We start from the raw sequence: 70132 nt of genomic DNA, 5'->3' as shown, positions 1-70132 counted from the left end.
CTTGACAGCCCTAGTAAAAATGTTTAAATGTAAAAAAAGATTTTTAAAATAAATTTAAAAGTTTTTTCTTTACCCGTTAAGCACTTAAGACTATAAAATAAAGTGATGTTTTGTACTTGATTCTCTAGTTTCCTAATTCTTAATAGACAAAAAAAAGTGTGTATGCAAAATTTGAAATTCTTCTAAGTAGTTTAACATTTTAAATGCTCATCATTGCTGACAGGTCCATGACCACATTAACATCCTTGCTGTAGGGAAAAAGCAAGTAGCTATCAACACCACCCTCCAGTATATTGAACTTCTGCAAGTCAAGAAAACTGAAAAACGTTGGCTAAGGTATTCTCTTTCATCAGGGTTTGCTATTTGAAGTCAATGAGACTTGTGCTCTGAAGTCACTTAGGTAACTTGGGCGGGGGGAAACTTTTGTGCCTAAATATGGGTTTAGTAGCCTAACTTCAGATGGCTATTTTTGAAGATGCAGGCCTGTGTACAGAAAAAAGTTCACAATAGCTTTGATAATGTATTGGAAGTTAATCAAGATTGGATGCCTTTATGGAAGACATGCTTTAGTCAAACATAAGTTATTGAGCTCAATACAGGGATAACAGGACAAAAGTTAAGGGCTTCTGACATACAGGTGGTCAGACTAGTTTAGATTCTAGTGGTCCGTTCTGGCCTTAAACTCTGTGAATCTATGAACTTTAACTGCCATGGTAGTCTTAATTATGGCAGACTATTCATGTAAGTAAAATAACCTGCTTATGTGTTTTCATAATTATGGCCTTAAGTGTCAATATTTTGTTTTGCCTTGCAGCAATTTTTTAAAATTCTATTGACTCCCTACCAATACTGCCAATTAAAAAACAAACCCACAACATTTATTATTTGCTTTATTATAAATTTTCGTCTCAACTTGCCATATTACAAATGTTTCTATTAGTGTTACAAAGAATCAGTTAAATTAAATCACTTCTTAAAAATCAATGATTGAAATCACTCCAGACTGGGCTGGGGAGGCTTGGCAGAATTCAATTTTTATGTTTTTTTACATTTTGACTATCAATTTTTATTTTTTTTAAGATTTTTATTTTTAAAGTTTCTTAGTTGCCCAAAATTATGGAATTTAAGCATTTTTTCATTTTTTATTTGAATTTTCATAGTTGTGGGAAATTAAGGGTGTATAGCACACAATAAGTTAATGACACTAGATGTTGAGATTCCAAACAGTAAAGCTTCATTTATTTGTAACAAGCCTAATTCAAGAGTAGAAATCAAAGAGTTTTGCCTTAAAAGTCTTCAGATCCCACAGCTAGGAGGCTTGAGCTTAAAAAGAAAATTGTGGTCCTTTTGTTACAGGTACTGGAATGCCTAATTATTTTGTCAGAGCCAGCAGAGGAGTCCCTGGCCATCCCACTGCTGAACAGCTCTGGCTCAGGAGCAGCAAATGATGCCCCATACTCCCAGCTGGTGAATGAGTCAGCAAGGTTGCAGGCCCAAGAATACTGAATCTGTGGGGGTATAAAATGCAGAGGATTTTGCAATCCTGGCATGTTGGAGCAGAGACCATCACAATCCTGGCTGGGAAGGAGAATGAGTCCCCAGCTGGGGTGAGGCTTCCCTGCTGCTGAACAACTCCAGCCTGGGGGAGGCAGTTTGCCATGCTCCTGGCCTTTGCATGAGTGCATAAGTGGGGCTAAGGATACACAGCTGTGGGCTCAGAATACTGGATCCCTGTGGGCACTAGGGACATGAGAGCTAATGCATGCCAATTACAATCTATGGATATTTTTTTAAGTGATTTGTATCTCAGGTGAAATTGATGTTTACTGACAATTTAAATCAAATCCTTCCAAGCCTAGTGATGACTTCTTCCCATTGACAGCTCAGACCATCTCCACTGGGAAGGAAGTAACTGGATTTTTTTTCCCACCATGCTTGTGACTGGTGAGGCTTTTGTACAAAGGGTTCCATAATAGGGACAGAAGGTTCTGAATTATTAGATAGGGGTAGGGTGTGTAATGAGGAGCAAGGGCCTGTTCAGACAGGGACATATGAGGCTAACTGCCAGTGTGGAAGGACCTCAGGTGCTTAGGTCACTTAAGCCTAACATTAACAGAAGGGGAAGAGAAATGGAAGGAGGGATCTGGGGACCCACCTCCCTTTGAGCCAGTACCATAATCCCAGCATGTGGAAGGGAAAGAATCAGATAGAGTTAGTTATCTACTGTGGTGTGGAACCAGTTCAGGAGCCCTCTGAAGAAGTGCCCTTGCCTGTGGGGTGGGGAAGCTCTTGGTAATATAGCTTTAAACCTGTGTAGGATAGTGTTTGGCTCTTCTAGCTGGGATGTGGTTCATTAGGAAAGGGTGCTAGCAGAGGCAAATACAGGGTCCAGAGAAGTGAAGCTGGAAAGTGGGTTAGCCCCAGCTGTTCCTATCACTGGTGAAATCCTGAGCACTACTGCTGCTGTGCTTCCCTGAACCCAGTGGGAAGTGGTCAGGTGCAGTCACAGAGAAGTGGCCAAAGGCCAATGGAGTAGCTGCTGCTACAGCAAAATTTACAACCATGGCAAGTGGAGGCTGGGTGCTGCAGACAGGAAGGAAGAGTCTGAGAGGGCTTAAAGGAGAGAATTGTTACAGTCATAGATCATTAGGGTTGGAAGGGACCTCAAGAGATCATCTAAGTCCAACCTCCTGCTCAAAGCAGGACCAATCTCCAAATGGCCCACCTCAAGGATTGAGCTCACAACCCCAGGTTTAGCAGGCCAATGCTCAAACCACTGAGCTATCCCTCTCCCCTGAGGTAGGGCAGAAAGAAGAGAATACATCACTGCAGAGCCTATGAGCAGTATGATGGATATAGAGCTAGACAAGCTCTGAAGGGGCAGTGGGTGAGTGCTCTACAACTCTGCAAGAAGCTGCCTCTAGAATGTAATGTGAGCATGGCTACCTGGTGGTTCCTGAATACTATCAATATTTACTACTGCCAATCATTATAAGAGACAGACAGATCTAAGACTCCCAAATGGATTACTCCATGTAGGTTGGTGCTTAGAATGAAATGTGCTCAATGCTTTATAAATACCTTACTTTGACCCTGATATCTGAAAATATATTTAAGTATTGAATAACTATGCAAATCTCAGATGGTGGATTACATAGGCGATGCATGGGGGGGGCATGCAAGGTCAAGTGCCCCTCAGATTTCTGCTCAGCCTCCCAAGGAGGAGAAAGAGAGGGGCTTTCTCCTGCTGTGCCTGCCCCCTGGCACATTCAGTCCCTGGCTCTGGCCACCAGGCCCAGGCTGGGATGGAGTCGCTTCTCACGCCAGCTGAAAGTGGCTGCTCCAAGTTACTGCCTCTGTGCAATGCGACAGCTGCCTTCAATAACCCCACTGGGCAGGCAGTGGTGGCCTGCCCCCTCTGCTTCCTGCCTGGACTCGATTGCCAGGGACAGGGGCCGAGCAAGCTGGAATCTCCACTCTCCCAGGCACATTTCCGGCTCGCTTGGCCTCTGCCCCCAGCAGCCCAGTCCGGGCAGGCTGCTGCCACCTCCCTAGCCAGGCTCTCTTTCAGGCAGCTGCTGCACTGCACAGAGGCAGCGCCATGGGGCAGCCACCCTCAGCCGGTGTGAATAGTGGTTCCATCCCACTCCCCGCTCGGGCTCGGCTGCCAAAAAGAGCAGCCAAACATGCCAGAGGGAGGTGCAGTGGGAGAAACACAGAGCCCCTTCCCCTCCCCCCTGCAGGTAACTGGTGGAACAGGAGAGCACAGAGGGCTCCAGACTGGGCATAGGGCAGGAGGTTGCTGGGGAAGGTACCAAGAGCAGGTTTCTTGGGCTCTGCTCGGCCACAGCTATGGGCGTTGCGAATGCCGACACCTCCCCTGTTGAGGTATCTGTGAGCTCCGGGGAGAAACTGGTGCTGTGAGTCTCCCTGAGCTCGGGCTGGCACCAGCCCTGGAGACAGTGGGATTTGCTGCCCTGTTCCAGGGAGGAGGGGCTGGAAGTTCCTCCTAGAAACAACGTGGAGTGGTCTCATCTCCACCCCACCCCTCAGTTACATTGTGCGCCCAAGTGTCAGGAGGCATGAGTTGTCTATGGCAAATTATTTATTGTTTGCTTTGAGTTCTTTATTTTCTTGGGATCAGTCACTGAAATCACATTGCTGTTTCTGATCCCTGATTCCATGTCTGAAACAGGTAAATAGCAAATGATTAACAAATAACATTTTTGAACAAATAATCTTGTAAGACTGATGACTTTCAGGACTTGTCAATATTTTTAGAAGTAGAGCAACCATTTGAATACTGCTTAACAAATAAGATGACTCTACAAGTAGCAGTGACATGAACTTGTCATTCTTATGTGGAGTTTATTGTATTATTCAGCCACCTCCAGTAATACATAACCTGTACTCTTAATCTGCCTGTTAATTTGATAAGTGTAGCAGGCATACTTTACATTGTGGGAGACTCATGTTTATAATCTCAATTATTTCTGCAGCAAATGTGCTTGGTTTCTACCTAAAACTGCCAGTTATACAAACTCAACATCAAGTTGTTCCTTTCCTCCCACACATCATCTTGCCTGCTCTTCAGCAGAATGATGCTACAAGGAGAACTTCTGCCACCTAGTCCCCTGCCCAGGATCCTGATACTGGTTGTTCTCCTACTGTTCCAAATTCCATGCAGGAAGGTACTTCAGCTGGCCGGACCAGCCTCTCCTCAGAAATCACCCAACAGACCTCAACACCTGCCCAGCTGAACCTCTCAATACTACTCTTCCAGATCAAGGAGAACCATCTAGCAACATGGCTGATATGACTGAAGCCCATTCAATGGAGGGAGAAGAAAGGGAGAATGATTGCATCTACCTCAAGTATCGCCTCCCTATGGTATCTCTGCCCTACCTGCTATCCGGTCCAAGGATTCCAAAACCTTGACAGTCTCAGGGCCGCCCCTGACTGGGGCAAAGCAATTTCAGGGGCCCCTTCTATAAAAAAATTGCAATACTATACGATACTATATTCTTGTGGGGGCCCCTACAGGGCCCGGGGCAAATTGCCCCACTTGCTCCCCCCGCCCCCCACGGGACGCCCTGGGAAAAATAAACCTTCCGCATCTCAGCACAACCCAGTTTTGAGAAAACATCTTTACAAGGTATCACTGGTTCTCAGCATCAGCTAGTGCTAAAAGGCACTAAAGCTCATTAAAAGGGTTGGATAAAAATTATCCATCAAAACTTGTTTTTTGGATCGAAAACTAGGGGTTTTTAAAAAGCAGAAAAAAATCACATCTGCTTTCCTTCAAAATTTGTTGTGTTTTTTTTAATTGAAAAGCTGAAATTAGTCTCCCAAAACCTGGATATGATTTGGTGTTTCAGAAGTGTGTGACCAAATAGTTGCTGCTTGCTGTGTTTGATTGCTTAAAGAAACAATAAAAAAAATTCTGCTTAAAAAAAATCCAAAACTTTTGAACCTCAGCTTGTGACCAAATGCCTGAGCCCATCCAGTCTGAGATTTTTCCAGGTTTCTGATACTTTGCTGGCTTCCTTGTCTAGTATCTGTCTTATGTTCATTTATCTTAGAACATAAGAACAGCCATACTGGGTCAAACCAAAGATCCATCCAGCCCAGTATCCTGTCTACCAACAATGGCCAATGCCAAGTGCCCCAGAGGGTGTGAACATAACAGGTAATGATCAAGTGATCTCTCTCCTGCCATCCATCTCCACCCTCTGACAAACAGGACACCATTCCTTACCCATCCTGGCTAATAGTCTTTAATGGACTTAACCTCCATGCATTTATCTGTTTCCTAGAGACTGGCTCCATGGGGTCCTTCACAAACTAGAGACGGTTACTGTAAGTTTGTCTTTAGTATAGCTTATGTACATACTCCACGAACTGAGCATTTGAGCTGGTCCAGAATCTGAGATGAGCCTATGTTGTGAAAACTGAAATGTTCAAAATAGCACATGCACATGAATGGACACAGTGTGCTAAATTAAATTAACCCAGAGGTTCTCAAACTGGGGGTCAGGACCCCTCGGGGGTCACAAGGTTATTACTGGGGGTTATGAGCTGTCAGCCTCCACCTCAAACCCTGCTTTGCCTCCAGCATTTATAATAGTGTTAAATATATAAAAAAGTGTTTTCAATTTATAAGGGGCGGGGGTTGCACTCAGAGGTTTGCTATGTGAAAGGGGTCACCAGTACAAAAGTTTGAGAATCACTGAATTAACCCCTCTGAAGCCTCAGGGAATGCGGGGGGGGGGTCTCCCTTGGTAGGGCTGGGAAGGGGGTAGGTGGTGTAGGATTTTGCTCTTCTCATGTGATCCCTCCCCCATTGGTTAATTTTACATGTAGCTACCCTCCCCTGACATGAATCTCTCTATGGCACTGAAATTAAATATAGACTATAATTTGGCATTTGAGAAGTGAAAGGGATGGTAGCCCTAATGGAAAAGCTAACAGCTTGGCTCTTCTGCAAGCCTCAAACTGCTGAATGAGCTTTAGGGTAGGGTAGGCTGTGCCTCCCAAACAGCCTGGCCCTGCGCCCTATCCAACCCCCACCCACTTCCTGCCCCCCGACTGCCCTACCCCCCTCAGAATCCCCATCCTGCTCCTTGTCCCCTCACTGTCCCCCAGAGACCCCTCCCAACCACCACCCCGGGACCCCACCCCTGCTTCCTGTCCCCTGACTGCCCTGATCCCTATCCACCCCCTGCTGAGTCTTGACAGACCCCCAGAATGCCCACAATCCAACGCCCCCAATCCCTGTCCCCTGACCATCCCCCTCAACCTCTGCCCCCTGACTGTCCCCAGGACTCCCTGCCCCATACCCACGGCTCCCCCCTCACCCAGAGCCTCAGCGTGCCACATCCAGGACTGTCCCTGAACAGCGGTGCAGCATGACTCTGGCGGGGCCTGAGCTCCTCCCCGCTCAGAGCCGTGTGGTAAGGGGGCGGGGCTGCGAGCTCCAGCAGGGCCTGACTCCCTCCGCTCAGCATGGAGCTCGCAGCCCTGCTCCCTTATCAAGCTAAGCGAGGAAGAGCTCAGGAGCCCCGCTGGAGCCACGCTGCAGTTCAGGGATGCTCCTGGATGCACTGAGGCTCTGGGAGAGGGGCGGAGGCGGGGTCGGGCCGGAGAGGGAGCCTCAGCCATTCTCGTGGGGGCCCCGCGGGGCCTGGGGCAAATTGACCCACTTGTCCCCACCCCAGGCGGCCCTGGACAGTCTTAGCAGACACCTGTAGAGAATCTATAGCAAGAGGATTGCCTCTGCAACCTGCCTTTTGAGACACAGAAGAAATGTAAGTCATATCAAGTCATCTGCAAAGGACATCTCACACCAAAAGAGGCCAACTCTAACAGACTATGTTGTCCCCACTGCATCTCTGCTTCAAATGCAGAAATGCTGCGTGCTCTATCTCCAACTTCCAACTATCTTAATACTCTGGTACTGCATACCAGCCAACTCCCCCAGTGCCACAATACAAAAAGGTGGTCCAACAATTTACTGATGGAAGGACTACCCAGGTCCCTGGGACCACCGAATGCTACCATTGAAGGAAGAAGTGCTGCCTCGCCAATAGGAAGATTGGCACCTTCTCCCAATTTACACAAGGTAACTCCATCTGCAGACATCATAGTGGATCCTAACAGAATGTCCAGCACAACACCATCATCAGAAGGGTCAATGCCCCCCGTAGGTAACTTCATGGGATCCTGTCATAGGAAGGGCTAGCACTACCTCACAGGTTCCCCAGCGAGACCCAACCAGTGGAGGAGCTGTTTCCACTGCTAGGATCACACAACAGGACCTCATCCCTAGACAGACCCGTACGGCCTCCAAGACCGCTCAACGAGATTTTGCCCCTAGAAGGTCTCTTGCTACATCAAAGACAGACAGAATAGAACTCATCCACAAAAAGACCAGCGTCATACCAGAAACTCCCACGCAAGACTGCATCCTTAAAAGGACCAGTACCAGTGCTTCCAAGACTGTTCTTTCTAAAAGGACCCATGATAGCCTAAAGTCTGTAAGGGAACAAAAGAGGCTACAGTCTAATTCCACAGCAATTTTACAGCCTGAAACTGCAGAGATTGAGCAACCAGAGGAGCAGCAGATTACAGTGAGGCCCACCACACCATAGCAAGATGCTTGGGTGGAGGAGTTAGCAAGGACAGCCTCCTTCGATGACTTTGATCTCCTTGTAAACAGATTCATTAATGACCTTTCTGCAGAAATTTTATCTGGGAAGAAGAGAAATCAGGAGAACACATGGACTGCTCAGGGAACTCCTGCATCAAGCCATAACAACATCATCAGGGAAGTCAGGAGAAGGAACATCAGTCATTACTACTATCCAGCAGCAGTTTCCAGGATCCAGAAACTCTACTGGTCAAAGTGCCCTAAGGCTATGAGCGAGATCCTCAATTGGCCCTCATCTTATTGTGAAATCCCATCCAACAGACTATTCTTCTACTTCAAGGGTGTGTTTGACCGCATAGCCCAGAATAATGCGTGGTGTCCAGAGAGCCTTCATCCTCTGCCCCGGGTTAACTATGCAAGGGGCCTGGAAGAAGACTTTACATCACAGAAAATAATGGGCAGACTTACAAAGACAAAAAACACAATCCCAGGAAAAGATGGCATTCACTATAACTTTCGGAAAAATATGAGATCTTGGTTATCTGGTATTAACTGCCATTTTCAACAAATGCAAATAATTATGCCATATTCCCAGTTCCTGGAAGAGTTCTGTGATGGTGCTCATCCACAAGAAAGGCAAGCGAGATGACCCCAGCAACTGAAGACCCATCTCTCTGTGTTCCACCATGTACAAACTCTATGCCAGCTGCGTCATGGCTAGGATTACAGACTGGTCGGTGAATAGAGGAGCCATCAGCGCCATCTGGAAGGGCTTCATGTCATGTGAAGGCTGTTATGAACACAACTTTGTCCTTCAAACTGCCATCCAGATGGCCAGGAGGGTATGGAGGCAAATGTGCCATAGCACGGTTCCACCTTGCTAATGCTTTTGGATCCATGCCCAACCAGCATATTCTTGACATGCTCAGAGAATATGGGATGCCTGAAAACTTTCTCCAGTTGGTCTGGGAACTTTATGAAGGCTACATCATCATCATCCACTCCATGGAAGGAGGGAGGCCTGAAATTCTAATCCATAGTGGCATGAAGCAAGGCTGCCCCCTAAGCCCCATCATTTCAACCTAGCCATCGAGTCATTAATTTGAGCAATCTCCAACGGTCTAGGCGATTTCGACCTGTATGACAACAGGTTGAATATCCTGGCCAATGCAGATGATCTGGTCCTGATTGCAGACAATCCCAAGAGTCTCCAACAAATGCTCAGTATCACAAGCCAGACTGCCAAGAAGTGTGCATCCCTCCATACTGATGTCAGTAGAAGGGACTCGGTCCAGGAGATGCCATTTCAGATCCAGAGTGAAATCATGGCCTTTGTTGAGGATGGGCAAGAATATCAACACCTCGGCAGGCCCATACGCTTCCATGTCCAGCAGACACCTGAGGATGCCATTGAGGAGATCCTATAGGATGTGGCCAAGATCGATTCCTCCCTATTGGCACCATGGCAGAAGATAAATGCCTTGAACACCTTCCTGATCCCACATATTTCATTTGTCCTGAGGGGATCTGCCATGGTGAAGGTACCATTTAACAAGGCAGACAACACCATAAGGCAGTTAGTGAAGAAGTGGATGTTTCATGGACTCCAGTGGTGCAATGGATTAGTGCCCAGTACTTACAGAGCAGTGCTGAGTGGAATGATGCTGAGGTCATGAGTTCAGACTTCACCTGGTATTTCAGGGGGAGGGATAGCTCAGTGGTTTGAGCATTAGTCTGCTAAACCTGGGGTTGTGAGCTCAATCCTTGAGGGAGCCAGTTAGGGAACTGGGGTAAAAAATCTGTCTGGCAATTGGTACTGTTTTGACCAGGGGGATGGACTAGATGATCTCCTGAGGTCCCTTCCAACCCTGATATTCTATGATTCCCCAGAGGTCCAGCAATGAACTAGTGTACATCTTGCGTAGGCAGGGTGACACCAATGCCCTCCAAATGGGTGATCCATGCGATGTTACAGTGATCACTCAATTATTCTGCCTTCTGATGTGCCCAGATGCCATGGTGAGGAACATCATGTCATCAGGAAGTGAATTGCCAGGACCCCCTCCATCCAAGATGTCACCTACCTGAGTGGCTCCCTGGAAAGTGAATTTGGAAGAGATGGGAGAAACTTTTCTTCACTCTGCACTCGCAATGCTACACGACAACTGGAGCAGCATATTGGCTGCCACTGGACATGTCACAAGCCATGTGAGGAATGTCAGGAGCTGGGAGTACTAGTGCCACAGGTCAAGAATACAGAATACATAATCATCATTCCAAGAGCTAGAACCATACTGGAGAGGACCTTGAAGGATGCCATCTGCTGGTAGTATGTGGAAAACCTGAGATAGAAGCCAGACCAGGGCAAGGCCTTCGAGGTGACCTGCAAGTGGGATGCCAGCAGCCACTTCCTCCCCTGGGGAAGTTTCACCCGATTTGCCAACTGGAGGTTCAGCCACAGGGCCAAGCTCAACCACGTCCAGCTGAAGGGAGCCATCCGCCACAGGAATCACTACAAGTGATGCAGAAAGTGTGACTATGCCAATGAGATGCTACCCCACATCTTTTGTAGCTGCGAGCCCCATTTCAAAGCCTGGCAGCTGCACCACAATGCCATCCAAGATCATCTAGTCAGAGCCATCTTGCCACCCAAGGGGAAGGTTGCCATGAACTCTGCCATCCCTAGGATGGACAGCCAACTGCGACAAGACTTGGTCATCACCGAGGAACAGAAGAAGATCATCATGGTGGACATCACAGTCCCCTTCGAGAACAGGGCCCTGGCCTTCCGTGACACCTGAGCTCAAAAGGTGCAGAAATACACTCCTCTGTCTGTCATGGGACCCCAGTGATGAGTGTTGTGGGAATGTGGAATCAGTCATCGCTATACTTGGTTGATGCGGCAACTCATGGTATCAGACACCATCAGGTGGTTGAGGAACATCTATTTAGAACACATCAGTGGACATTGGCAATACCAGGAGAGATAAGCTGGAGTGCCATTGAGAAGTGAAGTCAGGAAAATAACTGAAATATTTCTCTGATGGATTGTATTTACTGAGAGACAACTTGTCCTAAATTCTCAATTACCGAGGGACGATCTACTCTTATTACTATATTTGCTTTCCACAAGCTACTTGTAGTAAAACCTTTTATGAGTGATATACACAAATAGCTGGATGCTAATATCTAAACTGTATCATTAAATTTATTAACCTTCTTCTGGGATATAAACCAAACTTCATACTTTTGGACAATTTAAGCATTTCGAATGCGGGGGAATGAAAAGTTGTTTTTCATAGTGTATGAGTAACCTGTCCTAATTGAGGAGGTCACCCACCCTCATCTGAACTGCACTCATATCCCAGTAAAGAGAGAGAGAGAGAGAGAGGGTGAGGGTGGTGACAGGTGGTTTTGCTTAGCGCTGGGGACTCTGCCTAAGAATCATAGGCATCATTTAACATACACCTCTCCCCTTTTTAAAAGATAGAGCTGATTAGGCTCCATAGAGTGTCTTTTCTTTGTAAGTGACCACTAGAGCTGAAATCACTGATAATCAGATCTAAGTGCTTAGACCTGCTGCGGGACAGTGTTTCTGTGGAAGGGATTGCCAGCCTGCACTAGCAGTGAGGTTCCCCCACTGAGAGCTGTAATCACTCGGAGCTGGGTGGAGCCTCAAGAAAGCAACTCACATAAGTCAGTGGCAGTTGGTAGCACGATCAGCGCTGGAGTGCTGAACTGAACAGTCACATGATGAAAAACAGTGGCCAGAGCGAGCACCTGAAGGAACAAGCAAGATGTCCTCTCTGACCCGCACCCCCACTCCCATGCCTCAAGCTGGGAGGTGAACACACAAAAACACCTCTGAACTCTGTGTGTCCACTGACCAAGGACAACTATAAGTGACGTGTGATAGAGGGAGAAGGGAGGGGCATGTTGAAGGAACATTTGTTTGTTGGACTATGTTTTAGTGACTTTGCTCCAGAATGCTAGATTTGTGACTGGGAAACATTTATAAATATACATTTCCTAATAGGCCAAGATTTTAAAACTGCATTATTTGCCAAGATGGTTATCTCACATCTTCGCTATTTTGAGAGGTCATTATCTTGGGGAGTTTCTGTACTAAACATTGTTATTATTATAATTAATTTTTACATAAGAACCACCATACTGAATCAGACCAGTGGTCCATCTAGTCCAGTATCCTGTCTTTCAGCCAATGCCAGGTACTTCAAAGGGAATGAATAGAACAGGCAATCATTGAGTGATCCATCCTTATCATCCACTCCCAGCTTCTGGTGAACAGAGGCTAGGGACACTCAGAGCATGGAATTGCATCCCTGTCCATCCTGGCTAATATTCATCGGTGGATCTATCCTCCATGAACTTATCTAGTTCTTCTCCGAGTGCTTGCTCACATCCATTCCATGTTAGCTGTATGTGCTCGCCACATGTACCATTGCCGGAAGTTTTCCCCTCAGTGGTATCTGTAGGGGACCAGCTCTGGTATCTTCTGGACTGGTGCATGTATCAGGGCCATCCAGGTTTTCTGCCACCCCAAGTGGCGCAAAAAAAAAAACCGCAGCAGTGGGATTGCGCCGCTCCACTCTTCAGCGGCAATTCGGCGGCTGGTCCTTCATTCTGAGAGGGAGTGAGGGACCCACCGCCGAATTCCCACTGAAGACCCGGACCTGCCACCCCAATAGCAGCCAGAGGGCCGTCCCTTGGTGTTGGCCGCCCCAAGCACCTGCTTCTTTAGCTGATGGCTGGAGCTGGAGCTGGCCCTGGCCTGTATGCGCTGGTATAAGGGGCACCACCACCCCCTTGCCCCCCAGTTCCTTCTTACCACCAGTGACAGTGCTGGAACATCTCTTGCCTTGCAAGTGTTCTCTACCTAGTGGTTTTTTCTCTTGTCCATTGTTTAAAGAGTTCTTAGATAAATTTTGTTTCTTGATAGTTATCTTAACAGTGTTGTAGATAAATTAGATAGTCCCCCAAGGGACTTATCCTAGGGACAGGGCATGCCCCAGTCCCTGGCCTTCAAGCCTTGTGATCACTGCAAAAAACCTGTGCCAGTCAGCAACCCATACCATAGCTGATTGAAGTGCTTGAGGAAAACCCAGGTCAGCAACAAGTATCGCATCTGCTAAAGCTTCAAGCCAAAAATTAAAAAAGAGCAGGACATAAAACTAAGAGCATTCCTTATGAAGTCAGCCCTTGCACTGGCCTCTGAGCTGGCCCAATTGGACTCTGGGCCGAGCACCTCGGCATCGGTGCAAAGTGCCCGCCTAGCACCGATCCCTGGTGCCTGCTAAGAAGCAGAGGAAGCACACTGTGAGTTACAGGGAAGGGGAAACCCGGAGAAGAGCATAAGCCCACATATGGCAGCATATCTTCCCTGGAGCTCAGCCAGGTACCTACATCACCGGCTAGGCAATCGAGCCCGCCTAGGTGCCCACCGGCCACTTCGAGTAGTGGCAGAGGTCCACAGCACCTGGAGGTTCCATCCATGCCAGAGGCCTTCCATGCTGCTAAAGACATTGTCTTTGCTGGTGCCGCCAACACCCCATCAAGACATTGTCATCTCAAGGGGAAAGCCAACACTGGGGCCCATGCAATGTTCCCCATCTGTGCGACATTGCTCCCCAGCATTGTGGCAGTCAGCGCTGAGTCAGTGGTCTGAGATCTTGGTGTCCATCACCAGCCTACCAGCATCAATCCGTTGAGCTCCGTCGCCAGTCTCCAAACCCCAGCACCTCCTTCTCAGTGGCCAGTGGTATGGCAGTCACAGAAGGGAGATGGACACAGCAATGGCACCACCCTGGTCCCCAGGGGAGGGTCTTTTCTCCTCAGGCTCAGAGGCTGAGAAGATTGTGGGACCCTTGAGCCAGACATACCCAGCCAGACCTGGGGGATTTCCACTGGGGCTAGCAGCCGGTACATGGCCTCAAGGACAATGGGCCACCCTGTGGCATTTTTGTAACCTGTGGGGTTTTCCCCAAACCTCGGAAACCCAGATGCAATGGTCAGTGTCGGAAGTGTCAGAGAGGCAGTCGGCAACAGTTCCTCCCCCCTCCCCTTCCTTCCCCCGGACTCAGAGGAAGGGTCTGAGCAAAGTGCTCAGGAGCATGCTTTGGCCAAGGCCACTCCTGCGAGGGAGGCAGAATCGGTCCCTCCCTCTCCCCTCACCTCCTCATCTTCCTTACCCGACGAGGCGGTGGCGGGACCATCCCAGACAGTGCCTCAAGACAATTTCAAAGTGGACCGGGAGCTGTTAAAGCAGGTGGCAGCAAACCTTGGGTTGGAAGCAGAGGAGCTGGCAGAACGCTCTGACACCCTGTTCAACATCTTGAGCATAGTAGCCCCAGCTAGGGTCTCACTGCCGGTCCATAAAGGGGTGGTGAAGCTAGTCAAAACCCTATGGCAGACCCTGTCCTCTCTCCCAACCATCTCCAAACGAGAGGAGAGGAAATATTACATCCCTGCTAAGGACCTAACTCTCTAGTGGATCACGGCTGCCAACAGAGACAGGCAGAGACAAGATACAGGGAGGGATTGCTCAGTGGTTTGAGCATTGGCCTGCTAAACTCAGGCTTGTTAGTTCAATCCTTGAGGGGGCCATTTAGGGATCTGGGGCAAAAATTTGGGGATTGGGCCTGCTTTGAGCAGGAGGTTGGACTAGATGACCTGAGGTTCCTTCCACTCCTGATATTCTATGGTTCTATGAACCAAACCCAACTCCCAAGAACAAAGATGGAAAGAGGCTAGACTTATTTGGCAGAAAAGTTAGTTCATCTGCCAGCCTCCAATTCTGTGTGGCCAACCATCAGGCCTTACTTGGAAGGTAAGACTTCAATGTTTGGCAGTCTGTGGCCAAGTTCGCAGACTTGCTGCTAGAGGATTCCAAGCAGGAGTTTCTGGCTATTTTGGAGGAAGGGAGAAATGTAGCAAGAGCTTCCCTCCAAGCAGCTTCTGATGCAGCAGACTCAGTGGCCAGGTCCATCACTACAGCCATGTCAATGAGATGAGCATCATGGCTGCTATCTTTGGGGCTGTCAACAGATGCCCAGCAGTCAGTCCAGGACCTCCCTTTTGATGGCTTAGCCCTGTTTGCAGAGCAGACAGATTCATGGTTACATGGGCTTAAGGACTTTAAAGGTACTTTACATTCCCTGGCTCCTGCTAGAAAGAGGTTTAAGCCACAGCAGCCTCAACCTCCCACACGCCAGTGATCAGCTTTTCCACATCCAGGAGGTGCTGAGAGGGTGAGGAGGAGCAAGGGTCAGAATGGGTAGAGTAGGGGTGGGGCCTGAGGCAGAGCCAGGGGTTGAGCAATCCCCAACACATTAGAAAGTCAGCACCGCTGTCCCAATCAACTAAGCCCCCTTCAGAGTGGAGGGACAAAGTGGCAGGCACAAAGCAGAGAAGTTCCTCCTTGGCCAACATCCCTGTGGAATTTGTGTGTGATACATGAAGGTGGTGGGGAGTAGCTCCCTTTGATAGAGACCCAACCAGCCAGATAGCTGTAAAATCCCTCTTGGTCTGTTCCCTACTTGCCTTACCTGTAAAGGGTTAACAAGCCCATGGGTAAAAAAAAAAAGGAGTGGGCACCTGGCCAAACGAGCCAGTGGAAAGGAAGAAGTTTTTGAAATTTGGAAATAAACTTTCTCTTTGGCTGTTGCTCTCTGGCCTGAACAGACAAGGCAGCAGAAATGCTGTGTAAAGTTTGAACCAGAGATGAAACCATCAGATCATATCTAGAACTACTTTTAACAACCCAAAGGTGTAAGTAAATCAGAATGTTTATCTACGCACCATCAGCTTCATTTCTGTTTATTTTTTAAGGCTTGTGGATCTCCTCTGTGCTAACCCCAGATGCTTTTGTTTGTAACATTTAAGCTGAACTCCCAAGAAAGATTTTGGGTGCTTAATTTTTGTAATAGTTTCTTTTAAGATCTAGCAAAAAGCCTAAATTCCAGATATATTTTTTCCTTTTTTGTTTTTAATAAAATTTACCTTTTTTAAGAACAGGATTGGATTCTTGGTGTCCAAAGAGGTTTGTGTATGTTGTTTGATTAGCTGATAGAAAACAAAGGAGATAAGCTGTGGCTTTCTCAGCTTTTCCCTGGAAGGGGAGTGGAAGAGTTTGAGGGTACCCCACAGGGAGGAATTCCCAAGTGCTCCTTCCTGGTTTCAAGGGGTTTTTTTTTTGCATTTGGGTGGTGGCAGCATTTACCAAGCCAAGATCAGAAAAAAGCTGTAACCTTGGGAGTGTAATACAAGCCTGGACTGGCAAGTATTAATTTTTAAAATCCTTGCGGGCCACCACTTTCTGCACTCAGGGTGACAGAGTGAGGATTCAGCCTTGACAGTGTGTGTACATCTACATGTGGCTAGACTCATTGATAAGGAATAATCATTTTGCTAAGGTTAGCCAAAACTTTTAAGGTCTGATCCCTTGTGGATCCACTGGATGGATCAGGGCCTAATCTAAACTGATGACTGATATTAACTGTCTATGCGCAATTTATGGAAATACATACAGCTAAAGCCATCAAGTACAACTTTTTGGTGGGAAGATAAAACATTTTAAAACAAAAATTATTAAAACAAACATCTAATTGTAAGAATCACTTGAGTTTGAACTTGCTTTCAAGAAAACTATATTTTGCTGGTGAGAAACAGCATGCTATGTGTTATCCCAAAAGGTATACATTTCATAACTCAATATTAGCATCTTTATAATTCCAAATGAAATGGCAGTAGGAAAATTGTTACAGTAAATAGTGGTACAGATATTATTGGGATTTATAAGATAAATAAATCTGGACAAATCCTGTTTTGACTTCAGTACATGCCAGGAATCCATACATCTTAAAATTTGTAAAGATGATTTACAAAGGAAAAATTATTGTTTTGCACTTCTTTTTGTTTCTATGTGAAAGAAAGCCTAAAAGTTTTTATTTACTTTCAATTTTTGTCAGCAAAATTATATATATACACACACACAATTTTTCCTAAAAGACTAAAAGGACAACTGGAGAGCTCTTAAGTTTATAACCTATTCCAAGGGTTGTAGTGGATTCTTCATCTCTGGATATTTTAAAATTAAGGTTTACAGAATTTTGCAAGAGCATCTATAAATGCCATAGCAGTGTTCAGTGACACATGGGATGATCATAAGAAACACTTGGGAGTTGTGCCGAGAAGACTCAAAGAGGCTGGTCCAACCATAAAAGCCTCTAAGTGCAAAACTGGAGCAAAGTCCCTTGTTTAGGACACTGGATTGGAGGGGGGTAGATATGCCCTGATCTTAAAGTAGAAGCCATTGTAAATTGGCCGGTACCCCAAACCAAAAACAGGTCCAATCTTTCATAGGCCTGGTAAACTATTACAGAAAGGTTTGTGAGTGGATTCAGCAACACTATCCCAATCACAGTTTTATGGAAAAAGAACCATCCCAATAGGGTCACTTGGTCAAAAGCATGCCAGAAAGGTTTTGATTAGATAAAGAATTTCTTGCTGGAAGCCTTCTAGCTAGCTCTGATTTTGACAAAACATTTGAACATTGGTTTAGGTGCTGTGTTAATGAAAAGGAAGAGACGGTAACAAAAAGCACCCAATTGCCTTCCTAAGCAAAAAGCAGTCACCTGGTGAACAAAATTACTTTGTCATAGAAAAGGAATGCTATGCTATGGTGTTGGCAGTTAAGCAGCTAACGCCCTACCTCTTTAATAGGAAGTTTAGGGTTTTAACATATCATTCACCCTTAATATGATTAAACAGAACTAAAGGCTCAAATTCCAAACTTCTATGCAGGAGCCTGATCCTGCAAGAGTTTGACATGGAAATTGTGCACATGAAGGGAAAAGAATATGGTAGTGGATGCCCTGTCCAGGAAAAAAGGCCCCAGAACACTGCCTACACACCAGCCATTGGCTGACATTTCTGTAGTTCCATAAGCGGGTGCAGGTATGACATCCTGTACCCAATGCGACACCCAGTACTCCATATTCACCACTTTTGTATGGTTACGATATGTTCTGTACAAAGAATGCCTTCTGAGGTACCATTGGAAAATGTAATCTGCTGTACATGATGGTCCTGGAAAATGGGTGTAACACTGTGTAAAGCTGTAAGATTTTACTATATGCTTGTTATTGAAATACTCTAATTCTAGGGAATGTCCACAGACTAGTTCCTCAGCTGAACTGCTGAAGCAACCATTCACCAGAGACTACAAAGAAAACAATTTACATGTCATCTTTGAGGCAGCTCAAACTTCACATACACAGAATCTCACATAAACTGGGGACTGTTTTGTCTACACCCCAGTGGGGGGTATACCTCAAACAGAGGAGGATATAAAAATAAGAGACAGTGACCTCCTCATCACCTCTCCTCCCACATCTCTATTCACAGCAACAAGATCACTTGAAAGACAATAGGAGCATCATTGAACTGAGGGGAATTTGACCTGGGTGGGGGGGGGGGGCACACTGAGATTGCAGTTTGCCCTGATTAGAGCAAAGGATGAGGCAGTTAATCCTCAAAGCTGGTGGTTATTCCTCTACTTAGGTCCACCAAGCTAGCCACAAAACAGCTTCTACAATACCTTACTGGTTTACACAGAAGCCAAAACACAGTTTCTTAAAGCAACTCTGCCTTGTGCTCCCACCCAGACAGCCAAGTCAAATATTACGAGTACTGTAAATCTTCATCATATAAGAAAGTTCTACCAGTCCCAAAGGATTGGACACATTACCTCCCAGGTTGATGAATATTTCAGATCTTCCCAAATACACGATTACAGCCAATTCTTATTAACTAAACTAAACTAAACTTTATTTAAAAAGAAAAGAGAGTATTGGTTAAAACAGGGGTAGGCAACCTATGGCATCTGTGCCAAAGGTGGCACGTGAACTGATTTTCAGTGGCACTCACACTGCCCAGGTCCTGACCACCGGTCCAGAGGGCTCTGCATTTTAATTTAATTTTATATGAAGCTTCTTAAACATTTAAAAAAACTTACTTACGTTGCATACAAGAATAGTTTAGTTATATATTATAGACTTAGAGAAAGACACCTTCTAAAAGTGTTAAAATGTATTACCGGCACACAAAACCTTAAATTGGAGTGAATAAATGAAGACTCGGCACACCACTTCTGAAAGGTTGCCGACTTCTGGGTTAAAAGATTATATGTACAGACATGAGTACAGTTTTGAGGTCAGTTTCATAGTAGAGATGGTGAGCTTTAGTATTGGAAAAAGTTCATAAAATGGGCACGTTGCTGGCTGTAGTAGAAAAAGAGAGCTCGAGCCATGCAGTTTCCCAGCCTGGCTCCAAGTCCTGCCTGTGCACTCAGTCTCTGGGACTGTGAGCCAAGCTCTTCCCCACAAACTGTCCCAGCCCTGCTGTTTCTCTTTTCATGAGAGGCCTGAAACAAAGCCGTGCCGCCCAACGAAAGATGAGTGTGGTGTCTCGGCCAGCCAATGGGAGTCAGAAGTTGCCGACCTCTTCCAGGTTGGGAGGAGAAGGGAAGGGACTGGGAATAAAAACTGCAGGGCAAAGAGACCAGTAAGTCTTAGGGTGTTCTGAACCTGTGTCCCCAGCTCCTAGACCCCCTCCCCACCAAATCCCAGGGGACCCATCCCTGTGCCCCTATCTTCAAGCCCCTTCCTTGTACCCCTAGCCCCAAGGCAGCTTCCAGGGGACCCCTCCTTTTGCCTCCAGCTCCAAGCCCCCCAGCTTCCAGGGGACCTCTCCCTGTGCCCCCAACTCCAGGGGGACCCTTCCCTGTCTCACCTTGCTACCAGCCAGGGCGGGCTTTAGGCCGATTTGCCCGGTTCCCCCGAATAGGGGCTCTGGCCGGCTGTCTCCCGGAAGCGAAGTTCTGCGTCTCCCAGAAGCAGCAGCTGTTGCTGCTAGGCAACAAGAGACGCTGGCCGGCAGAGGGCTGAGGCAGACGGGGCTGTTGCAAGGGAGGAGAGGGGACACGTGCTTGCAGCCTTCCTCCCGTCCCCTCCCCTCCCCTCCCCTCCCCCCAGCAGTCACCTGGAGCCTGGAGGAGACGCCGAGGGAGCTTCTGGTCCGGTGGGAGACACAGGAATCTCTGCAGTGGACCTCACTCACCTGAACAGCTGCTGGGGCTTCCAACTGTGAGTGTTTGACCCTGTCATTCCCCCTAGGTTTGTAATATTGGGTTGGTGTTGTGGTTTTCGTGGTGTTGCTGTTTGAGGGTGAGTTTGTGCCTGCCTGTGTCTGTTTCAGAACTCAAGTTGGGATTATGTAATGTAATCCAGGAAAAAAGCCCCCAGTCGGTACTTAGTGCTGTGAGCTCCAGGTGAGAGAGAGAGGGAGGTTTGGAGGAGGAAATCAAATACAGCAAGAGAGGAGAATGTGAAAGGTCTGCTACATGGCACGGCAGGCTGAGACTTTTATCTCCCCCCCATCTCCCTGCAGAAGGGGAAACTGAGGCACAGCATGATCTGATTCCTTCTCCAAATTATTTTGCAAAGGAAGGGGACTGGGGCTCCTATCCAAACCAGTTCCCTTCCCATCAACTCTGTTTTCCCTGCTGCAAGACCGCTGTAGGGGCTGAATATTTCCATTAAACTATGGCTCCTCCATTTGCCCTGCAAGTATAAAATAGACCGGGGGGGGCGAATAGCCCCCCCAAAGCTGTGTGGATATTAAGGTTTTTTGGGTGGGGGCATGATAATATTCTAGATCAGTCGAATGCCCAGCTCAGCTTTCTAGCCATCCAGCAGCTCTAGGGCAGGGAAGGAAGGTGCTCTTGGTGCATTGTGGTCACAAAATGGGTGAATTTAGCAGGGGGTTGAGGGGTCTGCTTGAAATCCCACCCGATGCAGCCACACAGAATCACTGGCAGCACTGGGAGAGGCCAGGAGTGAAAGCAGGTGGCCTGGGGGTGGGGGGGGGACATTGCCCTCAGTCCTGGGCTCTGGGATGGACTAGGCTGGGTGGTGGGTTCAGTCTAGTCTTCCAGCCTGTTGCTCTCACTGGAGTTTGTGGTTTTCATCTGGCTCCACCAAAAAGATCAAACAAGCCCAGTAGAAAAGGGGAGTGAGAGAGGCGGGAAGGAGTTTGTAAGGGGTTTAAGTGACCCATCAGCAAAAGAGTAAAACCAGAGTTTGACTGGGTTTCCCCCCAGCCACCACTCCTGCAAAAACACTGGGGAAGGGGCAGCTCCATCCCCCACTGAGGCTATGGTGAGGGGCATCAGGGGAGGAAGGAAGCCACATGGCAGTCCCTTCCCCCCAGCACCTCCCTCCAGCCTCCAAACTCTTTCCCAAAGCCTGCACTCACCCCTTCACACTCCCTCCCAGAGCCTGCACCCCTCCACCCTTCCTGCACCCCACCCCGTGCCCCAGCCCGGAGCCTGAACCCAGCACCCAAATTCCATCCCACTCAGCCCTGGGCAAAGCTCCTTGGTCTGGCTCCCAGCCCCTCTCCAAGGGTTGCAGCTGTCTGGAGGTGCCTGCCTTCCACACCTTCCTCATTCATTCAATAGGGCAATTGATTACAAAGTGGAGGAAAGATCTTATTCTACTTCTAGCAAAAGGACATTTTTCTTTTACCTGATATACTACCTTAGGGGCCCGCTATAACATATTACCAAGGTTCAATACAAAGTCATGTAAAAGTTATACAAAAATGCATAATGCAGAGATTTATCTACAACTGCATTGACTGCTGTGTGCAGTAATATAGTGACCCCTGGGTCTCTGAATGAGGCTATATACTCGGGGGAGGGGGGAGTGGTGCAGCAGCGAGTCGGGGGCAAGCGGGTGGGCAAACGGCAGGTGGGCAAAGAGGCAAGCAGTGAGCCAGCAGGGGTTCTAGGGGCAGGCATGGAGGTTTCTGGCAGGGGAGGGAGAAAGTGAAAGGAGGCGAGTGGTGGGTTGGGGACTGACTAGGAGGAACGCAGCAAGTCAGCGGGGGACTAGGGGGTGAAGAGGAGTGTAATGGTGTGGCCGAGCAGGGAGGGGGTAGGTCCTATTTTACTGCTGTGATCTGGTCACCCTATGTGTGCCAGGTTTCAGAGTAGCAGCCGTGTTAGTCTGTATCTGCAAAAAGAACAGGAGTAATTGTGGCACCTTAGAGACTAACAAATTTATTTCAACATACACTTTCAAGGGCTACAGCCCATTTCTTCGGACGAATAGAATGGAATACTTCTTTTTGCCTCTGTGTGCCGTTTCTCTCCCCCCCCCTCCCCCAACCTTCCTCTTTGGCCCACAGCTGTTTCGACAGGGTGGCGCTGAGAAAGGAGGGTTTGTTTCTGTGAGGCGGGCAGTGCTGGGGGGAAAGAGGGGGCATAAAATAAACATTATTGAAGAAAATCAGTTGTACAACTATCGAAACATAAATTATTTTCCTAATATGAAAGTGGAAATCTATAATTAATATTCTTTTAGAATGTGGTGACTTCTATCAATATGGGCAAGAAATCAAGAGATATTGGTAGAAAGTACCCAAGTGGGAGTAAGAAAAGAGCCATATACAATATGATGTAATGTATGTAATATATAATTTTGTTATTATGTATACAGTCATGGAAAGTAAATAATACATGGAAGAAATGAAAGATGTTGTGTTGTTTTTTTTAGTCATCCCTGCCGGGGCCCCATTGAAACTGTTCGAATTGGGCCCCACACTTGCTAAAGCTGGCCCTGCTACCAGCCCCTCTCTTTGCTCCCACGGACCCCTCCCTGTGCCCACAGCAGGCCAGCCACTGCTCCATAAAAAAATAACCATCTCTAAGAAACAACTCAAAGAAAAATTCTACAATCTCACCCCCCACAAACCCACCCTGGGGACCTTCTACATGCTTGCAAAGAAACACAAACAAGGGAACCCAGGAAGACCCATTATATCTGGCCACAGCACTCTTCCTGAAGGAATAGCGGGACTCATGAAGCCATTCTCAGACCACTCACCACACAAAGGACTCCAGGACACAACCAACTTCCACCAGAAACTCCAAAACATTAACCACCCTCAGAATACCATCCTTGCTCCTATGGGTGTCACCATCCCTCACAATGGGAGCATTGCTGCCTACCTCAAATATTTCCCATATAATGGACAACCCTCAGGTATCCACCTGTGATGGTTTGTGCCCCTGTATTCACACCTTTCACATGATTGTAATAATCCTTATAATATCTGGTTTCACTTCTGGCACCAATTATTCTACTTCCTCCTTTTTGTTATCTGGGTCCTTGGAGATGTCTTAGTTGTTTCTGCTTGGCTTTGCCTGTGTTCCTCACCCGATTAGGTACAGTCATCCTACTGCTAGTATTGCCAACCTGACTGTTGGTGGCATTGACACTATCTTTCCTCTTGCTGTCCATTCTCCTACCCTATGTTGCTCTTTTCTCCATTGCAGTATCCTCTCTTACTTGATTTTCCTCCCATTCAACGATAGAATTGGATGTGGAGCTTATATGAGCATCTCTCAACTGTCTCCCCAGAGTTCCTAGATTAAAGTTCTTTTAATCAGTTGTACCAGTCTCCATCACAGAAGCCTATTTCCCTTCCTACTCAGGTCGAGTCTGTCCCATGAGAACAGTCCTCTGCCCATGAATGCCTTCCAGTGGTTGAAAGTCCCAAAGCCCTCCTTATAACACCACTGCCTGAGCCATCCATTGATCTTCATAATCTTGTTTTGCCTTTGCTTTCCTCCTCTAGGGACAGGTAGAATCCCACTGAAGATCACCTGAGCCACCATTTCTTTAAATATCTTCCCCATCTTGCATACACATGACAGTGAGACTATAGTTGTATCTTTTGTTCCCAAGTGAGGGGCAATCAGTGGATTCTTTCCAGCCCCCATTTGGATCCTTTTCAGCCTCAGGTCCACATCCCATATCTTAGCTCCAAGCAGACAGCACACCCTTCTTTTCTCAGGATCAGTTCTGTTGACAGGCCTGTCTATTATTCTTAATCGGGAGATATAAATCACATAGATCCACCTCTTCCTGGTGATGGGATGATTCTCCAGCCTTCCCCCTCCTGTTCTTTCAGACTGCAAGTCCTCTTGTCTTTTGTTCTCACTTGCAATCTTCTGAGTCATCCTCTATTCTCTAGGGGCCATGGGCAGCAGGTGAAACTTCTCTTGTGGGAGGCTAGCTCCCTGTCTCACCTCTTCCACCCCCAGCCCTGCCCTGCCCTGCCCCTACTCCATCCCCACCCCACCCCTGCTCCTCCCCTGGTCCCGCTCAGTCCCACCCACCACCACTCACTGAATTCCTCCTCTCCCCCGCCTTGTGATGCCCTCTCTAACCACCACTCCCTACCTCTCCTCCACACCTTCTTCCCCCTAAACCCCTGCCACTCGCACTCTCCAAATCCCTCCTCTCCTCCTCCCTTGTGAGGCCCCCACTGCTTTCAGGGACATGGTGAGTGGCAGGGACCTCTGGAGATGGGGGGGTGGAATGGAGGAGAGGAGGGAGTCAGCCAGGCAGCTGCAGGCAGGGGAGGGCCTCAGGGAAAGGACAGAGCAGGGAAGGGAAGAGACGAAGAGCAGGTGGGATCACTGTGGCCCAAGCATCTGGCAGTGGGTTGATGGCAGCTGTTATACCCACAGCCTATGCCTAGGGCTCTGAACTTTGGACATCTCCATTGACTCTTCCTCTGTTCTGGAAGGACTAGATGCTCTTCTCTTCTTTCTTGCCCTGCCATCTTTTGTTATTGCCTGCTGTGCCTCTTCTTCGTTGTCCAACTCAGCTAATCTGTTTCTGAGCTCTATTTCTCTTTCATTAGCTGGTATTTTCCTCTGCCTGGTTCTTGTAGTCACATGCTTCCACTGGCCACTTTCCTCACCCAGCAATCTCCCCTCAGATTTCTTCAGTCCAGCTTGCATCTATTAGTCTTGAGTTTTCCCTTCAGCCTCCTCTTGCCTTCCCTCTGTCATCTGCTCTAATTCTCTTTGAAACTCAACTATAGTTTCTACCTGCATCTCCAAACCTCCATCATCCCTGTGAGGTGGCTCCATTTGTATGACATACATTTTTCCGGTATCCACTCCAGGATAACATACATGTCACAGTTTCCACATACAGTCAACTTCATTGTCTCTTCCATTTCTTGGCTCACTACCACTGCTGCTTCTGTAGCTGTCATAGCCTTCCCACCTAAGTTCTTGACAAGGAGAAAAAAAACAGAAAAAAACACGCACATACCAAACAAAAACAGAAAACCACACACTTCCTCCACCAAATGCCCCTTACAAACTGCCACACAAACTCCCCTCTTTCCAGCTGTGTTTGCTAACTTCTCTGCTGCTAGCTGGCTGCTTCACTGCCTTAGATCCCCTACTCAGTGAAGTATTACCCTTAATCAGGGCTCTACACTGCCTTAGATCCCCTACTCAGTGAAGTATTACCCTTAATCAGGGCTCTACTGTATTCAAAGGTTCTGCGTCTCTCACAGCACACTACCCCCTACCAGCCCCTGTAAACTTAATAAAACCCAAACACACAGCTAAGCAAACAAACACACACTGGCAAGAACTCACTCACTGCCCCTATGGAACAGGGAATTGCTCCCTTCCCCAACATATGTCCACTCAAACACCCCTTTTTTCCAGCCTTCTTCAGCTCTTACATAGTGGTGTGGAATATTTTAACAGAGAGCTTTTCTTCTATTTGTCAGATGTTTAAGTAAATGTGAACAAAAAATACAGATGTTTTAAATTGACTGTGATGGCTTAATTCAGACTATCAGATTTCATTTCCATGGTTTCTCTGAAGCCCTAAGCCATATGCCTGCTAGGAAAGATTAGATAGACAAGACCTGAATTTCTAATTTAAAAATAAGTAGAAGTGTCCTATTTGCATGTGTATGGGTGTGCACCCCAGGGCCAGTGCAACTCATTAGGCGACTTAAGCGGTCGCCTAGGATGCTAATATTTGGGAGATGGCATTTCACGTACTTCGGCAGCGACAGTGGCGGCTGGATCTTCGGTCACCCCAGTCATTGGCAGCATTTAGGCAGAGGGAGCTGGGGCAGGTAGGGCTGCCTGCTGCAAGTAGTGGGGGGGGGGGGCACACAGGGGAACCACTCCCCGCCCCAGATCACCTCTACTCCACCTCCTCCCTTGAGCACGCCACCCCGCTCTGCTTCTCTCCCTCCCATGCTTGTGGCGCAGCAAGCCTGGGAGGCAAGAGAAGTGGAGCGGCGACAGCATGCTCGGGGAGGAGGCAGAGCAGAGGTGAGCTGGGGCAGGGAGCTGCCGCATGGCTCCTCGGGCCAGGGGGAGCTGCCATGGGGGGAGAGGCACCACAGGGCGGAGGGGGGGAACTGCTGCGGGGGGGACACCTCAGGGCAGAGAGCTGCCACAGGGCTTGGCGGGAGGGGCACAAGGTGGAAGTTTCGCCTAGGGTACAAAATATCCTTGCACCTGCCCTGGTGCACTCTCACTCACTATGGCAAAGTGAAGTGTCACTGGCTTGGCCCCACCTGCTGGTCATCTTGGGAATTAGCTCTGCAGCCTCAGAGCACCCTCTGCTGGCCAGTGGGTCCCTAAGGTAGGTGAGACATGTCCCTCCCAGACCCTGGTGCCCTTTACCTCAGGGTTCTGCCCCAGCAGTACCCCCCATGCTCTGGGACTCCCCTCCCAGAAGAACCCCCAACCCTCTAAACCCACCTTTCCTCAATGGCTACTGCCAGTCATCATCTAGTCCCCATCTCTCTGGGGCAACCTGCAGTCTGTAAAGGCTACTCATCATTGGCAAGGGAATAGGACCTGCTGCTTTTGCCTACCCCCAGGCTACCCCTCTGTAGGCCCAGTACCTTTTCATAGACCTTCATCAAAGCCTGCAGCCTGGGGGATTAGCGAGCTGGAGCTGGAGCTGCCCTTGCCCAATACTGCTCCACTACAGGTCCCTGATTGAACTGGCCATACCTGTGGTCAGCTACTTACTGCTTTTCCCAGCTGCAGCCCTCTCTAGAACTGCTTTAAACCCCTGTTCTGTGGGAGTGAGGCAGCTGCTGCCCCACTACAGGGGGAGGTCAATCTGCTTGGGCTGCCTTGCTGGCTGGAGCTCTCCTTCTTTGGCTGCTGCTGGCTAGAACCCTCCTTCCTTTCCTGGGCTGCTGCTGCTTCTGCTGGCTGGAGTCTCCCTCCCTGGACTACTGCTGTTGCTGCTGGGGGGGGCTTGCTGGCCTGCTCCCTCCCCCCCACCGCCTCTGGAGACAGAAGCACCAGCCCCACCACCACCTACGGGTCCCTCCTGCCTGGCCGGCTGACTGCTGCTTGCTGCTGCTGCTGCGTCGGAGCTGTTGCCTCTGTCAAGGAGATAGAAGAGGAGGATTCCTGCTGAGGGACATTGTGGAGGGAGTTTGAGTGACTCTTAAAATATCTGCTCCTGGGGTGGTGGTGACTCCTGTCGCTGTTGAGGGGAGCATGAGAGGAAGAGGTGCGGAGCCCTCCCTCTTGCCCATCTGCCTACCACTACTGCTGTCTTCTCCACCACCCTGTGTACCACCTGAACCTGCTCTTCACCCCTCGATGGGCAGGGCTGCCCAGAGGATTCAGTGGGCCTGGGGTAAAGCAATTTCGGGGGCCCGTTCCATAAAAAAAATTGCAATACTATATTCTCGTGGGGGCCCCTGCAGGGCCTAGCAAAATTGCCCCACTTGCTCCCCGACCCGCTCCCCCTCCCCCGCACAGGCGGCCCTGGGAAAAAGAAACCTTCCGCATCTCGGCACAAACCCAGTTTTGAGAAAACTTCTTTACAAGGTATCACTGGTTCTCAGCATTAGCTAGTGCTAAAAGGCACTAAAGCTCATTAAACGGGTTGGACAAAAATTTTCTGTCAAAATTTTTTTTGGATTGAAAATTAGGGGTTTTTAAAAAGCAGAAAAAAATCACGGACAATGTCTGCTTTCCTTCAAAATGTGTTGTTGTTGTTTTTTTAATTGAAAAGCTGAAATTAATCTGCCAAAACCTGAATATGGTTTGGGGTTTCAGAAGTGTGTGGCCATCTATTTGCTGCTTGCTGTGTTTGATTGTTTAAAGAAACAATAAAAAAAACTGCTTAAAAAAAAAATCCAAACCTTCTGAACCACCTCAGCTTGTGACCAAATGCCTGAGCCCATCCACTCAGAGATTTTTCCAGGTTTCTGATACTCTGTTGGCTTCCTTGACTCATATCTGTCTCCATAACTTTGGGTTCATTTAGGTTAGAACATAAGAATGGCCATACTGGGTCAAACCAGCCTAGTAGCCTCTCTACTGACAATGGCCAAGTGCCCCAGAGACAGTGAACCTAACAGGTAATGATCAAGTGATCTCTCTCCTGCCATCCATCTCCACCCTCTGACAAACAGAGACTAGGGACTCCATTCCTTACCCTTCCTGGCTAACAGACGTTAATGGACTTAACTTCCATTCATTTATCTGTTTCCTAGAGACTGTCTCCATGGGGTCCTTCACAAACTGGAGACCGTTACTGTGGGTTTATCTTTAGTACAGCTTATGTACATACTCCACGAACTGAGCATTTGAGCTTGTTTCAGAATCTGGGACCAGCCTATGTTGTGAAAACTAAAATACGCAAAATAGCACATGCATGTGAATGGACACAGGGTGCTAAAATTAAATTAACCCAAGGGTTCTCAAACTGGGGGTCAGGACCCCTCAAGGGGTCATGAGGTTATTACTGGGGGTTGCGAGCTGTCAGCCTCCACCTCAGACTCCGCTTTGCCTCCAGCATTTATAATAGTGTTAAATATATAAAAAAGTGTTTTTAATTTATAAGCGGGGGGTGGGGAGAGATCACATTCAGAGGTTTGCTACATGAAAAGCGTCACCAGGACAAAAGTTTGAGAATCACTGAATTAACTCCTCTGAAGCCTCTGGGAATGCAGGGGAGGGGTGTCTCCCTTGGTAGGGTTGGGAAGGTGCTAGGTGATGTAGGATATTGCTCTTCTCATGTGATCCCTCCCCCAGTGGCTAATTTTAAATGAAACTATTCTTCCCTAGCACGAATCTCCCTATGGCACTGAAATTAAATATAGACTATAGTTTGGCATTTGAGAAGTGAAAGGGATGGTAGCCCTAATGGAAAACCTAACAGCGTGGCTCTTCTGCGAGCCTCAAACTGCTGAATGAGCTTCACAGTAGTGAAGGCTGTGCCTCTCAAACAGCCTGGCCCTGCCCCCTATCCGACCCCCACCCATTTCCTGTATCCCAACTGCCCACCCCCCTCGGAATCCCTGACTCATCCTGCTCCTATACCCTCACCATCACCCAGAGACCCGAGCACCTGGAACCCCACCCCTGCTCCCTGGGGCCCTGTCCCCTGACTGCCCCGACCCCTATCCAGCCCCCCACAGAGTCCTGACAGACCCCCAGAACGCCCACGATCCAACTCCCCCATTCCCTGTCCACTGATTGCCCCCCCAACCTCTGCCACCTCCCTATCCCCTGACTGTCCCCAAGACTTCCTGCCCCTTAGCCAACTCCCCCGCCCAGTCCCGGCCCCAGGCTCTCCCCGCTCCCGTAGCCTCAGAGCACGCACCAACGGCCCTGAACAACGGTGCAGTGTGGGTCCCGCGGGGCCTCTGAGCTCTGCCCCACTCAGAGCTGCGTGGTTAGGGGGCGGGTTTGCGAGCTCCACGCCAAGCGGAGGAAGCTCAGGCCCCGCTGGAGCTCGCAGCCCCGCCCCCTGACCACGCGGCTCTGAGCAGGGCGGAGCTCAGGGGACCCGCCGGACAGACGCTGCGCCGCTGTTCAGGGATGTTTCTGCGTGCACTGAGGCTCCTGGGGCGGAGGTGGGGTCGGGGTGGGGGTGGGGGTGGGGCGAGAGCCTCAGCCGTTCTCTTGGGGGCCCCTGAGGAGCTCGGGGCCTGGGGCAAATTGCCCCATTTGCCCCCCCCGGGTGGCCCTGTGGATGGGGCTGCTTGTTTCCCCCCCTTTTTTACCACCTGGGACAGTTTGCAACAGTGAGCAAAAGGACTGAGCTACACAAGCGCACATGGACGCACATTCCTTCTCACCTTGGACTTACTCTACCCCCTAAGCTGTGTTTGGCTGTTGGGGCCCCCTCCCTGCAGGAGCGGCGCCAGGGTTTTTGGCACTCTAGGTGGGGGTCTTTCAGTGCTCCTGGTAGTTGGCGGCAATTCTGCAGTGGGGGGGTCCTTCTGCACTCCCAGTCTTTGGGGCACTTCAGCAGTAGGTCCCAGAGCGAGTGAAGGACCCGCCGCAGAATTGCTGCCAAAGACCTGGAGTGCACAGGGACTCCCTGCCACCAAATTGCCGCCGAAAGCGGCAAAATGCCACACACACCCCCAATCCTGGTGCCCCAAGCGACCGCCTAGGTTGCCTAAAGGGAAGCGCCGGCCCTGCCTCCCTGCCGTATCCCCCCCAGCCCACCTGTGTTAGTTTGCCCCTGCAGCCTGCCTCGCCTGCCCCTTGCTTTGACCCTTGGGGAGTCTCCCTTTCTGTTAGTCTACCTGCTCTGTTCCAGTCCTTCAGTGTTTACCTGCCCCACCCCAAACTTTGGGTTTTGGTTTGGTTGCCTGCCCTGCCTTTACCCTGGAAGCTCCCCTTGTGATTTACCAGGCCCCTTTCTTTTTCCTCTGCCCTCCCTTGTCTCCCCTAGTTCAGTCCCTCTTACCTGTGTGCCTATACCCCCTTCGTAAGCACTTGTGCCCCCTTTCGGTTGCCCCACACACACACTGTTCACAGCCTCCCCACTGATATTGTAGTCCCTCCTCTTCCCCGTGTAGCCAGAGGAACCAGTATCCCTACTCAGTCCTGTGCCCCCTTTTCACCCCTGCATACCCCACCCACTGGTGCCCTCCTTCCCTGACCGCAGCTTAGCAGGGAGGAGTGGTTAGCCCCAGTCCCTCTCCCGCATCTCCCCTGCCCCTCCTGCTGGACCTCCTCCCCTGTGTGCTCCCTAGCGGGGAGGAGTGGTTGTTTCCTTCTATTGCCCCTGCCATCCCAGGGGCACCCTCCTTCCCTATGGACAGCCTAACAGGGAGGAGTGATTACCCCATTCCCTCTCCCTATTCCCCCCTGCCCCTCCCGCAGGACCCTCCTCCCCTGCATGTTGCCTAGCGGGGAGGAGCAGCTGCCCGTCACTCATCCCCATATTAGGGCCTCCTCTTGCCATCATGGAGGAGGACCCTGCTCCTGCCCCTGTCCCAACCTCTGCTTAACCCCCACCCCGCCCCTGCCCCTGTCCTTGCCTCTGCTGACCTTGTGGTGTCCCCTTTGTTACTCCCTCTGCCAGCCCCAGTGGCTGGCCTCTTGGCCACCCCTAGCCCCAACTCCGTCGCTGCCATGGCCGCCCCTTCCACTGGCAAAAAAGGCCAGGGGAATAAAAAGGCACAAGCCCCGCCCGGAAACCAAAACCTCCTGCCAGCAGGGCTACATTCCCTGCCACGGCCCCTCCTTCCCCTGCTGTTCCTTCCACCAGCTCTGGGGGTGTTCCATCTCAAGCCCCCAGAGCATACACCCAGGTGGCCACCACCCCTCCGTATGCCACCATGCTATCTGCCCAAACCGTTGCCCCCAGTACCATCCCTGGCGGGCGGGGCCCCTTTCCCTCGATGACCAGGAGGCACGGTGTCCACTGCCTCTTGGTGTCCGCCTCCCCCCACGTCGAAACATACCTGCTGGCACTGGCGAGGGTGGTGGGGCCCACGGCCGTTGTGGCAGCCTCCAAAATGTACAGGAAGGTTGTGTTCTTTCTGCCATCAGAGGCCGCCGCGCAGGAGACAGTGGAGAAGGGCCTGGCGGTAAGGGGCATGTTTGTTCCCTCGGAACCCCTGGAGGACCTGGGCGTATGGGTGGTGTTAACCTCCGTCCTACCCTTCCTTTCCAACGCTGCCCTGCTACCTGCCCTCTCCACCCTGGGGAAGCCCATTTCTGTCATCAGCCCTCTCCTGCTGGGCTGTAAGGACCTCGCCCTCCATCATGTCCTGTCCTTCCACCGGCAAGTCCAGATCCAACTACCACCGGTGGCACGTGATGGAGTGGCACGCGAGGGGTCCTTCCTGGTGCCCTACCAGGGGGCGCATTACCAGGTCCATTAAACGATGGGAGAGGCCTGGTGCTTCCTCTGCCAGACAATGGGGCATGACCAGAGAGACTGTCCCCTGGCCCAGCACAGAGGGGCATCCAGGACCCCCCAGACCCGCCAGGGCGCTGGCCTTGTCATTGCCAGCGACCCTGGTGGCCCGGCGACCGCTGCTGCTGCCCCTCCTCCTCCTAGCGCAGCCCCTGCTTGGGCCACGGGGATGGCTGAGTGAGCAGGCCTCACCTCCATTGGTTGCAGTTCAGAGGGGCCCGCTTAGGAAAGGGCAGCGAGACCCCTGCCAGCCAAGGGTCCACCCCAGGGGGAGGTTTCTCTTCCCCCCGCTGTCCCGCCCTTGCCCCCCCATGAGTCCCAAAACCATCACCCTTGCCCCCTGCCCCTGCCCCAGCTGACTGGCCCTCCACCTCCACTTCCACCTTGGAAAGTTGGGTGCTCGTCCAGTGGAAGCATGGCATCCGCAAATCGCGGGCTCGATCCCTCCCCTCCAATGAGGAGGGAGAGGAGGCCCCCCAGAAGATGCTGCTGGGGGCTGAGGTTGCTAAATCTTCTGCCTTGCCCCTGGACAGAGCCCAGCAGGAGGCACTGGCATGGAAGCCATGACAGCGGACGGAGGCGATCCTGCCCCCCTTTGTCGAGTCCCCCCCGAGGAGGCCTCTCCAGGAGTTCCCTCAGCCCCTGTACTACCTGTGCCCCCCACTGCCATCAATACTGGGACAATAGTTGCCCCGGTTGCTGGCGGGGAGGACTCTGGGGCTGCGGAGACATCCATATTTGAGGAGATCGAGGCCCTGGGTCTGACCCCGGTTACCTAGCAGGAGGATGACCCCCCACCAGCGGGCCTCTATCTGGGTGGCAGTTTAGCCCCGCCGCCCCCTCCTCCTCCCTGCCCCTCACCCCATGCTTAGTCTCTGCTCTTGTGCTTGGGGCACCCCTGGCCCTACCTATCAGCCTGGCTGCGGATATTACCCCATGTGAGGCCGCTGAGCCCCTCGGGGTGACAGTCGATGCCGAGCGGCCGGGCCCTGGGCCTGTGGGCACACCCTCTCCCACCCAGACGGAGCAGTTAGTCTCCCCTTCAGAGGGGGCCCACCTGATGACTCCATCAGGCCAGACGTCGTGACTGTGGGTAATGCGCTTGTAGTGACACCCGTGCCTGGCGTCGGCAAAGGCCCCCCTCTGCCTTGAGTCCCGGTCGAGAGGAGCTGCACCTCAGCAGCTTGGCTGCTGGGGACCATGAATCCATCTCTGTCCCCGTTCCCATTCCAATCCCTGCCCCCATCCCGTTCCTGTCCCCTCTCCTGCCTCGGCCCCACCCCAGTCCCAGTCCCGACTCCCACTCCAGTCCCTGCTCCTTTTCCCGCCCCTCCTTCTGCCCCTGTTCCAGATCCTGCCCCTACCCATTCCTATCCCCAAAGCATTGCCTGTCCCCTTCTCCTCCACCTGCCATTCTATTGCCACCTCTGAGATTGTCTTGTTCCTGCTACCCATGGACAACCCTCATGGGGCGGTTTTCATGTCTTCCCTTCTGGACATTATGGGGGCTGCGCTATTCCCTCCAATACTCCCTTCCTTGCCAGGGATGAGATGGGCTGCCTGGTGCAGCAGCACCAAGGTTCAGACCCTAGTTTGCCCATCTCCGCAGGCCACAAGGATCTCTCAGAGGCCCCATCGGAGGACGGCAGCGGAGTGGCTTTTGCATCCCCTTCTGCGCTGAGGGATGAGCTGCGCCACTTCTTGAAGGACACCTGTGGCTCAAAGGGCAAAGTGCAGCTCACCCTCCAGCGCTAGGGGGACTTCCATCACATCCTCCAGGCTATGAGGGCCCTTTTGGGGGAGGGGAGAGGGACCGGGAGGCAGGACATCACAGCCTACCGGCGGGCCTGCAAGTTCCGCAACCCTCATGACTTTTGGTGTCGAACATGGGTTGTTGCGGCGCCCGCTGCAGGCTGTCAATCACCCTGCCAGTGAGGATCCGCCCCAGCCCTCCTTATGAAAGCCATCATCTTTGCCACATTAAACACCCAAGGCTGTAGGGTAGGTCTCCGCAGGAGCCAGGTGTTCTCCTTTTTTCGAGAGGGGGCATACTCTGTGATCTTCCTGCAGGAGACTCACATGGCTCCATCTGTCAAGGCTAGCTGGCGGCTGGAGTGGGGGGATAAGGTATATTTTTAGCCACCTCGGCACCCGGTCGGCCAGAGTGGCTACCCTGTTCTCCCCCAAGCTACGGCCCGAGGTGCTGGGGTCGCTGAGATTGCATCAGGTTGCCTGCTGCATGTCCGGGCCTGTGAGGAGGGGCTGGCATTAAACCTGGTCAACGTCTACGCCCCGAACGTGGTCCTGGAACAAGTGCGTTTCTATCGGCAGGAGTCAGCCTTCCTCAGCACCCTGGATCCTCACGAGTGCCTAGTCCTGAGCAGGGACTTCAACACCACCCTCGAGGTCCGGGACTGCTCAGGAGTCGAGAAGTCCCAGGCATCTGTGGGCAGCCTCAGGGAGATCGTGGACCATTACTCCCTGGTGGACATCTGGTGCAACCACCACCCGGATGACAACACCACCTTCACTTATGTCTGGAAGGAGGACAATCGGTCACGCCACTCCAGGTGGACTGCATTTATTTCTCATGTTTCTATCTGGCACAGGCCCACGCATCCGGACAGCCCCGTTCTTGGATCACCATCTGGTGACCATGATGGCCTCTCTCAGTTCAGAGGGGCCGGGGCCGGCCTATTGGCATTTTAACAACAGCTTGCTGGAGGACGTGGGCTTCATGGCATCCTTCCAGGAGTTCTGGCCCGCATCGCTCTTCTGCCACGACTACTCCGCAGGCACCAGCCGGCAGAGAGATGCAGTGATAGGGCAGTTGTAGTGGGAGGTCTTAGAGCTAGAGAGGCATCTGACCTCCAGCCCCGAGGATCCAACTCTCCGCAGCATACTGGGAGAAGCGGGAGGAGCTTCGTACAAGCCCGCATCCCTCTCCTTTGGGAGATGGATCGTGGCTCCTGCTTCTTCTACATCCTAGAGAAAAAGAGGGAAGCTAAAAAGCATATCACCTGCCTCCTGGTGGAGTATGGTGCCCCCCTCATGGATCCAGAGGATATGCATGGAAGGGCCAGGGCCTTCTTCGCCAGCCTATTCTCCCCAGATCCATCCGACGCCGAAGCCTGCAGGGTGCTCTGGACCAGACTCCCTGTGGTCAGCGCGGATGACCGAGACCGGCTGGAGCTCCTCTCTCTCTGGCCGAGCTCTTGGCCCACCAACAAATCCCCGGGCATGGCAGGCTGACCGTGGAGTTCTACCGCGTGTTCTGGGACGTCCTTGGTCCGGACCTCGTCACCATCTGGGCCGAATCTTTGCAAAGCAGGGTCCTCCCTCTTTCGTGCAGGCAAGCCATGCTCACCTTTTTGCCAAAGAAGGGGGACCTCCGTGACCTACGGAATTGGCATCTCGTCTCTCTCCTCAGCACTGACTACAAGGTCATAGCGAAGGCCATCTCGCTGCGGGCTGAGGTCTGTGTTGGTGGACATTTTCTGGGCCGGACCATGTTCCATAAGCTGTTGTTTAGAGCTGGGGCGTAGGAATGGGTCTGTCATTTGTCCTCCTGTCCCTAGACCAGGAGAAGGCGTTCGACTGGATAGACCACGGGTATCTCCTGGGCACTCTGAAGGTGTTCAGCTTCAGGCCCCAGTTCGTGGGCTTTCTCTGGGTGCTGTATGCTGAGGTGGAGTGTTTGGTCAGGCTCAACTGGACCCTAACCAAGCCGGTCAGTTTCGGGTGGGGAATATGGTAGGAGTGCCCCCTCTCGGGGCAGCTGTATGCTCTGGTGATCGAGCCCTTCCTCTGTCTTCTCCACCAGAGGTTGATGGGGTTGATTCTTCGGGAGCCAGAGCTGCAGCTGGTACTGTCAGTGTATGCCAACGATGTGCTCCTCGCGGTCCAGGACTCAGGCAACCTGGTGCGGATGGAGGCCTGCCAGTCTCCTCTGCCTGGGTCAACTGGGTCAAGAGCTCTGGCCTGGTGGTCAGGGACGGGTGGCGGGTGAGCTCCCTCCCACCCACGCTTCAAGCCATCCAGCGGAGCACAGGTCCGCTGCTCTGTCTCGGTGTTTATCTATCTGCCACGCATCCTTCTCCACTGGAGAACTGGCAGGGGGGACTGGGTGGATCCCCATGTGCTCGGTCAGCACACGGGGCTCTCCACCCTTCCGACCCCCCTGCGCGTACTCCAGGAGGTGGAGGCCACCTTGTTGTCAATCTCTCTCATCTTCCTGCAGCGAGCCCTGCAAGAGGGCACTCCTCGCCCACCCCTCACCCCCGGCCCTCCGGACATTTTTATTTGGTCAGTTCCACAGCATCCCCATTTCCACATCCCGAGTCGGCTGCACACTCTGCAGCTGGTCCAGTTCCAAACCATGTCTAGAGACCAACTGTACACACTCATGGTCCACACATTGCATTTCCTCACCCTTGCATCCCGCCTCGACACCAAATGGCGGCACTATCTTCCACCTAAAGAGGGTGAGGAACCCTGGTGGGCCAGCCTTTATTCCACCTTGGTCCCACAGCCCACTGGGGATATCGGTTGGAGGCTCCTTCACAGAACCGTGAGCAAGGGTGTGTTCAGGTCTGTCGCATCTTACACTGGGGTTCCGTTCCGCGGTTATCGCGTAAAGTGAAAACCATGTATAGTCAAAATTATATCCCCAAACCCTTTAAATCCTGCCCGCAGCTCTGGCAGCCGGGCCAGGGGGGCATTTAAAGGGCTCCTCTGGGCTCCCCGCCATGGTGGGGAGCCCCAAGGAGTCCTTTAAATCCCGCCCACAGCTTTGGCAGCCTGGCTGGGGCTGGCATTTAAAGGGCCCGGAGCTCCACGGCGGCTGGAGCCTTTAGTTTGCCACAGGGGCTACCAGCCACCTCTGCAGCTGGGAGCCTCCTGGGTCCCACAGGTAGTGCCCCAGGACCTTTAAATCTTGAGGCCACGCCTCCCGACTCCAGCAGCATGCATAAAGTTGAAATTGCACATGTTAAATGCGTGTAAGTTATGACAGACCTGTACCTGGTGCGGATCACACCTGTACCTGAAGCCTGCCCCTTCTGCAGTGTGAGGAAGAACCTGGCGCATGCCTATCTTGAATGTGCCAAGTTGCAGCCCTCTTGTGGAGGTTCTGGCTGCACTTTTCCCCGCACCTGTTCCTTTTGCACACTCCATCCGTGGCCCCACGAAGTCGCGAGACCTACTCGTCACCCTCCTCCTGGCCCTAGCCAAACTCTCCATCTACACTACCAGGAAGAGGATACTGGACAAGGGGGTGCTCTGCAGCTGTGGGGCCTGTTTCTGTTCCTCCTTAGTTTCATGCATCTGGGCAGAGTTCCACTGGACAGCGTCCAATGGCTCCCTCGACACCTTCGTCTGGGGTTCTCTGCTTCGTGTCCCCATCCGGTACCCTTGTATTGAACCTATGACCTTCACCTCAGTCCCTGTTTTTCTCATTTGTTATCCCCTGTACTTATTTGGTCCCTGGGTCCAGTGGTCCCTGCCACTAAGCTGGGGGAGGGGCCTTTAGAAGTGGGTGGGCTTCTGCCCACCCACCTCCCGGGTTTCCAGTAAGACTACACACACACATATGCACCTCACTTTTTTTTTAAACAAGACTTTTCAGACTTTCTTCATAAATATTAAAGAAGAACAAAAGTACAACCATTTTCCCTTTGCAGGTCCCCTTTAAAATCCATCTAGTGGGAAACAGCCTTCATGGGCTAACTTCACACTGATAAGCTGGTAGACATTGGAATAAACCAAGGAAAAAAATTACAGGGGAACAAAGTTGCCATTCCACAGCTCAATCCCTTGCTGTGTAGCAGTCTTTCAGACATTACCCTCAAAGAATGAATCACTAGAACATCTGAGTCATCTCATTGTCTCTGATTCCCAGCATACTTTCGTTTCAGGAAGCCTTGAGTTAAACATTATTTAATTAGTTGTAACTGCACAAAGCACTTATCCTAGCATATATCACTAAGAAAAAGAGGAAGAAACCTCAGAAATTGTCTGAGAAGAGAGAGACAGAAGAACAAGAGATACACTGTCAGAGCAAAGGATAAAAGTACGACCCCCAAGGTAACTGAAAACCACAAGGGCACTGATAAATCCCAGGGAGACTTTTGTCGGTTTCCTTATAGCAAGCACTGAAGTGGACTGAAGTCAGGGATCTGTCTGCATAGAGCTCCTCCTGATAAGTATTTTTGTTTCTTATTTATCTTGCTGGTCTTTATTACATTGTTACTTTGTTAGATTTTCTATCAACTAAAATTTTGGTGACTCTGAGTAGCAAATAAAAATATTATTTCCATTTTATAGGTGGAAAAACTGAGGCATAGAGGGGATAAATGATTTGACCAAAGTTGCTAAGGAGTCAGTAGCATATCTCAAATCTCTCAGTTCTGGGCTTTAACCACAACTTTAATCTATTGGTTCTGCAAGGTACTGTACTCGGGCACTTTGCTTTATCCTTTGAAAGATAAATATGATTGGCTGCTACTATAATACTGAATGGGATTAGTAAGAAAAGGAGCCCAAACCCCCAACCAAAACAGAATTTCTTTGTATGTCATTCTCCTGCAATTTTCTGTATTCATTGGCTGGCCTGGAGGTGGGCTTCGACTAGTAAAATTACAATGCATTGTCACATGGGCGATTGAGTTCAAGACAAGGATTGGTGTCTAAATGAAGGATTTAATTATTTGCACAGATGTTAAATAACTGACTTTAAAAAATATAGTGTCGGCATCTCAGTATATTCCTGAACATAGGAGATGACATCATAGAATCATAGAGGTATAGAACAGGCAGGAACCTTGATAGGTCATCTAGTCCAGTCCTCTGCTCTGAGATAGGCCTAAGTATTATCTAGACTATCACTGAGGGGTTTATCTAATCTGTTCTGATAAAGCTCCATTGATGGGAATTCCACAAGTTCCCTAAGTAACTTGTTCCAGTGCTTAGCTACCCTTGCAATTAAGAAGTTTTTCCTAATGTCTAACCTAAATCTCCATTGCTACAATTTAAGCCCATTACTTCTTGTCGTCTCCTCAGTAGATAAGAGGATCCATTTATTACAACCTTTTTTCTAACATACTTGAAGCCTGTTACATGCCCCCCTCCCTCCATCTTCTCTTCTCCAGACTAAACAAACCCAATTTTTAGAATCTTTCCTCCCGGGCCGGCTCTAGGTTTTTTGCTGCCCCAAGCAAAAAAAAATTTGGAGGCTGTCATAAACGGATAGTTAAGAGTTAATGGAACAGAAGTACTTCATATCTCTTTTGCTTGTAAAGGGTTAACAAAATCAGTGAGCCTGGCTGTCACCTGACCAGAGGACCAATCAGGGGACAGGATACTTTCAAATCTTGAGGGAGGGAAGTTTTTGTGTGTGCTGTTAGTGTTTGGTTGTTCACTCTGGGGGCTCAGAGGGACCAGACGTGCAACCAGGTTTCTCTCCAGTCTCTCCGATACAGGCTCTTATAAGTTCAGAATAGTGAGTACTAGGTAGATAAAGCGAGTTAGGCTTATGGTTGTTTTCTTTATTTGCAAATGTGTATTTGGCTGGAAGGAGTTCAATTGTGTATTTTGCTGAAAGGATTTTAATTTGTACTTGTATACTTAGGCTGGGAGGGTATTCCCAGTGTCTATAGCTGAAAGACCCTGTACCTATTCCATTTTAAATTTACAAAGATAATTTTTACTGTTTTTTTCTTTCTTTAATTAAAAGCTTTTCTTGGTTAAGAACCTGATTGTTTTTTTATTCTGGTGAGACCCCAGGGGACTGGGTCTGGATCCACCAGGGAATTGGTGGGGAGAAAGGAGGGAAGGGGGAGAGAAAGCTTAATTTTCTCTCTGTGTCAGGATTACTTTCTCTCTCAGGGAGAGTCTGGGAGGGGGGAAGGTGCATTTTCCTTTCTGTTAAAGATTCAAGGAGTTTGAATGACAGTGATCTTCCAGGGTAACCCAGGGAGGGGAAGCCTGGGAGAGGCAACGGTGAGGGAAAGGGTTTACTTTCCTTGTGTTAAGATCCAGAGGGACTGGGTCTTGGGGGTCCCCGGGCAAGGTTTTGGGGGGACCAGAGTGTACCAGGCACTGGAATTCCTGGTTGGTGGCAGCGCTACAAGTACTAAGCTGGTAATTGAGCTTAGAGGAATTCATGCTGGTACCCCATCTTTTGGACGCTAAGGTTCACAGTGGGGAATTATACCATGACAGCTGCCCCCCACCCCAGCCCTGGGTTCTCCCCCCCGTGCCCTCCCCCACCCACACCCCCTGCCACCCCAGCCCTGGGCTCTCTCTTCCCCCTCCCCCCCCCACACACACCCTACCATCCCAGCCCTGGGCTCCCCACCACAAACGTGACTTCCTCGTTCACCACAGCAATCCCCGTTTAAACTTGCAGTGAGGATCAAACCATTTCTCCTATTTTTATATCACTTTACTATTAATCTCATCCTCCTCATTCCCCGGCAACCCCATCTTTCGTGCTCCAAATGCACATGAAAGACATAGGGACTAACCCTCAAACCTTGTACCCAGAAAGGGATGGGGATCTAGTAAAGAGGGTTCAGGCAGCGGAGCGGGTGTGGGGGTGCTTGAGGGCTCTACACTGGCAGAGAAGCTGGGTGTGATGTACTAGCAGAGGAGGAGAGTGGGTGCAGGGGAGGTGTGGGAGGAGAGGGCTGGGGGAGGGTACAAGGGGAGAGGTGCAGGTGAAGGGAGAGTACATGGGGAAGGGGTGCAGCGAAGGAGCGATGGGGGGAGGTACAAGTGGAGGGGCTGCGAGTGGGATGGGGGGGTGCAAGAGCTTAGAGGGGCAGGCGCTGACAGCTGCTTCCCCAGCCCCTTGCAGGCAGAGCCCAAAGGACAGACACTGACCCCCCAGGTGCCCGAGCTGTGGGGGTCCCCCAGCAGGGCCGTACCCCCCGCTGCCTCGCTCGGAGCTGGCTCTCCCTCTCCCCGCCCAGGGCAGGCAGCGCGGGGCTGAGGCGGAGGAGGTGCGCAGCGGGCTGGGTCCGGGGGCAGGAGGCGGCAGTTCCCAGGCAGCTCGGGCTGCCCTGCCACTCCTCCCGTCAGTGTGGGAGCCGAGAGCCGCGCCCCCTGCCCAGCCCGGCGGCGCCCTGCACAGCCCACTCAGGCGGCAAAACGCCACGCCGCCCTGGGGAGACACGGAGCAGAGCAGCAGTGGTGGCGGCAGCAGGACCCCTCCCACCTCCCTGCATCCCGGGCCCTGCTTCCTTCCCTCCCCAGCTCCTCACACCCAGGCCAGACTGAAGTTCAGGCTGCCCTGCCGCTGGGGAACCCGAGCATCATCCCCCGGAGCTGAGCCCCTCCCGCCGCCGCAGCCCGGGCCCGGCTCCAGGGGATGATGCTCAGACTCCCCAGCGGCAGGGCAGCCTGAACTGCGGTCCAGCCTGTGCGACTCAGACTGCTGTGAGCGCCATCTAGCTACTGAAGCCAGAACTGCAATGTCAGTTCCAGCTCAGCCTGAAAGCCTCAGCTGAGAGGGAACATGTTGGTTCAGGGCCAGCTCTCAACTTTTTGCTCCCCAAAGGAAAAAAAAGGGTGGGGGGTGAGAGTGACGCCCCTTGGAAAGTGCCGCCCCAAGCACATGCTTGGTGTGCTGGTGCCTAGAGCCAGCCCTGCTTTCCTCATCGGTCATGTTTTCTGGTTCTTTAATCATTTTTGTTGCTCTCGTCTGGACTCTCTACAATTTGTACACATCTTTCCTGACATGTCATGCTCTGAACTGGACACAATACTCCAATTGAGGCCTTACCAGTGCTGAGCAGAGTGTAAGATTTACTTCTCTCATCTTGCTTACAATACTCCTGCTAATACATCCCAGAATGATGTTTGCTTTTTTTGCAACAGTGTTACGTTTTTTACTCATTTTTTACTCATTTGTGATCCACTGTAACCTCCAGATCCTTTTCTGCAGTACTCCTTCTTAGACAGTCATTTCCCATTTTGTATTTGTGCAATTGATTATTCCTTCCTAAGTACAGTACTTTGCATTTGTCCTTATTGAAATCATCCTACTTATTTCAGACCATTTCTCCAGTTTGTCAAGATTTTGAATTCGAATTCTGTTCTCCAAAGTGCTTGCTACCCTTCCCAGCTTGGTATCTCTGACGGGTTCCCAAGGTGCAACCTGGAACTGGAGTACTGCTGAGCCCATCAACCTAGGCTCCATCTCACACTGTACTGCTGTGATAAGCTGCAAACCTCTGGTAAGTACTGCACTTACACAGACATCCACAGGCAGGGACACATCCAACTGAGTTACATGAATGATTTTCCCAGACACTCATTAACTAACAACAGAGAGGCTCCAGGCAGTTCTCCCAGCTCCTAACAATGCAATCCTGAGCTGTACCATCTTGCACAGGTCAGAAGCCTGAGCAGTATATGTTTATTACCCAGTATATTAGGGAGCTTATTCCTTCACCTTCTCACTTCCCTGGTCCTTCTTGCATGAACAGAGAGCAAAAATACCCTAAGTCCCAAGGTGCAAACAATTCAATGTTTATTGGGGTGAACTTCCAGCAAGCATGATTCCTTCCTTAGTGTCCCCTTTCCCAGCTCTGGCACCACAGAGCCTTGCCTGTGTCCCTGTTCCTACTCCCATCCCCTGTTCCCATTCCCCCCTTAGCAAAACATGATCCCAATTCCCCTACCTCAGTCCCTGTTCCCATTTCCCCCCCCCCGCCACTTACTGATTGACTGCAGACTGTATAGTAAAACTTTAGTTCTGCTTAGCTATACCTTAACCAATCATTTTACTGAAATTTAACTAACCAATCCTAACACATTGTAACATGGTTATTTAACCAATTATATCCCACCACCTTAATTGGTTTACACCCAACAAAATTAATTATATGTCAGACAGAAGCAATCACAGAACCAGATTATACAGACAAACAATAGGGAAGTGGAGACTACAGTGATAGAACAATACGGAAATGAGGATTTCGCATCCCAGCTATTGATACGTGAGTTCTTGCCAGACAAGATGCTATTAAACTAAGTTTCCTTTTACATCTTCTAGGCTCTTCCCTTTCTCTGGAGGTGACAGGAATATCAGGACAGGATTGTATTCCTAACAGCCCAAAAGCACCTTATTTCAATTTGACTAGTTTGGAATGTAAGGATGTGACCAAACACTTCCCAGTTTATGGCTGGCCTCTGCTGCTTAGCTGAAGGCCTTAGCCTAAGAACCTGGCCTCAGACTGTTACAGTAAGAGAAGGCCCTTACACCAGCTGACAGTGATTTTGATTCTCTCTTTTATACCTCTATAACTAGCTAAGAATACACCCAAATTCTTAAAATATAGGCCTTTACAGACAGACCTGAATATCTATATCCTAACACACCCTTCCCTCAATGTGGAGAGGACATTTACCAGTTTCTGTTCCTGTGCTGAGGTTTCCCAAGCACTTCAAGACAATTACACTGCTTTAGGTAAAACATAAAACAGGGTTTATTAACTATGGATAGATTTTAAGTGATTATAAGTAGTAGGCATAAAAGAACAAAGATAGTCACCAAACAAAATAAAAATAAGTGCACAATCTAAATCTTAATCCTTATTACATTAGGCAGTATTCTAGTCATATGAATGAACCAATGATGCCAATATGTTGTAATTGTGTTTTTTCACTAGTATTTCTAGTTCTTCCTGTGTATTCCCCATACTTCTTGCACTAGAATGCAGACATCTAAGATGTTCATTAAATTGTCCCTCTATTCCCTCTGGTATCTCCTTTGTCCCCACTGTGATTGTCCATGTTTCCCCCAGATTCTGACCCTTCGCCCAGGTCTCCATGTTCTGGACTTACCTGTGGCCTTTTGTCTCCTGCCCCCATCAAACCTAGTTTAAAGCCTGCCTAGCCAGTCTGTATCAAAAGATATTCTTCCCTTCCTTGATAAATGGACTCCTATATATGCTCAGAAGTCCTTCTTCTTGGAACAGCACCCCACGGCTGAGGAAGCCGAAGCCCCTTTGGCAATACCATCCACACAGCCATGCATTTAGCTCCAGGGTCCTCGGAACACATACTATCTAGCCTAGTATCTTGCTACCTGCCCTATTGGGAAACAAGCTATTGATGAGATCCTCAGCCGACATAGACTGGTGCAGCGTCATGGATTTCAGGGGAGCTATACTGATTTATACAAGTGAGGATATAGTGCTACAGGCCCATCTAGTCTGATATACCACCATCTACCAAACAGGAACTGAACAGTGGGGAGCTTTTATTAATAGGTAACTATTATTAGATACCTATTCTGTTACGTTGCTAAAATTTAGTAAAAATTTTCTTCACAAGTAACGCAATGTAATTAACAAACACCATTTTGACTGTCTAAATTCTCATGGTTTAGTTTGAAATTTGACCCATTCTGTCCAGTGTACATTAAGCAAGGATGTTCTAAACCTTTCAGATCATTCCACAGGGGCAAGATGAACTGGCAACTGGTCATTCCTGGATTAGTCATCCTGCCCATTAAACTAGTAGGGACATCCTTGTTTCTCATCTATTGTGAGTATTGATGTGTATTTGTAATTTTCAGTTATTATTTATTGATTTTATAGCACTTTTCTTCTAGCAGCTGATACTTTCATGTGTGTGTTGTGTAGTGTGGGATATTACAGTGAATCTCAGCATCTCACATAAACAAAACTAGGCACAAAATACCCCCAAGAATGGTGCTGGGATTAGTTCTAGACAGTGGGGATGTGTCCTAAGAATACTTCTCTGTGGCTCGTTGAAGAGCTGAGCAGCATCCTGAGGTAACCCGACAACTCCTCTTTGCTGCATGACTTTTTATGAGTAAAAGAATCAGTGGACACAAATCAGACATCAGGAATGGTAACATACAATAGCCACTAGGAGAACACTTCAATCTCCCTGGACATTCAACAACAGGTTTAAAAGTAGCCATACTTCAACTAAAGAACTTCAAAAACAGACTTCAAAGAGAAACTGCAGAGCTACAATTCATTTGCAAATTTAAAACCATTAATTTGGGCCTGAATAGGGACTGGGAGTGGTTGGCTCACTATAAAAGCAATTTTCCCTCTCCAGGTATTGACACCTTCTCATCAATTATTGAGAGTGGACTACATCCACCCTGACTGAATTGGCCTTGTTCACACTGGTTCTGCACTGGTTCTCCCCTCTCTTCATGTATCAGTATATTTATGCCTGCATCTGTAATTTTCACTCCGTGCACCTGAAGAAGTGGAGTTGTTTACCCACAAAACTTTATGCCCAAATAAATCTATTAGTCTTTAAGGTGCCACAGACTCCTCTTTGTTTTTGTGGATACAGACTAACATGGCTGCCCCTCTGATACTTTGTATAAGTAAGCCATTCGTAATGTGCACTTTACTGTATCTTGTGAGTAAAAAAGAACTGAAACCATGACTACACAATGTTGTGTATTCTTTTAGATAGTGTGCACTATAATTGTAAAGAGTTAGTATTATAATAAAGTACATGTGTCGGGCTGCTGTCCCTTGGGATCTAAACCCAGAGGGTAATAGCAAACTTTTAGATTAATTAACTGGTGAAGCTGCACTTGGTAATACCAATTCATGTGTAACTTCAGCCTCCATCTCCCATGTCATAATACATCTCTTCCCCTTTCTCTATTACCAGCCTTAGTTTAGGGCTGTTATATTTGTTTCTCTGTCACCTTAGTATAAGACCCTCTTTTTCACATTCACTTAGGAAACCTGAGTAAAATGTTTTCCAGTGGCCACCAACACTTAGAATATGAAGATTGGAAGGGGAGGTCATCTAGTCCAACCCCCTGCTCAAAGCAAGACTAATCCCCAGGCAGATTTTTGCCCCAGATCCCTAAATGGCCCCCTCAAGGACTGAGCTCACAACTCTGGGTTTAAGCAAGCCAATGCTCAAACCACTGAGCTATCCCTCCCCCACTTCTCTACGACTGGTCAGACAGAGTCACTTTAGAGTGATTCCTGATGCTTCCTTTGCAGAATTCCTGGTCTCTGTGAAGTGAGAAATGGATCACAACCCACCCAATATGTGCCCTGGATAGAAAGGATTCATAGGGGGGAAGGGAAGAATTTGTTTTCCAAGGCGTGATTGTTTTAGCTAAGGGGATTTTTCACTCCTACTTGCACTAAGAGATCTCACAACTGTAGTTTCCTCTTTCTCTGATAGCTGACAGTTTCTGCCTGGGTCACAGAGGCAGAGAGAAAAACTCAGCATTTTACTCCTGGGGGAATTCTGCACCACCGCACATGCACAGAATTTATGTCCCCCACAAATTTCTTTGCTTCCCCTCAGAAAAATGACTTTCTGATAGGGAAGCAAAGGGAAGCCACAAGAGCAGTCTTGCGACCCTCCCCAGCAGTACGTTTCAGGTGCCCAGTACAGCCAGCAGAGAGGTAAATCACTGTGGGGTAGGAGGTGGGACTAGGGAAAACCCGGCTGGTGGCTCCTATCCTGCACCAGGCTCAGCTGCTGGTCCCGGCTGTGCTTGGGAGGATGGGACGTCCTCTGCCCCTGCACAGCATCTGGGGCTGGTTCATACCCACTTCCAGATTTCTCTCCTAGCTGCAGGAAACTCTGCAAACTTCCCCTTCCCCTGCTTCCTGCACCCATTGCTCCTCTGCTTTAGGGGGAGGGATTCCAGTACAGGGAGCTGCTCCCCCATCTGCCCAACCCCCCATACATCCAAACCCCCTCATATCCAGACCCTCCCACGGAGCCTCACCCCCAACATGAATCCCACTCCCCCTGCACCTGGACCACTCCAATGAGCCACGTGCACCCAGATCTGCACCCCACTGAGTCCCAGCTAGCTATACCTGGGTCTCCACCCCACTGAGCCCCACTCCTCCAGCATCTGAAGCCCCACTAAGCCCCCCACACCCAAACCCCCTTTCTGGGCTCTATTCCCCCACACCCAGACCCCCATAACAGAGCCCTAAGCACCTTCACCCCACTCCAGAATCCCATTACTGTTGCACTCAGAAGCCGTCAACAAGCCCCTGTGCATCTCGATTCCCCCCGCACCCGGATCCCCTACTGAGCCGCCCACACCCAGATTGCCCCACACAGAACCCTCTCAACCCACAACTTGATCCCTCCACATTAAGCCCCTTCACACTTGGATCCTGCCTTGCTGAGCCTGCCTGTCCACACCTGGTGAACCTGGCACGGAGGGACGGGGCCTAGTGGTGTTTCTGGGGCAGACCCGGTTCTTGTGCTGTGTCAGGGTTGGGTGCAGCCTCACCACTGAGTCTGTGTCCCAGGGGAAAGGGGAGCGGGGAGCTGCACAGTGATCTCTCACCTCTGTGCAGCCAGTGGCCTGTGCTCCCCAATGCCGTGCTGGAGCCTCCACACTTATCTGACAAATAAAATTGTCAGAATTTTAAAATATAGTGTTCAGAATTTTAAATATTTTGGTGCAGAATGCCCCTAGGAGTAATGGCATTTGTTTCTGTATTTGGTGTAGGTCCCAGGATATAGGAGAGACAAGGTGGGTGAGGTAATATCTGTTATTGGACCAACTTCTGTTGGTGAGAGAGCCAAGTTTTCAAGCCACACAGAGATCTTTATAAAAGATCTCTCTCACCAAAAGAAGTTGGTCCAAAAAAGGTTGTTACCTCACCCAGCTTGTATCTCCACAGGGCATGGCAGCAGTTTGTAAAGCATGTTACAACATTTGCCTTGGTGGTGAAGCAAAGGGAGTGATCCATCCTGTGGGCATATAGGGCTTGAATCATCAGTCCTCTTCTGGGGGTAGGGAAGTGCAATGATTCCCACACAGCCAGGAGTATTCCTAGGAGGGATTTTCTATGGACAAGGTGTGTCTGGAATATGGGAAGTCATTTATGTTGGGAGTTAGAGCTGATTGACAAATTATTCACAAATGTGCCTGATATCTGTAGAGAATTTTTCTTTGCCCATGTTTGCATCCCTTCTTACTCACTTTTTACAAGCATATATTATCATTATTTGTATTACCATAGTGCCTAGGAGCGCAAGGCAAGGGCCATGACCTCATTGTGTTACATGCTGTACAAAGACATGTGTGACAACCAAGTTTTGTTCTATGGACATTTATGGCAAACTAATTTCAGACCATAGTAATGATTCATTGCCCATTGTTATGGGCTACGAACACCCTTTCCAAACAACTGTTATTAACCAAATGTTGTATAGGCAGCATTAAGACTCATCTCCAGGAGAACAACATCTGGGCTTGTGTTCAGTTCCACAGATCTTCCCCATGCCGGGCTCTCAAGGGACCCTCAATTCCACAACTGAAAGGAACATAACAGGTAAGATGTTGGGGTTCTCTATGAAATTCTGTTGAGCAAATGGGGCGTTCTCTTTGTTTCTATTGAATGCTCATTTTATTATTACTGAACCTAGAGGGCCCACCTGAGTTTGTGAACCTATTGTACTGGGCCAGGAGCACCCCAGCTCACAACGGCAATGTGAAAAAAAAATCAGAATGGAGCAAAAATAGCCTGCTCAAAAAAAAGTCCAGTGGCTCATTGCCCCTGGAAACTGATGCCCAGGGTGGCTGCCCTGCTCAACTGCCCCTAGAACTGGCCCTGTACAATTACATGGTAAAAGTTCCTGCCTGCCCTGAAGAATTTACGATCTAAATAGAAACCACAGGATAAGTATTATAAGCCCCATTTAACTGCTGGGGAGCTGAGTCACAAAGAGATTAACTGACAACCACAACTCTAGTGATAATCCCACTGCCACATATGTATCTGATATTGTAGAAAAACATGCAGTTCCTTGGCATATTATTGGACCAATACAATAGCAAGGGGGCAGAATTTCCTGGACCGCTTTAATTCTGAATTTCCCAACTGTGGTTAAATCCTTAAATTTGAGTGTGTATTAGAGAAGAAGGATGTCCCAATGGTTAAGATGCTAGCCTTGGACTTGGGAGATCCAAATTCAAGTCCTCGCTCTGCCACAGCCTTATTATGCAACCTTGGGGAAGTCACTTAGTCTCTCAGTTTCTCACTATAAAATGCAGGTTATTGTACTTCCATACCTCACAGATCAATTGTGAGATGCTCAAATACTATGGTAATAGGGGCCACAGAACTACCTTAAAAGGGTTAGCTTCACTTTTTATATATAATATACTCACGTTGTTCAGACAAATGACTGACTATGGATTACTTGCACTGTAACTGATACTAAGATTCAGTATTTGGACTTAACCACATGTATTCTAGATGTGCGTTTGTGATCAAATATCTGTCTAGATGAGGCTCTCATCATTGTATCAGAGAACTTCACCAAACATTAATGACTTTATCCGCACAACACACCTTTTCAGGTTGGCAAATATCATTAATCCAATTTTACAAATCAGGAGGCTCAGAAAGATCAAGCCAAGATTTTTGGCTAGGGTTTTCAACACTAGGAGCCTAAAGTGAGTCTCCTAAATCCACACTTAGGTACCTGCCTGATTTTCAAAAGTGCTGAACACCCAGCTGTTCATACTCAGTGGCCAGGAACTGAATTTAGACCAATGTGTCTTAATCACAAAATCATCCTTCCTCATATGAGCATTTCCTCACAGATACATACGTCTGATACTTTCACTGGAGTGAATGATACACACCACTCTGAAAACATCATGAGGATGTGAGTGTGAAGGGGCTTCAAGAGGGATGAAGGTAGAATGTTCAGAAGCGCCCAAGGCCTAGATTCACAAAAGGCTGTAGATGGTGAGATGCTGAGATGAATCACAAAACCTATCTTTTAGGCACCTAGAAAATCACAGGAACAACACTGTGATCCACACAGCCTGAGTTAGGCATCTAGGCTCCCTATACAATGAATGAGGCCAGCACACTAGGTGGGGAGTTGCCTAAGATAGCCAATGGGAGATGCTGATGAGATGCTATGCCCCGCCCCTCTTATAGACCTTGTCTACACTTGTGGTGGTGTGTAGGGTATGTGTAGCTACATGCCACCGTGAAAGATAAGCTATTTCCACAGTGTGGTATGTAGCTGCATGCGGCAGTGAAAGACTCTGGTGGGGGGAAATGGGGAGGGGTGGAGGGAGAGGTGAAAGAGCCTTTCCATGCCGCCTTCCTTCATCCAGAGTCTTACACAGCTGCATGTACTTTACATGCTGCCGCAAGTGTAAGCAAGGTCATGAAGATAGGAGCTTAAATCCAGGCTGCAGAACTTTGATAGTGAATAAGATAAGTTGAAGTAAGGCCACCTTAATTCTGAATAAAACTGTCCACCCAGGGATTTAATGCAGTTTAAATAATCCACTTTAAAAGTTAATTTAGATTAACTTTCTGAGTGCCTCCATTTAAACAATCCCTTAGGTACTTTTGAAAATGAGACTTAGGCTCCTAAATCACTGAGGTGCTTTTGAAAAATTTATCCCTAGCTTTTGTGAAATATTCACAAATGATCTCCCCTGGTATTCAATCAGTACTATGCATTATCAATTCATCTCCAGTTTTAGTTAGTGAATTGTTATTTGTGAATATTTGCCGAAGTGTTTGGACGAACAAATTTGTGGCTGTTTGTCTGAATCACATGGTATCGTTTCTGCTGCCTGATTGGCAGAAACTTTTTAAACAGGATATATAATATAATATAATATAATTAATATAATTAATTAAGAAATATATACAGGAAAATGAACTTGCTAGTTTTACCCATGTAGCTTTTTTTAACTGTTCAACCAGCTCCAATATACAGTGATCCTAAAAATGATTCCAATTTCAAATTGAATTGCTCAGAGAGGAATTGGATTTTATTTTCAGTTCTACAGACTACCCCAGGCCTGCCTAAGACACAACCTGATTTCAGCACAATCACAACTACAGCTCGCGACAGAACAGGTACCTCTGTGGAATTTATAATCCGATTTAAGATATCAGTTTGATAAAAGTCAAGGAGAACCTAAAGCAGAACTTCATGTCTAGCCCCTCTTTTCTAAAGTTTGGTTGGTGGAAAATAAGGTTCAAATATCCTGATCCAAATTTGACCCTACAGTTTTGTTTTTGATTGAATCCAAACCCTAAAGAGGCCTATTTTCCAGATCCAATTTGGATGTGCCCTTAAAATGGCTAAAATATCATGAGAATATCTGTTATTGGAAGATTTCCACCACTCTAGATGGCAGAAATCTGTCCATTTTAGCTAATATGAGGACATTTCTTTCACTAGGGAAATCTCCCAAAGACAGTTCAGTAGGTTTTGGCAATGCCAAGCCCTAAACAACTTTAAATGCTAAGTTTAAAACCGCTATTCAGGCCATCTCTAGAATTTCTTGAAGTTGGATAGTTACTTCTGATGGTTCCTGTGGGATACTTTCTCTGCCCTTAGGGGACTTGCAGGATGGATATGGAGCTACAGTGCTGGGCACATTACAGTATCATAGGCATATATATGACTAGATGGGCAGATTAAGTTTTGTTTTGAAATATACAGACATGTCCGTATTCAGCTACACAAAAGATGTAAATGAAGATTAATTTCATTAAGGTCCATGGAGATGGACCTTTGTACGTAGGGACAGAATAAGGTTATGAGAGGCCCAAGGCTAATGGAAGGGAAGGGCTTGCGTACGAATTACATATTGTGAAAAAATAATGAAGTCATGAAACATTTATGTACATACATATTTACATATTATGTATTTATGTAAAATTAACAAGTTTAATCTGCTCTCACTACACTCAATTCTTCAAACAGATACTGCTGAGTACAAGGTAACACAAGGGATGCTACACTGTCCCTCTTTTAGGCCTCCTTCCTCCTAGGTAGTGGAGTGCTCATCTGTATGAGGATGAACACTGCAACATTCCCCATGCTGCTCACCTCTTTCAACCTTGTGCTTTACCCTCCGCTCTCCACATGGCACAGTGCAAAGCCAAGCCCTGCAGGTGTTTCCCCCAAGCTATGAACTCTACACCACCTACCCTGTTTCACTCTGTCTGCAGTCTAGGAGGCAGCCAGCTTTTGTTATGTAAAATAAAACCCCTCAGGTGTAAAATTCACTGAAGTAGAGGAAGTAGCAATGGGAAAATTACATTGGATGGCATTGTATTTTAGGCTGTCTTGCTCTGAAAGCTGTCTCCCAATGTTGCACTAGCTGAGGACAATGAATTACTGTTTTCACGCTGAACCTAGTTTGTGCAGTTAATCTCCAGTGATTCATCACATCAGGCTATTCTGTCACCAAGTTCTTCCACAATTAGAATAATAGAATAGAATCACAGGAGTGGAAGGGACCTCAAGAGGTCATCTAGTCTGGTCTCTTCCACTCATGGCAAGACTAAGTACTATCTATTCTAGAATGTGTGATCAGCAGCTCAGCAGAACAGATCAGCAGAATTTTTTTAAGCATGCGTTCAATGTGCACCAGACCCCTACGGTTTGCATTTGTTTGTTTTAAGCTTTCTGCAAGAAAAAGGCAACAGCTAGAAGTGACACAGATCTTTAGTTGGTTGCCCAGTCATAATATTTAGCACTTCTGTACTTCAAAATCACTGTACAAACATCAGGGACGGCTCTAGGTTTTTTGCCGCCCCAAGTAAAAAAAAAAATTTGTCTCCCCCCCTCCCCCGTCCCAGCCCTGGGCTCTCTTCGTCGCCCCCCATCCACACTCCCTGCCACCCCAGTACTGGACTTCCCACTTTCCCCCCCACCCCGCTGCTGCCCCAGCCCTGGGCTCCCCGCCCCCACCTGCACCCTCCTTCCACCTCAGCCCTGGGTCACTGGTAACTCACTCTCAGGGCGGGTCATTCAGCAGGAATTTTGGATGTGCACAAAACACAGACAAGATTGGTTCCCATATGGTTACAGCGCTGCAGTAAAGTGGAACAGTTTTCATCTTGTGTGATTGGAAGATATCTGGATGCATATTATAAGACTGTCCTCCATAAATGAGGAAAAGTTGAGGTGCCTTTATTATTGTTTTGTTCCACTCTTTTTCTATGGGGAATTTGCCAATGCAATATCACTGTCTTCCTTTTAAACAAATAAAATTTAAAAAAAGGCAATGGCTGTTGAAAATAGCAATTCCAGTCCTAAAAACCACTGGGAAGCATTTTTTGCTCAATGTTATCCTACGTTTTCTACAGCAAGTTACAGTGGATCAGTATATTTGATTTGGGAGAAATGAAGTAACAGCTGCCCAAACTGAGCTTGAGCACTCCTGAATTTTGAGGTGTTCAAATCTGGAAGGCAGGTGCTGGGTGTGTTGGGGGGGGGGGCTGTGGACTTCGCGGGGGAGCACGGCAGCATGTATGCAGCAGTGTGTCTGGCGTGATGCGGAGCCATACACGCTGGTCTCAGTGGCACGGTAAGGGGGCTGGGGGGTTGGAGAAGGGGTAGCGGGTTCCAGGGGGGCAGTCAAGGGACAGGGAGGAGGGGGGGTTGGATGGGGTGGAGTTCGGAGGAGCAGTCAGGGGCTGGGAAAAGGGGGGGTTAGATGGTTCGGGGGGCAGTTAGGGGACAGGCAGTGGTTGGATAGGTATGGGAGTCCCAAGGGTTTGTCAGGGGACAGGTAGGGGGTGGGGTCCTGGGGGGAAGTTGGGGACAAGGGAGGCTTAGATAGGGGCTGGGGTCCCAGGAGGGGGCAATGAGGGGACAGGGAGCAGGGGGGAGTTGGATGTGTTGGGGTTTCTGTGGGGGGCAGTCGGAGGGAGTGGATGGTGGCAGGGTGGGGCTTCCCTCCCCGTGGAGTGTCCTGTTTTTTGAATGTTAAAATATGGTATCCTTACCACTCACAGCAGGCTACCGCATGAGATCCCCCTCCTTCCTTTCCAGTCAGTGGTGGCCAAGGGAATGCTGGGAAATGTAGTTCTTTCCCTGCTCCAGGGCTGGCTCTATAGGCAGGGAGCTAACCAAGGAACTACAGCTCCCAGAGCCCCTGTTGGTTCTCAGCTCCCCTGCCCCACTGCAAATGGGCTGCCCCAAGCCGGTGGTTGCTTTGCGGGTGCCAAGAGCCGCCCCTGACAAACATTAAACAAACTTAATCTAAAGTCTTTCAGTTTTTGATTGACTAGGAACTGACAAAACAGAGCTATTCCCTGTTGTGTTCTCTGCCCCCTGAACAAGAAGACTTCATTGAAAATCAGCATCTTAAAAGAACCATTAAGGATCTTTCAAAAGAACAGTCCAACCAAGGCTGTTGTAGTAACACCCTTGTTACATCAGGTCTGGTGTTTGTTTAAGGCTGCGTAGAATGAAAGGAGAGCTCCCTATTTCCTTTGCATGTGTAAGTCAAACAGACCTTGCTTATTTTTTTTCCTTAAAGTGCTCAGAGTTTAGGGGAGAAAAGTGAATGAGATTCTGCTTATCTCAGGTGTGAAAAAGCAGAAGGGACCAAAATCTATTCTTGTGCAAAAATCTGTTCTCCCTGAAATCAATAAGGCTACACAGGTGTAACTGTCAGCAGGAACTGGCCTGTGTTCTCATTCCTTTCTTTAATCACATGTACTAAAACCCAAAGAAATCCAATTTTTTTCTTTGATGTATTTTTCTGTACTGGGATGCACAGACAACAAAGTTATTTCCTCATGCTCAGCCTAGCTCCACAGGCCAGCACATCTTTGTACTTTTAAGGGGTTGCAAAAACACTGGCGGAAGCTTAAAACGCAATGTTGTAGGTTTCTCTCTCCCCTCTCCCTCACAGATTTTAAATCCACTTCTTTGCAGGCTATGATAGAAAGACTGGCAGAATAGGCTAAAGGCAGGTTCTATCTATTTGCTGTTCAACGCATCATGAGAGTACCTCACATTTGACTTCTTTTGAGTTTCATTCCAAAAACATAAAGCTAAATAAACCTGAAATTAGTCCTCATTTTTCTGCCTCAACTCAAAATAATTTCTTTCCCAAGTGGAAAATGTTGGGTAAGCATGGAATGTGTGGAGTTGGATAGAATGTGTGCATGTTCTGTGCAAGCTTCCCACCCTACTGCTCTGGTACTGCCTGTTTCCCCCACCCCAGGCACTCACCAGTTCTCCAGAAACAAGACCCAGCACATATAGACAATGTTGATGATGGGCACTAGCCTCAGCTTTGAAGAGGGACAGAGGGAGCTTCTTCCCTCCCTGACAGCTAAGCAGAGCTCCAGAGAAATCAGGGAGGGGGGGAGCTGGGGCGGGAGACAATGCCTGCTTAAACTGTACCCACAACTGGCACGGGTTCTCGTGGTAACCGTATTTTTAGTATCTAGTCACCAGTGTTAACCAGCACAGGGAGAGGCAGCAGGCTGCCTGCTCAGCTCTTTCCAAGCCACAGGGGCCTGCTTTGCCTTTCCAGCTGGCAGGAGCACTCCAGCAGAGGTACATGAAGAAGCTTGCTCTCCCCCACACACACACCAGGTCCCCTGCCTGACCAGTGGGGCCTAAAAATAGGAGGGCCTAAGGCTATAGCCTTACTAGTCTAATGGTTAATCCAGCCCTGTTTGTACGCCTATTAGATAGATGCTATAGTGAGGGCTGAGATGGAGCTTTTGTTTAAATGCTTACATTCAGGTGCTTATCATTCTTTTTAAAATATATGACCAGGTAATTGGTCATGCTTGTTCCCAGCCCAAAGGTGAATTTCTGGAAGTTTAGTACATTTGACATGGATGTTTCTGAGGTATGAGTGTAAGTAAACAGCATTTTTCCACCACATTTCCAGATATTTTTTTATGTTCAGATTACTGAACAAGGAAAGCTTTCCCTTCAAACCAGAAATTTGCCATGGATATACATATGTGTAAATCAATGGAACAATTCTGCCCCCATTACACTGGTGTAAATCCTAGTTAACTTAGTGAAAGTAAGTGACTTACTTCAGATTTATACAGTTGGAAATGAGAGCAATATCTGGCCCACAGAGGGTTGAACCTGTTTACACAAAGTCTGAGTTTAGTCCTTAGGGACAAATTTTGCCCTCACCCATACTCCTTCATTCCCATTGATGTCAAATTCACACACTCACTTCCACTCACCCCCACCCCACACAGCTATGTTTATTTAATTGAACCAAATCTCCCCTCTGACCCAAAGCACCCCAAATTGTATGTATTGGGAGGTATTTGAAATATGAATCTGTATCCAATGTCACATAGAGTCTCTTTCTCTATAACATACTGACACAAAACTCCAGATGCAAACACTCGTGAGCTTTGGGAGATTTGAGGCCTGGATGCAGAGTCTGCAGCTGGGATGCAGCTCTAATGTCACAGTTTAGGGCAACTGCCCTGGTATTTCCCCTCAGGGGTTCAGCAAGGACATCCACTTCCAGGCTTTCGACTCCCCTGGCCCTCACCTTTCTTGGGTGGAGACACATCTCTCTTTCTCTCTCTCTTTTTTTTTGGCCTGGATATTTTTAGACTGAACAGTTATTTGCCTTTATTGTGGTATTTCCAGCAAAAGACAGACTGCCTAAGCAGACCTGATTGCTTTTTCTCCCAGGAGCAGGTAATCAGTAGACAACAGGTTTTTATTCCCAGGGCGTAGCTTCAGAGGCCTTCCAAGTACCTCATAGGAAACCCACTTCATATGTATTATCCCAAACAGTTTTTTAAAGTTCCTAACATATTCCCAAGGTTTACATTAGTCAGTTTTCTGAAAAAGTTACATAAAATCCTACAGTAACACATAAACTATTGCATTAAAATCCCACGGGTATTAAACTTAATTCCATAATGTTTCACTTAATTCAAGTAGAAATTCAAATAACCCTCATCTAATATATACATCTAATGCATACATAGTCTAATCTATATATTTAACCAATATAGATGTGACATCTTGAAAATAAAACACATAGGACCAATTTCAGACATGAGTCAACCAGATTCCTGGTGCGGTTAATGTGTGTGTAACTGAACAGACTGAGTAGCAACTGATTCAGAGCCAGTTAGACACATCCACAGTTCTACTGTACTATGGCTGACCTGTAGTGAATCCTTTACTGGCATTTATCCACCTGACCACTGGGCTTCCCTGCCTTTCCAGTGGTGTCCTGTAGGTATTGGAAGGGTAGGGAGTTTTCCTGCTGTAAATAAGGTTTTTGCCTCTCATCTCTCTGTGATTTTATAAACTGACTCTCTCTTCATTTCTTTTCAAAATTCTATGTTTTTCTGTGTGGTCATGTTCCCTTCTACAGCTAAACCCCTACAGTGGGAGAGGCACCGAGGGAATTACTACTTATTTTCTAAAGCCAAAGATGTCTGGAGTTCCAGCCGAACAGAGTGTGATGACCAGAGCTCAGATCTAGTTGTCATCAGTGACAGAAAAGAGCTGGTAAGATCGAACACTGCTTTGTGGGAATTGAGATTATGCTGAATGCCCAGATCCTCAAATGTACTTAGGTGCCTAACTCCCATTGAAACCTTTGAGTCTCTGAACCTAAGCCTACAATACTCTGGTCTGTAATCAGTCCTTCCCACTGCAGACACCTTTTCATGACCAGCGTACTGGGTCTCTGTATGCTGTTGGTGCCAGACACAGTCATCTATGTAGCAGTGATTCTGCAACTTCTTCATTATAAGCATCTCTTCCAAAGAAAGACATCCTTTCTTGGGCCCATCTGTCCCCCTAATACCTCAGTCACCCACCATTTTATTATCAACATGCTGCATTCTGCAAGGCACCAGGAGACACCTCAGAGCTTGAGAAAATGCAGCCACAGCAGAGGTCCTGATCAGAGGCCTCAGAGGAATGAGATACATCTCTCTGATCTCCGATTAATCAAGTACCCAACCATGCATGTGCATCCTTTGACAACAATGACAGAGATTCAGTAACCTAAGGCAAAGTAACCTCATACAATGTGTAAACTAGTGTTTTACACTCACTGTAAGGCCTCATCTACATTAAGGGTTCAGAGCTACATCAATTTACACCAGCTGAGGATCTGGCCCTCCAAGTATAACCACATCAAAGGACCTCATTATATACAGCTAAGCCTTAGAGGATTAGATTGAACTATTTAGCTTTGTAGTATGTAACCTTGGGATGGCATACCCTGCTCCCCTCAGTATACCTGGCTAGCTCTAGTGCCTCACCTCCTCCCCATCCCACCTCACTCCTCTTGGGGTGATTTGCATACCCCAGGGTGCAGAGAGGAAGTAATCTCTGTATTCATCTCATGTGCAGAGGCTGCGATCATTCTTTGTTCTTATTCAAAGTAAGCCACGGTGGGGGAAGACTCCTTCCATCCTCATAACCGCATGTATCCAAGCTAGGGGTTAGGAAAATTTGCACTAAAGTCATATCCCAATATCCTAATTAAAAACCTGAATTATCCCAGGATTCAACACAGTCACTAGCAAAAAGGTTAGATCCTGTCTGCACTACAAATATTAACCACATTGCAACTACGTCAAGGGATATTTGGTTGACAAGAGGAATGAGCTTGTGTGTGAACTGCAGAGTTATACGCAGGGGTAGAGCATTGGTTTGCAAAGTAATTGTAGCTGGCAAAATGAAGGAGGTAACATTTCTCCAGTTACTCTCAATTCAGATGATAACCTGGTTCCTGGCTCCCACAGCCATTACAGACGCAGTGGTAAGAGACAGATAAAGGAGACCCTCCTTTGATTTTCCTCTCACATTTCCTGTATGTCACTGATTTACCACACACTTCCTTTCCTTATCAGGAGTTTCTTCATAATAAAACAAGGGATGCTGATTATTTCATTGGACTAACTTACTCAGAGATGGAGAAGAGATGGTACTGGATTGACAAGACAGAGCTTACGAGAAGCCTGTATGTTTCTTCTTTTCTCTCATAGCTAATAAACATAATGGGCCAGAGCATCATTATTTATATGTGTGTGGCTTCACTGAAGTCAGTAGAGCTATGCCAATGTGCTCAAGATGAGAATCTGGCTAAATGAATGTAAGTGAATCTACCAATGCAACTTCTACTTAATTGTGGATAGTACTAGAATCCCCCCATGAAAACAAGCTGTGATTTTGTCAAGTGAACAGTGTTTGCTGAAGAAGTCTGTGCCATTGTCACATGGGGAGAGGGCTCCTTCAGTCTGGAATTTCATTGAAGCTGTCTCAGAAGAACTGTGTTTGTCATCAAAGTCTGCATTAGTGTCAGACAGAACAGAGTTTTCTCCCTGGGGCTGTTATGGGGAATAATGTTAGCAGATTCTTTTCTTGTGGGAGAAGGAGATATTTTCTTATTAGAGGAGGAATGGGAAGAAGGGAGACACTTGTGTATGCATGTGCATGCACATAAAGAAATGAAAATAAGGATTTAGTTCAACAGTTTAGCTTCATTTTTGGTTATTTCTCTTTGCCCAGGTTTACTCTGAAACCAAAGACATTGGACTATGAAAACGACTGTGCAGTTATCAGAGCTGGAGAACTGAGTCCTGCATCTTGTCATCAACGAAACCAGTGGATCTGTGAGAAGACAATGAAATAACTCTTATGTTGGGAGAGTCCCAGCACAGGTAGTTTGTGGCACTGGAATCCAGCTGGGGCATTTCCCCCTAATCTCAAACACAAATATGCACAAACAGCAAAGAATCCTGTGGCACCTTATAGACTAACAGATGTTTTGGAGCATGAGCTTTCGTGGGTGAATACCCACTTCCTCAGATGCATGTAATGGAAATATCCAGGGGCAGGTATATATATGAGTGCTAGCAAGCAAGCTAGAGATAACGAGGTCAGTTCAATCAGGGAGGATGAGGCCCTGTTCTAGCAGTTGAGGTGTGGAAACCAAGAGAGGAGAAACTGGTTCTGTAATTGGCAAGCCATTCACAGTCTTTGTTCAATCCTGAGCTGATGGTGTCAAATTTGCAGATGAACTGAAGCTCAGCAGTTTCTCTTTGAAGTCTGGTCCTGAAGTTTTTTTGCTGCAGGATGGCCACCTTAAGGTCTGCTATAGTGTGGCCAGGGAGGTTGAAGTGCTCTCCTACAGGTTTTTGTATATTGCCATTCCTAATGTCTGATTTGTGTCCATTTATCCTTTTCCGTAGAGACTGTCCAGTCTGGCCGATGTACATAGCAGAGGGGCATTGCTGGCATATGATGGCGTATATTACATTGGTGGATGTGCAGGTGAATGAACCAGTGATGGTGTGGCTGATCTGGTTAGGTCCTGTGATGGTGTCGCTGGTGTAGATATATACCTGCCCCTGGATATTTCCATTACATGCATCTGAGGAAGTGGGTATTCACCCACGAAAGCTCATGCTCCAAAACGTCTGTTAGTCTATAAGGTGCCACAGGATTCTTTGCTGCTTTTACAGATCCAGACTAACACGGCTACCCTCTGATACTTGACACACATATCTACACCAGCGACACCATCACAGGACCTAACCAGATCAGCCACACCATCACTGGTTCATTCACCTGCACATCCACCAATGTAATATACACCATCATATGCCAGCAATGCCCCTCTGCTATGTACATCGGCCAAACTGGACAGTCTCTACGGAAAAGGATAAATGGACACAAATCAGACATTAGGAATGGCAATATACAAAAACCTGTAGGAGAGCACTTCAACCTCCCTGGCCACACTATAGCAGACCTTAAGGTGGCCATCCTGCAGCAAAAAAACTTCAGGACCAGACTTCAAAGAGAAACTGCTGAGCTTCAGTTCATCTGCAAATTTGACACCATCAGCTCAGGATTGAACAAAGACTGTGAATGGCTTGCCAATTACAGAACCAGTTTCTCTTCTCTTGGTTTCCACACCTCAACTGCTAGAACAGGGCCTCATCCTCCCTGATTGAACTGACCTCGTTATCTCTAGCTTGCTTGCTAGCACTCATATATATACCTGCCCCTGGATATTTCCATTACATGCATCTGAGGAAGTGGGTATTCACCCACGAAAGCTCATGCTCCAAAACGTCTGTTAGTCTATAAGGTGCCACAGGATTCTTTGCTGCTTTTACAGATCCAGACTAACACGGCTACCCTCTGATACTTGACAAATATGCACATGTATTCTCATTTTATAATAAGAGGAACCTTAACATGATCCTGGCCTATGGCACTTTTTATTTTCTATCCACAACAAATTCCCAGACTAATGTATGCATTTTCAACACCATTTCTGGATGCATTTTCATCAGCACATTGTAGGAAGAGTAATGGAGGACTTCATTTTCTGTAATAAGGACACTTCACCAACCTTAATGATTCTATTAGGCATCTGATAGACTGACCTCCATGGAAGGTCACATGGGCTGAAAGGGTACAGGGTGCAAGAACTACTCAAGGGCCAGGAAAGATCACAGCTCCTATACATGGACTGCTCTCTGCACAGCAGAGGTAGGCATGAAGCAGGACGTAGCCCTAGCTCCTCCTCCCAGTGTTGTCCAAAAGAATTGGGCCCTAATCCACAAAGAGACTTAGGTATGGCAATGCAGTCCAGTTCAATGCCTAACTTTAGGTGTCTGGCTACCCAGTGGAATCCACAAAACCTGAGTTGAGCACATAGGCTACCTATAAAATGCATGGGGAGAGATATGTGCCTGAGAATGGGATCCACAAAAGCCCATGCACTAGAACATGGAGCTGTCTAACCAACCACTAGCAGATACTGAGGAGAGGGGTGTGTCCTAAGCCCCACCCCTCTCTGGGTCTTAGGCGCCTAAACCCAGGATGGAAGGAGGCTCTTATCTCTGCTTGGGATTCACAGTCTGGAATTGTCTCCTGGAATCAAGCTCTTAAGCCATTTTTTGCCAGAAATGCAGTGGCACATGCCTACATCCATACCAACTGGCTGGGCAGGGGGGAAGGGAGGACCTCCTTTATAAACTTTCACCCAGAGGTTATAGCACTCACTTGGGATGTGGGACACACTAGTTCAATTCCCCCCTTGAGCTGAGGAGAAAGAATTTGAATGTGGGTTTCCCACCTCTTTGGCGAATGCCCTAATCACAGAACTATAGAGCCATTGTCTTGCTGGCCCAGTGTATATTTTGTGTATAAATAATTATGTAACAGCTTCAAGAGGCAGGTGTGAGAGAACTCTATATCAAAACATCCCATAGTCCAGTGGCTAGGGCAGTCTCTTGGAAGACTTAAAACCTAAATTCAAATCCCTTGTTCACATCAGGCAGAGGACAGAACTGAACCAGTATCTCCCACAACATGGGTTAAAAGGGCAGTCTCCCTTCCTCCCAACTACCATTGTGTTTGGTGTCCTCTGAGCATGCCTCCTGGATCAGGCCTTGCAAGCGACCTAGGAGGGGGAATGCCTATCTTCCCCTGATGTGAGGATTGCATAGAGGCTTAGGCAAAAGATAGGTGTTTGGATGCCTGCTCGGGGCAGCAGGGTGCATGCTTAGATCCTTTAGGATTTTTATAGCAAAAATGTAGGTGCCTCCAGGGTTAGGTGGCAGCTGAGCAGGATTTTGATGATCTCAGTGGTGCCTACATTTTGGACTTTGGGAGCCTAAATTCTTTTTAGTGACCCTTGGTTATTTGCAGAGCAGGGAACATGGTAAACTCTCATATAGAGGCACTTACATTGACTCCTGGACAGATTGTGCTTTATTGTGCTCCTTTTCGAGCGCTGCACAATCCCCAACCCAGTGCCGTAAACACACAGCCTGGCTTTGAATAATTAGATTATTAAATAGTGAGGCATGAAAAACAATTTTGTTACATTAATAGACCATTACCTTCCTGGGCGACTCCTTGCCTATTCTGACTGTATGCTGCTCAGTTCAGGGACCTTCTCTCCTTATGTTTGTAAAGTACATAGCACACTTTTGAGCCCTGTATAAATTCTAATGATAATGGTGTTCTCTTTCTCTGCACATTCGCCACAAGGCTGTAAAGGCTTAGATCTATTTTTTACTTTAAGTATCCTCTGAACATGCCTGACTGTCTTTCAAGCCATGGTGTTTAGATGTGTAAAAAGGAAGGATATGCATTCCCCTGTTATATAATCAGTTCATGGTTTGCTAACACAGCAAATGAATTACAAAACACCATGCAGATTTGCAAAACTCAAAGATTCCTTTTGAGAAAGAGCAGTTAACTGTGCAAGTGGAGTAACATCTGTGGTGTTAAAATCAGAGAAGTGCTGCCGCAGGGTGATTAAACAGGTAGAAGAGGTTTGGTTACTAGACCAGCAGAAGTTCCTAACAAGGAGAGATTTCTATGAAGGGATTAATCACCTCACCTAATATTTGTTGAAAGAAAGGAAAGACAATAGCTTTTCTCCATAATTAAGAGACTCACTTTCCATTAAATACTTGATTTTAAACCTCTGCCCTAACATCAACAAAACTCAACCAATCCAGTAGAAGTTTCCCATGTGTCCCCAGTAAAGTTTGAGAGGAATCAAACACGGTATTTTGGAGACAGGATAGTTTGGACAACCAGAGGAGCACTGCTTTTGAGAATTCTTGTAATTTTTTTCAGTTAAGTTTAATTTTTTTTTCAATGGAAGCTCCCAGGGTGTGTCTGTTATGAGAAATCCTGGCTACAGAGAGAGGACCAGTGGCTTGAGTGGGTTCTGGGAGCAAGAAGCTCTTGAGTACTTTTCCTAGCTCTGCCATACCGTGAGCACTTGATATATTGTATTTATCCAGAATACAGTAACTCCTCATTTAACGTTGTAGTTATGTTCCTGAAAAATGTGACTTTAAGCAAAACGATGTTAAGCGAATCCAATTTCCCCATAAGAATGTAAATGAGGGGGTTAGGTTGTAGGAAAAAAATTTTCACTGGACAAAAAACTATATATATATACACATATATACACACACAGACACACACAGAGAGTATAAGTTTTAAACAAACAATTTAATACTGGTACACAGTGATGATGATTGTGAAGCTTGGTTAAGGTGGAGGAGTGAGAGAGTGGGATATTTCCCTTACTACTAAATGATGAACTAACAATTGGCTGAGCCCTCAAGGGTTAACTCTCTCACTCTACAAGACAGCAGGAATGGAGGGAGCTATGCACATTTCCCCTTTAAGTGTACTGCCTTGTTAATTAGATCAGCAAGCTGTAATTGCTGCTGTAAGCTCCCTCCGTCCTGAGCCCTGGTGTGTCCCCCCGCTCTATGGAAGATGGGCTAAGTGGGGTGCAGGGGGAGGGGGACACCCTGACATTAGCCCCCCCCTTCCTTCCCTGCCCCCAGCACAGCAAGCAGGAGTCTCAGCTCTAAGGCCAGAGTCTCAGCTCTAAGGCAAAGGGCAGGAGCACACATGCAGGGGTGAAAGTAACTTAAAGGACTTGCCGTACTCCAGAGTCCTGTAGAGTGGGAGGGGCCTCAACCGGAAGCGGTGTGGCCTCTATCAGAAGAGGTCAGGCCTTTAAATCCCAGGGCTTTTAAATCCGAATTTAAAGGGCTCAGGGATTCAGCTGAAGCTAGGAGCTGGGCCCTTTAAATCACCCCCAGCGCTACCAGCTGCAGAAGCGGCTGGGAGCCCTAGGGTTTGAGGAGGGGTGAAAGTAATTTACATTTCTTACCCATATGGTCCAATCGCAACCAGCCACCTCTCCTACGTACTTCATGGATCCCTCCCACTGCATGACATAGATAGAGAAAATAAAGATACTATTACTACTACCAGTACTGTCTGTAATAAAACTTTACTATAGGAATAAGCCTGAAAAAGTGAAAACTCACTATCACATTTTTCTCTGTGTCTTCCCTCCTCCTCCAGCCAGGCTGCGGACGCTAAGCTCCGTGCTTCTCCCTGCCTGGCACTGAGCAGCAGCTGCAGGGGCTTCCCTCTAGCTTGCAGCAGGGAGACTGGCTGAGGGAGGGAGAAGTCTGCCTCCTGCATAAGAACAGTTTAAACTCAGCTGTTCCCTGTGTGCTTCAGTAACATTACAAAGAGAATCTGCAAGCAGTTTTGTTATGGTATAATCCCCACTCTGAACCTTAGCATCCAAAAGAAGAGGTACCAGCATGAATTCCTCTAAGCTCAATTACCAGCTTAGTACTTGTAGCACTGCCACCAACCAGGAATTCCAGTGCCTGGTACACTCTGGTCCCCCCAAAACCTTGCCCGGGGACTCCCCAAGACCTAGACCCTCTGGATCTTAACACAAGGAAAGTAAACCCTTTCCCTCACCGTTGCCTCTCCCAGGCTTCCCCTCCCTGGGTTACCCTGGAAGATCACTGTGATTCAAACTCCTTGAATCTTAAAACAGAGAGGAAAATCCACCTTCTCTGCTCCCAGACTCTCCCTGAGAGAGAAAGTAATCCTAACTCAGAGAGAAAATTAACCTTTCTCTCCCCCTTCCCTCCTTTCTCCCCACCAATTCCCTGGTGGATCCAGACCCAGTCCCCTGGGGTCTAACCAGAAAAAAAAAAAATCAAGTTTTTAACCAAGAAAACTTTTAATTAAAGAAAGAAAAAAACAGAAAAAATTATCTTTGTAAATTTAAGATGGAATATGTTACAGGGTCTTTCAGCTATAGACACTGGGAATACCCTCCCAGCCGAAGTATACAAGTACAAATTAAAATCCTTTCAGCAAAATACAAATTTGAATTCCTTCCAGCCAAATACACATTTGCAAATAAAGAAAACAAACATAAGCCTAACTTGCCTTATCTACCTAGTACTCACTATTCTGGACACATAAGAGACTGTATCAAAGAGATTGGAGAGAAACAGGGTTGCACATCTGGTCCCTCTGAGCCCCCAGAGTGAACAACAACCAAAAACTAACAGCACACACAAAAACTTCCTTCCCTCAAGATTTGAAAATATCCTGTCCCCTGATTGGTCCTCTGGTCAGGTGACAGCCAGGCTCACTGAACTTGTTAACCCTTTACAGGCAAAAGAGACATGAAGTACGCCTGTTCTATTAACCCTTAACTATCTGTTTATGACAAGTTTGGATATCACAACCATGACCCTCTTTTGGGGAGGGAATGGGATAGATTTGAACTTGGAAATGGTTCCTGATTTTGATTGCGTTTTTAGTGTATAGGAGATCCCCTCATCCCAGGGGCAGAAAAGAACTGCCCCTGCCATGGTCACACACACCTTCCCCCGCTCCCCTCCAACAACAACTGGGAGTGAAATTAACAAGGATGCCAGAAACGTCTTCTAACCCTGGGAGCTGAACTGCTGGGAAACTGCTGAGTTTAAACTGTTCTTATGCAGGCAGCAGCAACAGGCATCTCAGCCAGTGTCACTACTGCAAGCTAGAGCCTAGAGGAGAATTCCTGCAGGGGGGAGGAATGCAGAGCCTTGTCTGCAGCCAGGCTGGAGGAGTGGGAGGGAGGAGACGAGAAACCAATGTGACAGTGAGTTTTCCCCTTCCACCTGCTTTTGTTAGCTCTGGATTTAAGCTGTGCAGCCAAATGTTTGTATTTGTTGTGTATATTAGTATTGGAAAGATCCCCTCATCCAAGGGGCAGAAAAGGACTGCCCTTGCCATGGTCAAACACATCCTCCCCTTGACTCCCTTCCCCCAGCTACAGGGAGTGAAATTAACAAGGATGCCAGAAACCACTCCTAACGCCGAGGACTGAACCATTCAGGGAACAGCTGAGTTTAAGCTATTCTTATGCAGGGGGCAGGCTTCTCCCTCCCTCAGGCAGTCTTCTTTTCTTACCAGTCCTCGGTACCGGGCCATATCAGCTTACTTTCACCTCTGAGCACATGGCAGTGGGGGGAGGGACAGCTGCAATTGCTAGCCTACTGGGCAGCTGCAGCACATGGAATTTAGGGGAGTGGAGAGCTAATAGGGGGGCTGCAGGTCCACCCTGGTTCCAAGCCTCCACCGGCTAGCTGCAATGGGCTGCTCTTCCTGCAAGCAGTAGACAAAAGCAGGCAGCTGCCAAATGACATTAGAAGGACTACATGCATCCGACCAAGTGTGTATTCACCCACGAAAGCTCATGCTCCAATACGTCTGTTAATCTATAAGGTGCCACAGGACTCTTTGCTGACATTAGAAGGGAGCATTACACAACTTTAAATGAGTATGTTCCCTAATTGATCAGCAACATAACAACGAAACAATGTTAACTGGGATGACTTTAAGTGAGGAGTTACTATAGCTCATACAAAGATACAGAGGTATTTTACAGGCTAATGATTACAGACTAAATAGCGTTATTCTCATTGTGCATTCAAGATAGGCATAGATAAATTAAGTGACTTGGTCAAGATCACACAATGAAGTAGTTATGGAATTAGGATAAAGAACTAAGGGCCAGAGACTCAGCTAGAGTAAATTGGCATAGTTCCATTGTAGTCAATAAAGCAAGCCAGATTCCCATTAGCTGAGGATCTGGCTTCACATTTCTGATTCTCAGTCCCACACACTTAATCCAGTAGACCACACTGTCATAAACAGATAGCTAAGGGTTAATGTCTCTTTCACCTGAAGCACCTGACCAGAGGACCAATCAGGAAACCGGATTTTTTCAACTCTGGGTGGAGGGAAGTTTGTGTCTGAGTCTTTGTTTTCTGCCTGCCTGTTTTCTCTGAGCGTTGGAGAAGTAGTTCTGTTTTCTAATCTTCTATTTCTAAGTGTATGGACAAAGAGATCAGATAGTAAGTTATATGGGTTCTTTTCTTTGGTAGTTGCATGAATATAAGTGCTGGAGTGCTTTGATTTGTATTCTTTTTGAATAAGGCTGTTTATTCAATATTCTTTTTAGCAATCAACCCTGTATTTTGTCACCTTAATACAGAGAGACCATTTGTATGTATTTTTTCTTTCTTTTTATATAAAGCTTTCTTTTAAGACCTGTTGGAGTTTTTCTTTACTTCAGGGAAATTGAGTCTGTACTCACCAGGGAATTGGTGGGAGGAAGAAATCAGGGGAGATCTGTGTGTGTTGAATTGGCTAGCCTGATTTTGCATTCCCTCTGGGTGAAGAGGAAAGTGCTTTTTGTTTCCAGGACTGGGAACGGAGAGGGGGAGTCACTCTGTTTGGATTCACAGAGCTTGTGTCTGTGTATCTCTCCAAGAGCACCTGGAGGGGGGAAGGGAAAAAGGATTATTTCCCTTTGTTGTGAGACTCAAGGGATTTGGGTCTTGGGGTCCCCAGGGAAGGTTTTTCAGGGGGACCAGAGTGCCCCAAAACACTCTAATTTTTTGGGTGGTGGCAGCAAGTACCAGGTCCAAGCTGGTAACTAAGCTTGGAGGTTTTCATGCTAACCCCCATATTTTGGACGCTAAGGTCCAAATCTGGGACTAAGGGTATGATACACACTTCCAAGGGTATGTCTACGCTATGGGATTATTCCAATTTTGCAGAAACCGGTATTTGGAAACAGATTATATAAAGTTGAGTGCACGCAGCCACACTAAGCACGTTAATTTGGCGGTGTGCATCCATGTACCGAGGCTAGCGTCGATTTCCGGAGTGTTGCACTGTGGGTAGCTATCCCATAGTTATCCCATAGTTCCCGCCATCTCCCCCGCCCATTGGAATTCTGGGTTGAGATCCTAATGCATGATGGGGCAAAAACAGTGTCACGGGTGATTCTGGGTAAATATTGTCACTCAATCTTCCCTCCGTGAAATCAATGGCAAACAATCATTTTGCACCCTTTTCCCTGGATTGCCCTGGCAGATACCATAACACGGCAACCATGGAGTCCGTTCAGCCTTTTTTCTCACCGTAAGTTTACTGGATGCTGCTGACAGACACGGTTCTGCAGTGCTGCACAGCAGCATTCACTTGCCTTTGCAAGTTAGCAGAGACAGTTATCAGCCCTATTGCAACATCTGCTGCTTTGGAAATTGGTGATGACAGTTGCCAGTCACCTTGTACCATCTGCTGCTGTCATGGGTGCTCCTGGCTAGCCTCACTGAGGTCGGCTGGGGGCACATGGACAAAAATGGGAATGACTCTCCCGGTCATTCCCTTCTTTACAGTTTGTCTAAAAGTAGAGTCAGTTCTGCCTAGAATATGGGGCAAGCCTGCTAAAGAACCAGAGAGGACAGCTGCTGCGGGTCAGAGTCCCAGACATCCTGCAGAAATGATGAGCTGCATGCCATTCTAGGGGTGCCCCTGCAACAACCCCACCCATTGCTTCCCTCTTCCCCCACCCATCCTGGGCTACCGTGACAGTTATCCCCCCATTTGTAATAAAGAATGCATGATATTCCAGGCAGGACTGAATCTCCAGGAGACAAAGCTTAAAGAAGGGAATGATTGGGAATCATTCCTATTTTTGCCTAGACACCCCTGGCCTACCTCACAGAGGCCAGCCAGGAGCACTCACAGGATGATAACTACAGTTATCAGTCATATCGTTCCATCTACCATCAGGAAGAGGATAGGCAGAGATACTGCTGTTTAGCACTGCAGCACCCCGTCTACCAGCTGAATTCAGTAGACATACAGTGACATTGAAAAAAAGGTGAGAAACGATTTTTTTCCCTTTTCTTTCACAGGGCAAAGGGGGAGGAAATTGACAACATATACTCTGAACCACCCGCAACAATGTTTTTGACCCTTCAGGCATTGGGAGCTCAGCAAAGAATGCAAATGCTTTTCAGAAACTACGGGAACTGTGGGATAGCTCGAGTCCTCAGTCTCCCCTCCCTCCCTCCATGAGCATCCATTTGATTCTTTGGCTTTCCATTATGCTTGTCACACAGCACTGTGCTGAGTCCCTGCTGTGGCCTCTGTCTCTCATAGCCTTGGAGATTTTTTCAAATGCTTTGGCATTTCGTCTTTTGGAATGGAGCTCTGATAGAACAGATTTGTCTCCCCATACAACGATCAGATCCACTATCTCCCATAAGGTCCATGCTGGAGCTCTTCTTCGATTCTCAGGAGACTGCATTGTTACCTGTGCTGATGAGCTCTGTGTGGTCACCTGTGCTGGTGAGCTCTCCACGCTGGCCATATAGGA

At 48.1% G+C, this 70132-nt stretch overlaps 1 protein-coding gene across 3 annotated transcripts; it reads left to right on the top strand.

Moving 5' to 3' along the window:
* Positions 1-42368: 42368 nt before the first annotated feature.
* LOC115636719 (C-type lectin domain family 5 member A-like) lies at positions 42369-59883 on the top strand. Of its 3 annotated transcripts, none has more exons than XM_030537166.1 (7): positions 42369-42506; positions 44738-44823; positions 48537-48605; positions 51093-51170; positions 57446-57582; positions 58941-59050; positions 59599-59883. In XM_030537166.1, exons 2-7 carry the CDS (start codon positions 44745-44747, stop codon positions 59720-59722), a joined length of 597 nt encoding a protein of 198 aa, XP_030393026.1. In that variant the 5' UTR covers positions 42369-42506; positions 44738-44744; the 3' UTR covers positions 59723-59883. The 3 variants fall into 3 exon arrangements, with proteins under 3 accessions (XP_030393026.1, XP_030393016.1, XP_030393028.1); XM_030537156.1 differs by having other exon boundaries at positions 44726-44823; XM_030537168.1 differs by lacking the exon at positions 51093-51170 and having other exon boundaries at positions 44726-44823.
* The last annotated feature ends 10249 nt before the right edge of the window (positions 59884-70132 follow it).

This window comes from Gopherus evgoodei, chromosome 1 (assembly GCF_007399415.2).
Source record: "Gopherus evgoodei ecotype Sinaloan lineage chromosome 1, rGopEvg1_v1.p, whole genome shotgun sequence".
NCBI lineage: Eukaryota > Metazoa > Chordata > Testudines > Testudinidae > Gopherus > Gopherus evgoodei.
The sequence above is the reverse complement of the archived record's forward strand: the minus strand, read 5'-3'. Positions and strand labels throughout refer to the sequence as shown.

Excerpts from the sequence above, each read along its gene's own strand:
- LOC115636719 (XM_030537166.1), top strand. The coding sequence starts at position 44,745 with ATGAACTGGCAACTGGTCATTCCTGGATTAGTCATCCTGCCCATTAAA. Across the intron at positions 57,583-58,940 it reads TCAGTGACAGAAAAGAGCTG|GAGTTTCTTCATAATAAAAC; the intron begins GTAAGATCGAAC and ends TTTCCTTATCAG. Across the intron at positions 59,051-59,598 it reads ACAGAGCTTACGAGAAGCCT|GTTTACTCTGAAACCAAAGA; the intron begins GTATGTTTCTTC and ends CTCTTTGCCCAG.